The sequence below is a fragment of the Aquarana catesbeiana genome, linkage group LG04, assembly GCF_042186555.1.
Source record: "Aquarana catesbeiana isolate 2022-GZ linkage group LG04, ASM4218655v1, whole genome shotgun sequence".
Taxonomy (NCBI): Eukaryota; Metazoa; Chordata; class Amphibia; order Anura; family Ranidae; genus Aquarana; species Aquarana catesbeiana.
Genome location: NC_133327.1, coordinates 672,310,598 through 672,382,686, shown reverse-complemented (window position 1 = coordinate 672,382,686; position 72,089 = coordinate 672,310,598). Strand labels below are relative to the sequence as shown.

Sequence of the window (72,089 nt, the reverse complement as noted above, 5' to 3'; positions counted from 1 at the left end):
GTTCCTGTTATTTACATTTAGTGCAGTGCGTCCTGCTCACAGTGTTCAGCTAGATCCGTTCCTGCTATTTACATTTAGTGCAGTGCGTCCTGCTCACAGTGTTCAGCTAGATCCGTTCCTGCTATTTACATTTAGTGCAGTGCGTCCTGCTCACAGTGTTCAGCTAGATCCGTTCCTGCTATTTACATTTAGTGCAGTGCGTCCTGCTCACAGTGTTCAGCTAGATCCGTTCCTGTTATCTTCTAGACTATTTACATTTAGTGCAGTGCGTCCTGCTCACAGTGTTCAGCTAGATCCGTTCCTGCTATTTACATTTAGTGCAGTGCGTCCTGCTCACAGTGTTCAGCTAGAGCCGTTCCTGCTATTTACATTTAGTGCAGTGCGCCCTGCTCACAGTGTTCAGCTAGATCCGTTCCTGTTATCTTCTAGACTATTTACATTTAGTGCAGTGCGTCCTGCTCACAGTGTTCAGCTAGATCCGTTCCTGCTTTTTACATTTAGTGCAGTGCGTCCTGCTCACAGTGTTCAGCTAGATCCGTTCCTGTTATCTTCTAGACTATTTACATTTAGTGCAGTGCGTCCTGCTCACAGTGTTCAGCTAGATCCGTTCCTGCTTTTTACATTTAGTGCAGTGCGTCCTGCTCACAGTGTTCAGCTAGATCCGTTCCTGTTATCTTCTAGACTATTTACATTTAGTGCAGTGCGTCCTGCTCACAGTGTTCAGCTAGATCCGTTCCTGTTATCTTCTAGACTATTTACATTTAGTGCAGTGCGTCCTGCTCACAGTGTTCAGCTAGATCCGTTCCTGTTATCTTCTAGACTATTTACATTTAGTGCAGTGCGTCCTGCTCACAGTGTTCAGCTAGATCCGTTCCTGTTAAATTCCTACTGACAGGCAGGCTTGTCTGGTTACAGTATATAAAGCTACCTGAAGAAAATTACAGGTGTTCTATTTGATCCTATTAGTACCACGGTCAGGCAGCTAGACTATTTACATTTAGTACAGTGCGTCCTGCTCACAGTGTACAGCTAGATCCGTTCCTGTTATCTTCCTACTGACAGGCAAGCTTGTCTGGTTACAGTATATAAAGCTACCTGAAGAAAATTACAGGTGTTCTATTTGATCCTATTAGTACCACGGTCAGGCAGCTAGACTATTTACATTTAGTACAGTGCGTCCTGCTCACAGTGTACAGCTAGATCCGTTCCTGTTATCTTCCTACTGACAGGCAGGCTTGTCTGGTTACAGTATATAAAGCTACCTGAAGAAAATTACAGGTGTTCTATTTGATCCTATTAGTACCACGGTCTGGCAGCTAGACTATTTACATTTAGTACAGTGCGTCCTGCTCACAGTGTTCAGCTAGATCCGTTCCTGTTATCTTCCTACTGACAGGCAGGCTTGTCTGGTTACAGTATATAAAGCTACCTGAAGAAAATTACAGGTGTTCTATCCCAGCTTAGTGCAGCTACAGGCCATTAGTATGTCTGGAAGGCCAAGAAGGAGAGGCAGACAGTCACAAGCCAATAAGAGAGGGCAAGCAGGCTCTGTGTCTAGTGCTGGTCGTGGAGACGGTGCATCCTCATCAGCACGTGGCCATGGGACACGCTTGGCCTTTTTTTCGGCAGCTGGCCGTGTTGAGCCGCAACATGCGGAAGACTTGGTCGAGTGGATGACCAAGCCGTCCTCATCCTCCTCATCCTCTCTCACCCATGCCCAGGGTGCTTTGTCTGGCAAAGCAGCGGCCTCTTCCCTCAGCTCAATGTCATCAGTGACTCCTTCCCTAGCTCCACCATGTCCTCATGAGGATTCCCTCGAACTGTTTGACCACAGTGTTGGGTACATGCTCCAGGAGGATGCCCAGCGTTTGGAAGGCTCTGATGACGATACTGAGCTCGATGAAGGCAGTAACATGAGCACAGACAGAGGGGGTGCCCAAGAAGGACAGCAATCTGGCAGTCATGCTCCCCCTGCTGCAGCATACTGCCAGGTTTGCTCCAGTGATGAGGAGGGAGGGGATGATGAGGTCACTGACTCAACGTGGGTGCCTGATAGGAGAGAGGAGGAGGAGGAGGAGGAGGAGGAGGAGGAGGAGGCGGCGGCACATCACCAACGAGGCAGGATGCCCTCCAGGGGCCAGCCTAAGGGCAGCACATTGACTGCATCACACCCCAAAGCTCCACATGTGCAGGGCGCTGCAGTCTCTGCGCGTTATTCAAAAAGTTCTTTGGTGTGGGCCTTTTTTGAGACGAGTGCATCAGATCGCACCGCTGCTATTTGCAACATATGTCTCAAGCGTATCTCGCGTGGCCAAAACATCTCCCGCTTGGGTACCACATGCTTGACCAGACATATGTTGACCTGCCATGCAGTTCGTTGGCAAGCGTATCTAAAAGACCCACACCAAAGAACAAAGAGGATCTCTCCTTGCTCCTCATCAGCTGAGATTTCCAACCCCACTAGACCTTCAGTCCTCTCTGAGACCTGCAGTGAGAGGAATGAAGGTGTAGAATTAGGTGTGTCACAGCCAAGTACTTGTGGGCAATCTGCTTTTGGTACACCGACGTCAGATTGTACCAGGCAAATTTCCCTGCCCCAGCTGCTGCACCGCCGAAAGAAGTTTGCTCCCAGCCATCCACATGCCCAGCGGTTGAATGCTAGCTTGGCAAAATTGCTAGCACTTCAACTGCTGCCTTTTCAGTTGGTAGACTCTGCCCCCTTCCGTGAGTTTGTGGAATGTGCGGTTCCTCAGTGGCAGGTACCCAAACGCCACTTTTTCTCACGGAAGGCGATTCCGGCTCTCTACCGGCATGTGGAAGGCAATGTCCATGCCTCGCTGGACAGGGCGGTCAGCGGTAAGGTGCATATTACCGCTGACTCATGGTCCAGCAGGCATGGACAGGGACGTTACCTAAGTTTCACGGCACATTGGGTAACTCTGCTGGCAGCTGGGAAGGATGCAGGACAAGGTGCAGTAGTGTTGGAGGTTGTTCCGCCACCACGCCTCCAAAATGCTGATTGTGACACACCTCTCTCCTCCACCCCCTCCTCTTCTTCTTCCTCCATGGCCTCTTCCTCGGAACCAGCGGTGCTCCGTAGGCGTTCAAGGGGCTACGCAAGTACGCAGGCCAAAAGATGCCATGCGGTGCTTGAGCTGGTGTGCTTGGGGGACAGGAGCCACACTGGGGCAGAGGTTCTGTCAGCTCTGCAGGGGCAGGTTCAGAGGTGGTTGACGCCACGCCAACTTAAGGCAGGAATGGTGGTTTGTGACAATGGCACCAACCTCCTCTCTGCCCTCCGACAGGGACAAATGACCCATGTGCCCTGTTTGGCTCACGTCCTTAACTTGGTGGTGCAGCGGTTCTTGGGCAGGTACCCGGGCTTACAGGATGTCCTGAGGCAGGCCAGGAAAGTCTGTGTGCATTTCCGCCGGTCATATAATGCCAGTGCTCGGCTGACGGACCTCCAAAAGGAGTTTAACCTGCCCAAGAACCGCCTAATCTGTGACATGCCCACCAGGTGGAACTCAACGTTGGCCATGCTGCAGCGGCTGCACACGCAGCAGAGGGCCATCAATGAGTACCTGTGCGACTATGGCACCAGGACAGGGTCAGAGAGCTTGGTTTTTTTTCCCCACGCCAGTGGGCCATGATCAGGGATGCATGCACTGTCCTGTCACCATTCGAGGAGGCCACGATGATGGTGAGCAGTGACAGTGCATGCATCAGTGACACTGTCCCCCTTGTCCACCTGTTGGAGCACACGCTGCGTGGAATAATGGACAGGGCACTTGAGGCAGAACAGAGGCAGGAAGAGGAGGACTTCCTTAGCTCTCAAGGCCCCCTTTATCCAGACAGTGTTCCTGCGTGCCCGCCGATCACACAGGAAGAGGACGAGGAGGAAGAGGAGGAGGAGGAAGATTGTGTCAGTATGGAGGTGGAGCCTGGCACTCAGCATCAGCAGCAGTCTTTAAGGGATCAGTCCCAAGAAACACATGAACTTGTACGTGGCTGGGAGGAGGTGGCTGCGGACCATGTCGTTCTTAGTGACCCAGAGGACTCCGGACCGAATGCCTCAGCAAACCTACGCTGCATGGCCTCCCTGATCCTGCAAAGCCTGTGTAAGGATCCTCGTATTCGTGGTATCAAGGAGAAGGACCAATACTGGCTGGCAACCCTCCTTGATCCACGTTACAAGGGTAAGGTTGCGGACCTTATCTTGCCATCGCAGAGGGAGCAGAGGATGAAACATCTTCGGGAGGCCTTGCAGAAAGGTCTGTGCAACGCGTTCCCAGAGACTGGGAGGTTACAAACTCCTGTTTCTGGACAACGTGTTGCTGAGGCTTCGGTCAGTCAAAGAAGGAGCGGTGGAGAAGGTGGCCGTCTGACCGATGCGTTCAGACAATTTTTTGGTCCGCAGCCCCAAGGTATGATCGGTTCAAGGAACCATCGCCAGCGTCTGTTTTACATGGTGCAGGAATACCTAGGGGCAAGATCAGACTTGGACACCTTTCCCACCGAAAATCCTCTGGGTTACTGGGTCTTGAGGATGGATCACTGGCCAGAGCTTGCACAGTATGCAATTGAGCTACTGGCCTGTCCTGCATCCAGCGTTCTTTCGGAACGCACATTCAGTGCTGCTGGAGGCGTGGTAACCGATCACAGGGTGCGTCTGTCCACCGACTCGGTCGATCGGCTGACCTTCATAAAAATGAATGAGTCTTGGATCACCACCAGCTACCAAGCACCTGATGCTGATGTAACCGAATAATTTTTTTTGAAATCTCAGATCCCTTCAAAGACTGCCTATGCTGATGCTGAGTGACTATCCCTGAGTAATTATCCTCTTCCTCCTCAATCATCACGCTGATAGCTTGTAAGAACATTTTTGGTTCTGGGCGCCACCACCAGTGCCTAAGGCACAATTTTTCAGCCCCTGTTTAACAGGGGCGTGTAATTACAATTTTTGATGTAATACTTTGCAGCAGGGCTCGTTCCTGCATTCCAACTAGAGTGTCTGTGAGGGGTTGCAGTGTTGTGGCACCAGCACCAGTGCCTAAGGCCCAATTTTTCTGCCCCTGTCTAACAGGGGCGTGTAATTACAATTTTTGATGCAATACTTTGCAGCAGGGCTCGTTCCTGCGTTCCAACTAGAGTGTCTGTGAGGGGTTGCAGTGTTGTGGCACCAGCACCAGTGCCTAAGGCCCAATTTTTCTGCCCCTGTCTAACAGGGGCGTGTAATTACAATTTTTGATGCAATACTTTGCAGCAGGGCTCGTTCCTGCGTTCCAACTAGAGTGTCTGTGAGGGGTTGCAGTGTTGTGGCACCAGCACCAGTGCCTAAGGCCTAATTTTTCAGCTCCTGTTCAACAGGGGCATGTAATTACAATTCTTGATCTAATATTTCACAGCAGGGCCCTGTGAGGGCTTACAGTGTTGTGGCCACAGCAACACCTAAGGCCCAAATTTCTGCTGAGTATATAGGGCAGGACCCTACTTTCAAACATCTAACTTACAAACGACTCCTACTTGCAAACGGAAGGAGACAACAGGAAGTGAGATGAAATCTACCCCTAGGAAGGGAAATTCTCTCCTGTAAGAGTTAATATGGGAAAACAATTTCTCCTTTCCACTGATGCTTTCCAATCCTTGTTCCACAAAAAAACCCAAATTTTCAAAAAACATTTTTCATTGGGACAAAAAAGTGAGGTGAAATCTTCTGAAGAGGAGGAAAGACAGCAAAACAAATGTCACAGGGGTGATAACCCTTCCCTGTGTTTTCCAAAAAGCTTAGAAAAGATTTTTTGGCTGGAGCTAAACACGTTAAAAATGTTCAAAATTACAAACAGATTCTACTTAACAACAAACCTACAGTCCCTGTCTTGTTTGCACCGCCTGTATACTGCTGTTCAGAGTATATAGGGCCTGGTGGCCCCACACCTTTCCTTATTTTAATTTGGGTGCGGGGTTCCCCTTAATATCCATACAAGACCCAAAGGGCCTGGTAATGGACTGGGGGGTACCCATGCCGTTTGTCTCACTGATTTTCATCCATATTGCCATGACCCGACATGACATTAAACCCGCAAGCAGTTTTAAATGAGATTTTTTCCTTTAAAAATGACATTTGGTGCAGGGACTGTTCTAAACATGGGAAACACGCGTCACTTTACAGGCATACTATAGACACCCCCCAGGTACGATATTTAAAGGAATATTTCACTTTTTTTTTTTTTACTTTAAGCATCATTAAAATCACTGCTCCCGAAAAAACGTCCGTTTTTAAAAAATTTTTTTGCATTGATACATGTCCCCTGGGGTAGGACCCGGGTCCCCAAACCCTTTTTAGGACAATACCATGCAAATTAGCCTTTAAAATGAGCACTTTTGATTTCGAACGTTCGAGTCCCATAGACGTCAATGGGGTTCTAACGTTCGTGCGAACTTTCGGTCCGTTCGCGGGTTCTGGTGCGAACCGAACCGGGGGGTGTTCGGCTCATCCCTACCAGCCATCAGTGCCAGCCATCAGCCAGTGCCACCTATCAGTGCTGTTTAGTACTACATAATCAGTGCCAAATATCAGTGCTCATGAGTGCTGCATATTAGTGCCACTGTCACATGGCATTAAAAAAAAAGTATCGGTAATCCGTATCGGCGAGTACTTGAAAAATAGTATTGGTACTTGTACTCGGTCTTAAAAAAGTGGTATCGGGGCCATCTGTGTACCTTTGCCGAGATCTCCCTTCACTTCCTGTCCAATAGCCAAACAGGAAGTGAGAGGAAATCCCTGCAAATTAGGATAATTCCTTGGGGACCCCCCAGGTCACAAGAACTAATTGGAAGATTTCCCCTCTATTACTTTTCTGGGGACAACCCAAAATGTGGGATTTTCTTTACTTTCACTTTCAATGATAATAGTAAACGGGACAAGTAGAGAGGCTGAATCTCCCTAATGGGCCCAGACAGCAATAAAAAAAACTGACAGGTGTTCTCATCCTTCTCCGCTCTATCCAAAACGAAAATATTTTTTTTGCTTTGGCCAGGGTTGCCAATCAGTGCTCATTAGAGGTGCCAATCAGTGCTCATCAGTAATGCCTGCCAGTGCCTCCTCATCAGTGCCACTTATCAGAACCATCTACCAGTGCCCATCAGTGCCACCTATCAGTGCCTATTAAAGCCACATATCTGTGCCCATCAGTGCCACCCATCAGTGCCACCTATCCAGGCCAATCAGTGCCACCTATCTGTGCCCATCAGTGCCACCTATCCATGCCCATCAGTGCCGCCTATCAGTGCCCATCAGTGCCACCCTTGAGTGCCTATCAGTGGCGCATATCAATGCCCATCAGGGCCACCTATCAGTGTCCATCAGTGATGCATATTGGTGCCTCAGCATAAATGCCCATTAGTGCCACCTATGAGTGACCATCAGTGCTGCCTATCAATGCCCATCAGTGCTGCATGTCAGCGCCACCCATCAGTGCCCATCAGTGATGCATAATAGTGCCTCATTATCAGTGCCTGTCAGTGCAGCCTCATCAGTGCCCATCAGTGAAGGAGAAAACTTACGTATTTACAAAATGTTATACATTTTTTATAAATTTTATATATTTTATATAGGAAACAAAGAAACAAAGAAAACAAAGAAAAAAAGAACAACAAAGAAAATTTTTGGTCTTTTTTTATTTGTTTAGCAAAAAAATATAAACCCCAGTGGTGATCAAAAACCACCAAAAGAAAGCTCTACCTGTATTTGTGGGAACAAAATGATAAAAATGTTGTTTGGGTACAGTGTAGCATGACTGCGCAATTGTCATTTAAAGGAGGGGGGTTAATGCCCAGTATTGAAGTGGTTAATAAACTAGTACATTTAGGGGTTGATTTACTAAAGGCAAAGAGACTGTGAACTCTGTAAAGTGCAGTTGCCCTCTGCAAGTCAATTTTCCTTGCATGTGATTGGGTATTCTTTGCAAAGTGAAGCTTTACCTCATTTACTAAGCTCTGGAGCAACCACACTTTGCAAAGTGCACAGTCTTTTTGCTTTTAGTAAATCTAACCATCATCACAGGGGCAAGTACCTTACTCCAAGGGATTGCCCATGCCCAAAAGGGCCGTGAGGAACCCAAAAAATATATTTAGAAACGTGGATGAAAACAATAGAAATCTCACCAAAATTAAAACAAATCAGCAGGTTCATCCTCTTCCATACGAACATAGTATAAATCATCATAGCCCATCAAAAATGGGAGGGAGGAGACCTACACTATATTGCAAAACTATTGAGACGCTTGTCCTTACACGCACATGAACTTTAATGGCATCCCAGTCTTAGTCCGTAGGGTTCAATATTGAGTTGGCCCACCCTTTGCAGATATAACAGCTTCAACTCTTCTGGGAAGGCTGTCCACAAGGTTTAGGAGTGTGTCTATGGGAATGTTTGACCATTTTTCCAGAAGCGCATTTGTGAGGTCAAGCACTGATGTGGACGAGAAGGCCTGGCTCGCAGTCTCAGCTCTAATTCATTCCCTATGTGTTCTATCGGGTTGAAGTCAGGACTTTGTGCAGGCCAGTCAAGTTCCTCCACCCCAAACTCGCTCATCCAAGTCTTTATGGACCTTGCTTTGTGCACTGGTGCGCAGTCATGTTGGAACAGGAAGGGGCCATCCCCAAACTGTTCACACAAAGTTGGGAGCATGAAATTGTCCAAAATGTCATTGTATGCTGATGCCTTAAGAGTTCCCTTCACTGGAACTAAGGGGCCAAGCCCAACCCCTGGAAAACAACCCCCACACCATAATCCCCCCTCCACCAAATGATTTGGACCAGTGCACAAAGCAAGGTCCATAAAGACATGGATGAGCGAGTTTGGTATGGAGGAACTTGACTGGCCTGCTCAGAGTCCTGACCTCAACCCGATAGAACACCTTTGGGATTAAATAGAGTGGAGAATTGCGAGCCAGGCCTTCTCGTCCAACATTAGTTCCTGACCTCACAAATGCGCTTCTGAAAGAATGGTCAAACATTGCCATAGACACACTCCTAAACCTTGTGGACGGCCTTCCCAGAAGAGTTAAAGCTGTTATAGCTGCAAAGGTTGGACCAACTCAATATTGAACCCTATGGACTGAGACTGGGTCCCAATACTTTTGGCAATATAGTATATTGACTAGGCAGAAGAAGGGATCCTGAGTCTCCCTAAAGAATTTGCGAGGACAGCCTTGAGTGAACTTGAAGGGTTGCATCAGTAGAGCAATTTCAGAAGGCGTGAAAGTGCATTCTATGAATCCTCCATCTAGCTAATAAGCGCTTAACTGGACCAAAATTTTGAATAATAGTGTCCAATTTTTCCAAATATAAGAGCCACATCAATTCTGTTTTAATATAATTTGTAGGGGTAGCCGTGAGCAGGCATAGGTGAATCCATTGCGGTAATTGAGTGGTCGGGGAGGAAGAGGTCAGGGACAACTGTTCACCGTAGCTAAACAAGCACAACCAGGGGTCTTTGGAGATTTGGATGGAGGTAATACCATAGATGTATAGAGAGTACAGGTCGGCAACTCGACAGCTTCTCTATAGAAAATATTTATTTGAGCATTACAGCAATAACATCATCCAAAAATGCTGACATGTTTTGGGCATAGGCCTTCATCAAAAGCTACTTTTGATGAAGGCCTAAGGCCGAAACGCGTCAGAATGTTTGAATGATGTTATTGCTGTAATGCTCAAATAAATATTTTCTATGGAGAAGCTGTCAAGTTGCCAGCCTGTACTTTCTATGGATCTTTTGTGAGCTTAATTAGCCAGAGCACCGACTTACTCTACACACCAACTATACTATATAGCGGTAGAGCTTGGGTGAGTTTTTCTCTTAGTACCGTAGATGTAGATGAGCACCTGGTCCCAGTATGATGAATTATACTTACATCTCCAGAATCGATGATACAGGGAAGGGCGGTGGCAGTAGCACCACGAGCAATTGGCAGTGTTGGGGAATGCCAGATCATTACGAAAGATATGCTCTATGGATATGTTTATACTGCGTTTCTGAAATAGATTTAATGCACTGAAAGAATACTTGTGATCAAGTAAAAAATCCACCATAAAAAGGGACCCCTTTAAACAATCTAAAAAAATTCAATTGATTGTCCAATGGCCTTTTGAAAATATTAGATACATCTTTCAATTTCTTTTCAATTTTAAAAGACAATTGAGTCAAAAGTGAGATTAACAGATCTGATTACGTGTATGGTCAGATTAAAGTGCATGTAAACCCACAAAGGAACTTCTGTAATTTGCTTTCTTTGGGCCTAGTAAATTAACCATTAAAGTGTTTTATTATATCTGATTAATAGGTGCAATTCATTTTTTTTGCTAGAACATTGCTTAGAACCCCCAAACATTATATCTTTTTTTAAGAGAGAATAAATTGGAGAATTTATAAACCCTAGAGAATAAATTGGTGGATTTCGAAATTTTTTATGTCACACGGTATTTGCGCATCGGTTTTTCTAACGTAGTTTTTGGTAAAAATAAATGCAAAAAAACACAATACATAACCAGTTTTTTGCAAAATACAAAAGATGATGTCATGCCGAGTAAAATAGATACCAAACACACCACGCTTAAAAATTGCGAACTATAAACTATGTCAATTTTACTATCCATAGGCAACACTTTAAAAGCCTTTACAGGTTACCACTTTATATCTACATAGAAAGTCTGGCACTAGAATTACTTCCCATGATCTAAAGTTCACGGCGATACCTCACATGTGTGGGACGATAGCTGTTTGCGTGCATTTGGGACCGACGCACGTGATCGCCTTTGCGTGTTAGCGGGGGGGGGGCATTTTTCTTTCTTTTATTTTTAATTATTCATTTATTTTATTTTGTTTATTTATAGACTGTTGCTTTAATTATTATTATTTTATTATTATTTTTTTTGATCACTTTTATTGCTGTCACAAGGAATGTTAACAATCCTTGTGACAGCAATAGGCAAGTGACAGGTACTCTTTATGGAGGAATCTGTGGTCAATAAGACCCCAAAGCCCTCTTTTGCACTTGAAAGCATTCAAAACACCAAGATTGGCTTTTTTGAATACTTTAGAATTTAAAAAAATGCCGCAGTTGACAGACAGGTAAACTGGAAGTGATGTCATCGCTTCCGGGTTCCCATAGCGGAGACCCGATCAAAGCCGATTCCAGCTTTGTATGAGTCTTCGGCCAGCTGGTGGACATGCTGGGTGGAAGCTCGGGTCTCCTGCTGGGACGGGAGAATCCGAGAGAGATTGGCGGTGGGAGGGGGGAGGGGGGGTGTCCCCTTACACTGCTTGTAATAGCAATCAAGTTGCTAGGTAGCCACTCCGATTGCTATTACAAGAGAGCTGACTGCTGGCTCTAAATACGGTACCGGGCTGAAGCCTGAAGCTGCATATCATCCCAATACAACCACTTAAAATCAAATGAAGTACTAGGTATGTGATTTAGTGGCAAGTGGTTAAAACAAGAAAGCCACAATATCTATGGACTAATAACCTGGAATATATACATTTTTTTGTTCTTGGATTGGTCTGCATGGATGTCATCCCAGAAGGAAGCCTCTTCTAAAGATGATGCACAAGAAAGTCCGCAAACAGTTTGCTGAAGACAAGCAGACTAAGGACACGGATTACTGGAACCGTGTCCTGTGGTCTGATGAGACCAAGATAAACTTATTTGGTTCAGATGGTGTCAAGCGTGTGTGGTGGCAACCAGGTGAGGAGTACAAAGACAAGTGTGTCTTGTCTACAGTCAAGCATGGTGGTGGGAGTGTCATGGTCTGGGGCTGCATGAGTGCTGTTGGCACTGGGGAGCTACAGTTCATTGAGGAAACCATGAATGCCAACATGTACTGTGACATACTGAAGGAGAGCATGATCCTTTCCCTTTGGAGAATGGGCAGTATTCCAACATGATAACAACCCCAAACACACCTCCAAGACTACCACTGCCTTGCTAAAGAACCTGAGGGTAAAGGTGATGGACTGGCCAAGCATGTCTCCAGACCTATACCCTATTGAGCATCTGTGGGGCATCCTTAAACAGAAGGTGGAGGAGCGCAAGGTCTCTAACATCCACCAGCTCCATGATGTCGTCATGGAGGAGTGGAAGAGGACTCCAGTGGCAACCTGTGAAGCTCTGGTGAACTCCATGTCCAAGAGGGTTGAGGTAGTGCTGGAAAATAATTGACCACACAAAATATTGACACTTTGGGCCCGATTTGGACTTTTTTCACTTGGGGGTGTACTCACTTTTGTTGCCAGCGGTTAAGACATTAATGGCTGTATGTTGAGTTATTTTGAGGGGACAGCAAGTTTACACTGTTATACAAGCTGTACACTCACTACTTTACATTGTAGCAAAGTGTCATTTCTTCAGTGTTGTCACATGAAAATATATAATAAAATATTTACAAAAATATTGAGGGGTGTGCTTACTTTTGTGAGATACTGTAAATGTTGTTGAAAAAGAGAAATATAGAAAGTGGACAGAACAACAGAATTTGAGTTATGGCCCCTTTAAGGAGGACAGTTTGAAGACATTGTTGAGTACTTAGGGGTTCTCACCCATGCATGGATCTGGGGTAGTTTGGCTGGAGAGGAATGGTTTTTAGTACTCGATGGATTGCTAAATCCTATTAGGGACCCAGGAATCCAGAGGTTCAAAGATGCATGAGTGGGAAGAAGCTCCAAACCTTGATTACAGGAACTTTGGTCCAATAGGGGCCTAACCCCCAGTCCAGAAAAGGAAGATGAAACAGTCAACTGAGCTTAGGATGGAGCTGAGCTGTGAAAATCTCCTCCTTGGGATCCTTGAAGCCAATGGGAAACCCCCAAAACCACTGAATGGGACTGGTATGTTGGCAGTGCACCTTTAACTAGTTTGGAAATTTTGAACCAGAGCATGGACTATTTTGTGTTCTTTGTTTGCTGAAGATAAGCTATATTTTTGAAAATAAAATTACATTTTGAACTATTGAGCTTTCTAAGCATTTTTTTTTTAACAAATTAAGTAAGAATAGGTGTGAAAAAAGTGCTTAAAGCTTCAACTTCAACCTGAAAGTAAGCACATTTGTATGTGTTATTTCACGTTTACCTGGATAAAAAAAAAATATCTCAAAACTTGACTTTTTGAGTCCTGAAAAACATTATACATTCCCTTACATTTTTGGAGATAAGATCATGCTTGAAATAACTGAGTATTTGCCTTTCTTGTCTGCCTGTTACATTTGTATCATGTCTAGTGGTCTTAAATCTGAGCCAAAGGTCAATCAGTCTTTCACTGAACATAAATATGCTCCAAGCTGAGAATGGTACATATATGTTTGGTATTTTTTAAAGGTTTATCTTTATGAGAAATATATATAGACTCAGAAACACATTATGCTGTTAAGTTAAATAGAGAGCAGCAACAAAATGGGAAAAGTGATGGGTGTACACCATGAAAATTCCAGATGGGTTCTCTTTAGTGTATCACTGTAAAAAAAAAGAAAAAATGACACTCTACAAATTAGAGAAAGATAATTAACACACAGTGCAGGCGGCCAGGAACGTCGGTAGAGTAAGAAAAAATGTTATATTGCAAACACTTCCTAATGATGCCATTGAGGGTTTATTTAAGGCAAACATGCCGCAAACCTAGGCAGTTCGAGCTCAGCATGTGGTGCAAAATATACATAAAGGAAGGTTAATTTTAGGTAAAACTTCTTGTCATACTGTTTAGCAGATCCAGAGATATATCTTGAATTTTTGAGTAAAGTGTAAAATTGGACTAACCCACTTCCAGCTCTTAAACCCACTGGTGGACATAATCACCAAATTGCAAATCACTTTTTGCTTTACTGCCCAAGAATAATCTTTGCAATACCCTGAACTTTATGACTGTTCATAAATAATATATAACTTCCAGCTCAAACGGTCTCAAGAGAAAATGGGAGAATTATTCTGTCTGTCTCACTGCCAGTCAAGCAGGGAGTGAAGAAGATCTCCTATGCTATAGAGCAGCTATTGTCAACCAGGGTTGCTCCAGAGGTTGTTAGGGGTTCCTTGAGCTGTGGCTGATTGATCTCCCATTCATTGCATTCGATGGTGCCTGCATAGTTTCGAAGCCAGTGCCACTTGGCAGAGCCAGCATCATGACACCAATGATCTTTTTCTCTGTCTCTAAGGTTGGTATTCTGACCACCACTGTAAGGGGCAATATAAGGAGCATTCTTCCCACTGACCACCAATGTAAAGAGCATTGTTCCCCTGATCACCAATGTAAAGAGCATTGTTCCCTGACCACCAATGTAAGGGAGCTTTTTCCTGCTGATCAGCAATGTCAGGAGCATTCTTCCCACTGACCACCAATGTAAGGAGCATTCTTCCCACTGATCACCAATGTAAGGAACATTCTTCCCACTGATCACCAATGTAAGGAACATTCTTCTCACTGATCACCAATGTAAGGAACATTCTTCTCACTGATCACCAATGTAAGGAACATTCTTCTCACTGATCACCAATGTAAGGAACATTCTTCTCACTGATCTCCAATGTAAGGAACATTCTTCCCACTGACCACCAATGTAAGGAGCATTCTTCCCACTGATCACCAATGTAAGGAACATTCTTCCCACTGACCACCAATGTAAGGAGCATTCTTCCCACTGATCACCAATGTAAGGAACATTCTTCTCACTGATCACCAATGTAAGGAGCATTCTTTCCACTGACCACCAATGTAAGGAGCATTCTCCCCACTGACCACCAATGTAAGGAACATTCTTCCCACTGACAACCAATATAAGGAGCATTCTTCCCACTGACAACCAATATAAGGAGCATTCTTCCTACTGACCTTAATATAAGGAGCATTCTTCCAAGTGACCCCAATGAATTGGTTTTAGCAGTGTTCCAGAGTCCTGAGAAAACGTGAAAACAGCATTCTTTAAACTGACTACCAATGTAAGGAGCATTTATCCCACTGACCTCCAAAATAAGAAACATTCATCCCACTGACCACCAATGTAAGGAACATTCTTCCCACTGACCATCAATGTAAGGAACATTCTTCACACTGACCATCAATGTAAGGAGCATTCTTTCCACTGACCACCAATGTAAGGAACATTCTTTCCACTGACCACCAATGTAAGGAGCATTCATCCCTGTGACCACCAATGTAAGGAATATTGTTCTCACTGACCACCAATATAAGTAGCATTCTTCCCACTGACCCTTGTGAATTGGTTTTAGCTGGGGTTCCCTGGGAAGTCCTTGGAATTATTGTATGGGTTCTTATGGGGTAAAAAGGTTTAGAAAGTCACAATAAATGATAAACTTAACACCTATTATACATGAATTGATATAGACGCTAAGTAAATATAAAAAAAAATCACATTATGAATACATAAACATAAAGTCGCTAATACATGCAATGTAATTGATACAAAAACTTTAAAAACTTTAAAACAAAATCTAAAAAATCTAAATTAACAGTTCATAAACATAATAATAAAGTTCCATAAACCCATCCAAAATTATGATCTAATGAGCACCAGAGTCTGTGCCCACCTCTACCAGGTGAAATCCAAACTCACCAAATCAGAGACCTCTGTCCCTAGAAGCTCCCACTATTTTTGATAATTGTAAAACAGCCCAATACGCTTTGATGTCATTCAAACACCAACCAACATAGGAGAAAGGCAACGAACTGGATGGAGTGCTGTGTGATACTGTCACTACCCCACTCTACAGGTTTTTTCTCCTAAAGACATTGCCAAGAGCTCTAGAAAACACCTCTAGAGCTAATTGGTTGGTGATATCCAACATTTGTTTTCTCCCTTTTAACAGAACCTTTTTTAGGAAAATATGTGGTCTGCCATTGTAAAATGTGATAATACCAGTTGCTTGGCTCTCATGCGGCCTTTCTCAACCTCTCAACACAGAGGAACCCTTGAAATAACTTTCCGGTCTCAGGAAACCCCTGCTAAAAATTACTATATCTACAACTCATGATACATTAGTGTGATGGTCAGTGGGAAGAATGCTCCTTACACTTGTGGACGTTGGGAGTAATTACCCTCTTACAGATAGTTAAAAGGATCAATAGTGTCAGTGGGAACTTATCTGAGAGAGGCAGGAACTGCTAATTGTTCAAGGAACCCCTAGCAACCTCTGGAGGAACCCTAAGATTCCTTGGAACCCTAGTTAGGAAACCCTGCTCTAATGTATGTCACTGGCCTGGAGCATGTGTCCGAATCAGGAGTTCTTGATACTTGTTTCTTATTAGTTTTGTGTCAATGGCAGCTTGCTGGCCATACAACTAATATATTTCTGAAAAAAAAGTCAGTGGTAGCCTATAGCTAGTTGTAGGTAGTCATATTCAATTGGACTTGTGTCAGAAACCATGAAATCAGGCCTAGACAGACGCACAGTTAAATCATACTTGTTTAATAATAAAAGTAAAAAGACCAAAACATTCCCCTAGAGCGGGACTTTTGAGGCACTACCATCAATGATGCAATGTACGTAAAAAATATATAATTTTATTACAAAATTCAAAAGTACAACAAAAAATATATACAAAAATACAAATCAAACAAAAACAATATATACAATGGGATACATCAAAAAGCAAGAACATGTAATTTGGACACAACTGCATCACATTGAGAGGAAAACCAAAAGTGGAAATGTAATAAGTCTCACTGAACTGACGCGTTTCGGGGAATCCTTCATCAGGGTTCATTAAGTGAGAGTTACCATTTCCAAAATACATGTGCTATAGAAGTATCCAAGGCATAAAATCAGCTTCACAACAGTCTCCCAGGCCATGTGCATACAAAGAGAGCCAGATCGCGGACCATGTAGAGTGAAATTGTAATGACTGGTGCATATAATGCAATCCCAATGGGTGCTGAAAACCGCCGCGCCTAAGATTTGGTGCGGTGTTTGTGCGTGGGCTGGGGTCCAAAAATTAACCGGACCTGTATAATCAGTCCAACAGCATAGTATCAACGAGGCATCCTCCTCCGATCAGTAAAAGTAAATAGAACAAACGTAGTCAAAACATAGCCAAAGTTCAGTAACTGGAACGGCCAAGCCAGAAGTCAGGGATCAATGTAGTGGAACAGCAAGCAGGATCTGGAGCCAGAAGGGATGTTAGCAAAGCAAGTCTTAAACAGGATCACAGGAGTTTCTGTGATGTTGACCAAGGTGAAGGCAGAGAACCTCTGGACTGGACGGCTTAAGTAATCAGGATATCATCAACAGCTGAGTAACTGTGGAGAGAGATGGGAGCTGACAATTAGCCAACAGCTGAGCGGCAAGCTCAGAGAAGGAAGGGCTGAGCCCAGCTATGACAACTTGTTCTGTAATGTTGCAGGCATCTCGTTCTCATAGCTTCTCCAAACCACTTCCTCAGTTCCAAATGTGGCTTGGATAAGCTGTGAAATGACTTCAACATTACAGAACAAGCCCAACTGTATGTGACCAACTATTACTAGATATACCATGACCTGACCTTCACAGGCAACGGTGGCCTATGTACTTTTCTTATGACATGTACAGAGAGAGACAATCCAGTAAATTGCACTTGAGCGTTTTGTAATTGTCCACAAAAAGCAAACTAGAGCCTTCTGATAAGTTGTTTCTTATCATGAAGGCACAAAAGACCACCAGCCATGAAGGGGTTTAATAAAGAGAATTACTAAATAATGAAAAAAAAAGCCTATCATAAGGTCATCTTTTTTTTTTCTTTTTTTCAGTCAAGCCAAAGTGGTGAACAAACTCTTTGTTCAGCTTTTCTTCCTGCTTCAGAAGATATTTGCAGGTTCTTAAATAAGCATGTGTGCATTAGTCAAGTGTTCTTTGTCATCTCACAAACTTCTTATCAAGAGACTAATATAGATAAGGCAGAATGGTACAATGAACTGCACTTTAGCACCTGCTTTTTAAAGGCCACAATATCTCTGAACTCCCAGGGGAGCCTGTGTATTGTCAGAGCAGTAATGTCCAGGGACAGTCACTCCAAGATCCCAGAATATTGGTATGTTCCCATGAAAGCTTATTCTGGAAAAGAAGAAAATAAAACTGCGTAAAAAGCAATAGACACCCAACAGTAACCAGTGTTTTCAGTGATTTGACATTAAAGACAAACATCTGATTGTTTGATGTTGATTACTGATCTCGGTACTGACATTACTTGAATAGGAAATAGTAAAGTCTTTGTTTTTCAGAACAATATAAGACGATCATATGACTAAACAAAGGCTTTACATCAAAGATCACCTAATTGAGTGTCTGTAATGCCGCGTACACACGAGCGGACTTTACGGAAGACTTTGCCCGGCGGACGGGATTTGGTCAGACAATTCGATCGTGTGTGGGCTCCAGCGGACTTTGTTTTCTCAAAAGTTTGACGGACTTAGATTTGAAACATGTTTTAAATCTATCCGTCGAACTCGAGTCCGGTCGAAAAAGTCCGCTCGTCTGTATGCTAGTTCGACGGACAAAAACCGACGCTAGGGCAGCTATTGGCTACTGGCTATGAACTTCCTTGCTTTAGTCCAGTCGTACGTCATCACGTACGAATTCGACGGACTTTGGTGGATTGTGTGTAGGCAAGTCCGTTCATTCGGAAAGTCCGCCGGGCAAAGTCTGCCGTAAAGTCCGCTCGTGTGTACGCGGCATAACATGAAAAATTTGCTGAGCAATCTTTACTCAGTTGTTTTTTTTGTTTTTGTTTTTATACATACTGTCATCAGTCAGTGTCCCTGTTCCAAACCAGTCATATGATGGCGCTGTACTGCACTGGTGACCAGTTGCAGCTGGTGGTCAGTCGGTAGCACTTACCCCATCGCTTCACTGGCGGCTTCCCCAGCCACCCGTTCCCCTGCTCTCCACGGGTCATCATGGCGGCGGCCTCCCGTTCCCCTGCTCTCCACGGGTCATCACCGCGGCGGCTTCCGTTTCCTCCCTCCACCTCGCCGGCCAATGGGGAGTCTTCTCTCTTCGGCCAATCCGAAAACGGGTCTCACACCCGCTTCTGATTGCCTGGATTGAGGATCAGTATTTCAACAGCGAATGTTCATTCACTGTTGTAACACCTGGGTGGGATCATGGTTCAATGCTCTGTGCCAAGAGCCCACCCTATTTTGAAGCCTAATAGAGCCTGTGGCTCTAATCAGGTGCTTCAACCCCCCCGCCGCTGTAATTCTGGCGCCTGGCATCCTGAAAGGGGTCGGACGCGTGAATAGGGGAGGGCACGGCGGCCGTGGATAGATTCATGCTATGCATGAATCTATCTATTATACATATATGGAGTGTCATGGAAAGAGGGGGTGGCACCCGGATGCCCCCAATGGACAGGCCGCCACTGCTGGTGACAGTATGTTAAAAAAAAAATTGTAAATAAAAAAAATGTTTTCATTTCTTAATTTTCCAGAAAATTGTGAAAAAAAACTATAATTTCGAAAAATTCACCATGCCTCTTAATAAATACCTTGGACTGTCTGCTTTCCAAAAAGGGGTCTTTTGGGGGGTATTCGTACTGTCCAGCATTTTAGGGCCTCAAGAAATGAGAGGCAGTCAGTACATATAACGAATGCTGCTCCAAGACTCATCCACCTTACCAACCGTTCAGTGTCCTCCACCCCTCTCTTCCAATCCCTGCACTGGCTTCCACTCACCCAACAAATAAAATTCAAAGTACTAACAATAATTTACAAAGCTATCCACAGCTCCGCCCCCAGCTATATCACTAACCTAGTCCCAAAATACCAACCAAATCCTTCTCTTTGGTCCTCCTAATGCCGCGTACACACTAGCGGACTTTCTATCCTACTTGGTCCGGCACACTTTCCGACGGACTTTGTCCGCCAGGTGCGCCGGACTTTAAAACGAACGGACTTGCCCACACACGCCGGGATTTTCCGGCGGGCTAAGTCCGCCCGTCTTTCCGACGGACTTTCGCCGGAGTTCCGGCGGACTTTCAGAATGAACGGACTTGCCCACACACGGACAAGTCCGTTCATTTTGAACGTGACTCAGGTGCGACGGGACTAGAAAAGGATGTCAATCTTGCCGCTTTTATCGGCTAGATTGACACCTTGCGAGCCCCGTCGCGGGGCATACCAGGCCCTTAGGTCTGGTATGGATTATAAAGGGGAACCCCGCTACGCCGAAAAAACGGCGTGGGGTCCCCCTAAAATCCATACCAAACCCCGATCCGAGCACGCAGCCTGGCCGGTCAGGAAAGGGGGTGGGGACGAGCGAGCGCCCCCCCCCCCTCCTGAACCGTACCAGGCCGCATGCCCTCAACATGGGGGGTGGGTGCTTTGGGGGAGGGGGGCGCCCTGCGCCCCCCCCCCCCAAAGCACCTTGTCCCCATGTTGATGAGGACAAGGGCCTCTTCCCGACAACCCTGGCCGTTGGTTGTCGGGGTCTGCGGGCGGGGGCTTATCGGAATCTGGGAGCCCCCTTTAATAAGGGGGCCCCCAGATCCCGGCCCCCCACCCTATGTAAATGAGTATGGGGTACATGGTACCCCTACCCATTTACCTAGGAAAAAAGTGTAAGTAATAAAACACACTACACAGGTTTTTAAAATATTTTATTAAACAGCTCCGGGGGGGGATCTTCCTCCGGCTTCGGGGGTCTTCTTCCGGCTTCGGGGGTCCCTCCGCTTCATCTTCTCCCGGCGTCCGGTTGGTTCTTCTCCGCTCTCCGGCCTCTTCTCCAGGTGTCGCAGGTCTTCGGCCGGCCCCTCCGCTCTCTTCATGTAGCTCTATTGCGAGCGGAGGTCCGGACTTCTGGGCTTCTTGGCTTCTTGGCTTCTTGGCTTCTTGGCTTGGCTTGGCTTCTCTTCTCTTCCCCCAGATGTTGACACGACGCTCTCTCCGGCTGGACTGGTTTCTGAGGGCTGCGTTGTGACTTATATAGGCGGAGACCCCGCCCCCATATGATGTCACAGTCCCTGGGCATGCTGGGACTGTGACGTTTTAGGGGGCGTGGTCGACCACGCCCCCTAAAACGTCACAGTCCCAGCATGCCCAGGGACTGTGACATCATATGGGGGCGGGGTCTCCGCCTATATAAGTCACAACGCAGCCCTCAGAAACCAGTCCAGCCGGAGAGAGCGTCGTGTCAACATCTGGGGGAAGAGAAGAGAAGCCAAGCCAAGCCAAGAAGCCAAGAAGCCAAGAAGCCAAGAAGCCAAGAAGCCCAGAAGTCCGGACCTCCGCTCGCAATAGAGCTACATGAAGAGAGCGGAGGGGCCGGCCGAAGACCTGCGACACCTGGAGAAGAGGCCGGAGAGCGGAGAAGAACCAACCGGACGCCGGGAGAAGATGAAGCGGAGGGACCCCCGAAGCCGGAAGAAGACCCCCGAAGCCGGAGGAAGATCCCCCCCCCGGAGCTGTTTAATAAAATATTTTAAAAACCTGTGTAGTGTGTTTTATTACTTACACTTTTTTCCTAGGTAAATGGGTAGGGGTACCATGTACCCCATACTCATTTACATAGGGTGGGGGGCCGGGATCTGGGGGCCCCCTTATTAAAGGGGGCTCCCAGATTCCGATAAGCCCCCGCCCGCAGACCCCGACAACCAACGGCCAGGGTTGTCGGGAAGAGGCCCTTGTCCTCATCAACATGGGGACAAGGTGCTTTGGGGGGGGGGGGCGCAGGGCGCCCCCCTCCCCCAAAGCACCCACCCCCCATGTTGAGGGCATGCGGCCTGGTACGGTTCAGGAGGGGGGGGGGCGCTCGCTCGTCCCCACCCCCTTTCCTGACCGGCCAGGCTGCGTGCTCGGATCGGGGTTTGGTATGGATTTTAAGGGGACCCCACGCCGTTTTTTTCGGCGTAGCGGGGTTCCCCTTTATAATCCATACCAGACCTAAGGGCCTGGTATGCCCCGCGCTCGCCGCAATAGGAAGATTTGTTTTTCCTATTGCAGAGAGCGCGAGATGCAATACCATCCCCTCGTGTCGTATTTGGTCTGTCGGACCAGCCTACACACGAGCGGGCTTTCCGTCGGACCAGCACACACACGAGCGGACTTTCCGCCCGAAACTGAGTCCGACGGAAAGATTTCAAACATGTTTGAAATCTAGGTCCGGCGGGCTTTTGGGAAGAAGTCCGCCGGAAAAGTCCGCCGCCGCCCACACACGGGCGGATTGTCCGGCACACTCTGGTCCGCCGGACCAAGTATGCCGGAAAGTCCGACCGTGTGTACGCAGCATAAGACCTCCTGCTCTCTAGCTCCCTTGTCTCCTCCTCCCATGCTCGCCTCCAGAATTTCTCCAGAGCTTCTCCCATCCTTTGGAACTCCCTAACCCAATCTGTCTGACTGCCTATCTATCTATCTATCTATCTATCTATCTATCTATCTATCTATCTATCTATCTATCTATCTATCTATCTATCTATCTATTTATCTATCTACCTATCCATGAAGACAACCTCGGCAGGAGCCTTTGCCATGGTGGATGTCCAAGGGGCCCAGTTATAACTTTTAGCCTCTTTTGGTAAAACACAGAGGCAGCTCAGTTGGTAAAAGGCGTGCTGTGCCCCCCCCCCCCCCCCCCCCCCACACACTCACACACACTTTAAAAAGGAAGATAAAGGCAGTTGGTGTCTGGTGGGTTTGGCCATGTCAGTACAGACAATTCAAATAGGGGAAACGTCTCTCTGATTATTGAAATCCTTCTCACTGTCAATTTGAAGAGATGAGGGAGGGGACAAAGCTGCTACCTTGTGTAGGGACCCATTCCTTCCTAATCTCTATCTATCTATCTATCTATCTATCTATCTATCTATCTATCTATCTATCTATCTATCTATCTAGTACTTGATCGTTCACAAGAAAACCTAGGCAGGAACCTTGAACTTGGTCAATGTCCAAGGAGCACAGCTACATCTTTCATTTTTCTTCAGTAAAGGGAATAGCTCAACTGGTCAGAGCTGTGCACCCCCTCGTCACTTTACAAGGGAGGATATACTTGTAGGCAGTTGGCATCTGATGGGTTGGACCATGCCAGTGCAAACAATGCAAATGGGATGGCTTCTCTCTGATATTGATGATTGATTTATGTAAATTTGAAGGGATGCAGGAAGGTGGCAAAGCTGCTACCTTGTCTAGGGCCCCATTCTCTCCTAATCCTTATCTTTCTACCTAGCGCTGGATCATCCACAAGACAACCGAGGCATTAGCCTTGGGCCTGGTGGATGTGGTCCAAGGAGCCCAGCTACACCTTTCGTTCGCCTTCAGTAAACCAAGGGGATATCTCAATTAGTCAAAGTTGGGCACTCCCCCCTCCTCCCCCATCACATTGAAGGGAGGATATACTTGTAGGCAGTTGGTGTTTGAATGGGGGGCCATGCCAGTTCAGACAATGCAAATAGGATGACTTCTCTCTGAATATTAAAATCATTATCAATGTCAATTGAAGGGAGCGAGGCTGTTACTTTGTCTATGGCTCCATTAACTTATAATCCATCTCTGTATCTATCATTCTATCTATCTATCTATTTATTTATCGATTATTATATTATACAGGATTTATATGGTGCCAACAGTTTGCACAGCGCTTTAGAAAATGAAGGCAGACATTACAGTTACAATCCAATTACAAGAGGAAAAGAGGAATCAGAGGGCCCTGTTTGTTAGAGCTTACTATCTATCTATCTATCTATCTATCTATCTATCTATCTATCTATCTATCTATCTATCTATCTATCTATCTATCTATCTATCTATCTATCTATCTATCTATCTATCTATCGTTGAATTTATCTACGTATTAAAATTATTATTAGTAGTAGTAATAGTAGTAATAGTATGTGTGTATTATTTTACTATCAGTGGGGTAAGAAAGGGGATTCCAACAATCAGAGTTTTGATACATATTGTAGGATTAAGAAAAAAAAAAAAAAACATTTTGTACTTGAATAAAAACCTGATTTATTTAGCACAGGAAGCCAACAATAAACAGAGCAGGCTTATAAAGAAGGTTTTTTCAGTGAAGATCATGTGATGGTTCTGTAGTTTTCTGGAAATAATATGTAATTAATCTGCAGACAGTTGCACTGTCCAGTGTACATGGTGATTAGGGGAAACAAAGACCTCCCACCACATACCAAAGACACTAGAGTCTGCACATAGGTGGGAGAGAGAGAGAGACGGAGAAAAAGAAGAAATTGCTTTTTCCTTGTCTCTTTCTGCAGACCCCACATCTTCTGATCAGCCGGAGAGGACAGAGCGAAGGTTCCCCTCTACATTTACAGGTATGTCATGATATTGAATGGGGGGTTATGCTATGTGCTTCTGGGTCTGTGATGGATTATTTGTAAAATATGAGTCTAATTTGGTTTCCCACCATTAGTGTGGGAGTGGATGGGATTTTGACTCCAATTTAGCCTTTCGGATACACATAGTTAATCTAGAAATGCCATGAATATGTAAACATAATGAGCGATATATTACATTAGGAGTGTTATATGCTGTAATAAAGTAGATTGATTAGAGAACGTAACTGCGATTCTGGCTCTTAAGACAAATTTGAATTCACCTGCTGCTTTCTCCAGTCTATAGAGCAGCCTTTCTCAACCTCTTTACCTTTGAGGAACCCTCAAATTAATTCTCAGGTCTTGGGGAACCTCTTCTTAAAAGGATGATACCTACATCTCATGGTATATTGGCATGATCAATAAGTTAATCTTAAATAAATCAATAAGTAATTTGGCTTTCCTAGCATATTTGACACCCAGAGCAGATAAATTAGTTACCGACCACCTACAAAATTGTTTTAAGCAAAATTTTCGTAAAATGAATAACAAAGCCAGACAGTAAAATTGTGATGTCCATTAGTGGCCAGTGTATAACCTCTTATATTGGTGGTCAATCTAGGTGGGATATCAATCCACCATTGCTCACTGCTCACTGCTCAAAGAACTTGGAGGAACCCTGGTTGAGAAACAATGCTATAGAGCATGGTTTTTCAACCTGGATTCCATGGAACTCTAGTGTTCCTCCAGAGGTTGCTAGGGGTTTCTTCAGTAATGAGCAATTTCTGTCTCTTAGATAAGTTCCCACTTCCACCATTGATCTTTTTAGCTATCTGTAAGGGTATAACTTTTCCCAATGACCACGGACCCCATAAGTAACACCCACATGTGAAGCTGAGCCTCCATGACTGAAAGAATTAAAATACAATGAATGTAAGGGGAAGGCCGGGAGCAGTCAGGCTGGGGAAGAAATGGCTAGATGATGCTGGATGTCCTCTGGTCAGGAAATGAGGCAGGCTCTCTGACTTGCTGCAGCTTCTAATGCACATCCAAAAAAGAAGAAACAAGTTTTGGTGCTGGACTTCCACTTTTAGTAGATTTGGATTTGTTGTACTTATAGTTTAGGTATAATGGCTTTGTAAGGGTGACCTAAATATTTGGTGACGATTCCAGATTTAGAGCCCCCCATATTGATTGTGTCTGTCATCCGATTAGCATCCATTCGGCTCTAAAGCCTGGTACACACGGTCAGATTGTTGGCCAACAAAGCGTCAGACTTTTGTCCGAAGGGCGTGTGCCAGGAACTTGTCTTGCATACAAACGGTACACAATTGTCGGCCGACAAACACGAACGTACTGACGTACTACGAGGAATTTCAGCTCTTAAGCGCCACCCTTTGGGCACCTTCTGCTAATGTCGTGTTTGGTGAGCATTGATTCCGAGCATGCGTGTTTGTACTTTCAACTTTTGTGTGACGGACTTGTGTACAGACGATAGGAAAATCTGACAACAGACCGCTGTCCGCCGAAAATTTACTAGCCTGCCACCCAACATTTGTTGGCGGAAAGTTGGACAACAATTGTCTGATGGAGCGTACCAACGGTCCTATTTTAGGCCAACAGTCTGTCATCACACAATTCTCTGCCGAAAATCCGATCGTGTGTACGAGGCTTTACAGTTGGTGAGTCAGTCTCCACCAACTCGATGTCTGCAGATTGCTCCATATCTCATGGTAGTTTATTGGTTTATGATGCAGAACTTCTTACAGAAAGCAATCCTTCTCCTGCGCACCGCACTTCTCCCAACTCCATCCCCAGCCTGTTCCCAGCCTGTTTATTAGAATACATGATATCATGTTTATTTCATAGAGAATGATGAGTGTTTTCAATGTGTTTTTTTAGAGATACATGGAAAAAGATTTGCATGTATATAAAGACTTTTTCTGTATTTCCATGTATATTCTATAATTATACACTACACTGAGGTGGGGGGGGGGGGGGGGGGTCATGTTTCCTCATTACCCAGGCAGGTTCTGCTTCCTGCTTTGTAGGGGGACCTGGTGCTTGTGCTTTACTTCTTTTTCCCACAATAATATTCTAGGAGTCAGTCATCTCATTCAAAACAATGCTCTCCCCGTGTGGCCCATTTATTATCTCAATAGCTGTAAAAGGAAAGCTGTCATTCCATTTGACAAGTGTGGTGAAAATTTAAAAAAATTAAAACGATCTTCTCAAGAGTCCAAGATCCTTTAAAGTTATGCCCCGTACACATGGTCGGATTTTCTGACGGAAAATGTGTGATAGGACCTTGTTGTCGGAAATTCCGACCGTGTGTAGGCTCCATCACACATTTTCCATCGGAATTTCCGACACACATAGTTTGAGAGCAGGCTATAAAATTTTCCGACAGCAAAATCCGTTGTCAGAAATTCCGATCGTGTGTACACAAATCCGACGCACAAAGTGCCACGCATGCTCAGAATAAATTAAGAGACAAAATCTATTGGCTACTGCCGCCGTTTATAGTCCCAACGTACGTGTTTTACATCACCGCGTTCAGAACGATCGGATTTTCCGCCAACTTTGTGTGACCGTGTGCACGCAAGACAAGTTTGAGCCAACATCCATCGGAAAAAATCAATGGATTTTGTTGTCGGAATGTCCGATCAATGTCCGACCGTGTGTACGGGGCATAACTTTTAGGAAGGCAAAAAACATCTAATGCATTTCAGTGGCTGAAAATTCCCCTCCATCAGAGCTTGAACAGTGTAGCAAAAAAGTATCTATAGGACTGAAAGCAAAAGTGATTGATCTGTACCTACAATCGTATTTATTTTCATTTTTCAATCAGAGATTTAATTTCAGGATCTTTTTTTTTTTTTAGTCCAGTAGACACTTTTTTGCTATATTGTCCAAGTCCTAAAGTCGGGGGAATATTGCCCCGAAGTACTTTGGATGTCTTTTGCTGTCTTGTTATTATGTGTGAAAATAACTTTAACCACTTCAGCCCCAGAAGATTTGGCTGCAGAATGACCGGGCCATTTTTTGCGATTCGCACTGCGTCGCTTTAACTGACAATTGCGCGGTCGTGCGACGTTGCACCCAAACACAATTGTCGTCCTTTTTTTCCCCACAAATAGAGCTTTCTTTTGGTGGTATTTGATCACCTCTGTGGTTTTTATTTTTTGCGCTATAAACAAAGAAAGAGCAACAATTTATCCAGATCCCGTGAGCTGATGTATAGCTACGACGGTTCGCGGGATCGTGCTGACCTGCCGCAGTATAATGACGGCGGCTGGTCGGCAAGCAGTTAAAGTAGTTCTAAAGGCTTTTTACCTTTTACCCTAATTCATTCTCTGCATTAAAGTAGAATTATAGGTAAAAATGTTGTTTATCATTTTGGATAGAGCGGTAAGGGTTATAACCCCTGTCAGATTTTTTTTTTTTTCGCCATCTGTGTCCTATTGTGGAGATTTCCCTTCACTTCCTGTCCCATAGCCAAACAGGAAGTGAGAGGAAATCCCTCCAAATTAAAGGAATTCTTTGGGAACCTCTGGGTCAGCAGAACTAGTGTCCCCATAGGAAGATTTCTGCTCTATTACTTTTCTGGGGACAACCCAAAATTTGGGGTGTTCTTTTGCTTTTACTTTCAATGATAATGGTAAACAGGACAAATAGAGAGGGTGAATCTCCCTAACAGGGGCACAGACAGCAATAAAAACGGACAGGGGTTCTAATCCCTCTCCACTCTATGTAAAAACGGGAAAAAAAGTTTTGCTTTTAGTTATACTTTAAGGTAAAAAACGTTCTCTGTGCAGTCTCTGCCCCTCTTATACTTACCTGAGCCCGATCTCAATCCAGCGACGTGCATGACAGCAGTGGCTCTCTCCTTCCTTACTGGCTCAGAGACAGCAGTGGAAGCCATTGGCTCTTCCTGCTGTGAATCACACCAAGTGAGGAGGGAGTGGGAGGGGCAGGGCTGAGCCACGCTGTGTGTCTATTCACACAAAGTGCAGCTTGCGATTAAGCCTGCATGAGCGCCCCCATAGAAAGCAGCTTGCTATGGTGGGTGCTCAGCAGGGGGAGGAGCCAGGAGCACCAGTGGGGGGGGGACCCCAGAATAGGAGGATCCATTGCACAGAGCAGGTGAGCATAACATGTATGTTATTTAATAACAAAACAAAAAAAAAATGGGTTTACAATCACTTTAGGGTTAGTTCACCTTTACAAAAAAAAAAATCTGCCCATGCAGGTAAGGGGTGTTTGTACGTAAAAACAAACTGTGAAGTTCTGAGTAAAGTTGAATAATTCCCTTGCTATAGGTGTAGGCTATTTACAAATCTCCTGAAACCTGACTGAAAAACTCAAAGGATGTTGCTAAGTGAGGCCTAGTCGTTATTGTTCACCTCCACCATCAGAGGGAGTGATGGATAGATACCAGAGTGTGGTTGTAAATGGGTTCACTCAGAACATAGAGCAGTCACTAGTGGTGTACCACAAGGCTATGTACTAGGTCCTGTTCTATGTAATCTCTATGTAAGGGATATAACTAAAGGATTATTGGGCAAGGTACTTCATTTTACTGACGATACAAAAGTGTGTAATAGGGTTGACATCCCTGGAGGTGTCTGTAACATGAAACATGATTTGGCATTGCTGGAAGATTGGTCAGATAGTGTCTGTGAACAGCACTTTTCAAGACTTGCCAAGAATTCTCAATTGGATTTAGGTCTGGACTGTGACTGGGCCATTCTAACACATGAATATGCTTTGATCTAAACCATTCCATTGTAGCTCCGGCTGTATGTTTAGGGTCGTTGTCCTACTGGAAGGTGAACCTCCGCCCCAGTCTCAAGTCTTTTGCAGACTCTAACAGGTTTTCTTCTAAGATTGCCCTGTATTTGGCTCCATCCATCTTCCCATCAACTCTGACCAGCTTCCCTGTTTCTGTTGAAGAAAAGCATCTCCACCACATGATGCAGCCACCACCATGGTTCACAGTGGGGATGGTGTGTTCAGGGTGATGTGCAGTGTTAGTTTTCCACCACACATAGCATTTTGCTTTTAGGCCAAAAATTTACATTTTGGTCTCATCTGACCAGAGCACCTTCTCGCAAACTGCAAACATGACTTCATATGGTTTTCTTTCAACAATGGCTTTCTTCTTGCCACTCTTGCATAAAGACCAGATTTGTGGAGAGCACGACTAATAGTTGTCCTGTGGACAGATTCTCCCACCTGAGCTGTGGATCTCTGCAGCTCCTCCAGAGTTACCATGGACCTCTTGGCTCTTCTCTGATGAATGGTCTCCTTGCCCGACCTGTCATTTTAGGTGGACGGCCATGTCTTGGTAGGTTTGCGGTTGTGCCATACTCTTTCCATTTTCGGATGATGGATTGAACAGAGCTCCGTGAGATGTTCAAAGCTTGGGGTATTTTTTTTATAATCTAACCCTGCTTTAAACTTCTCCACAACTTTATTCCTGACCTGTCTGGTGTGTTCCTTGGCCTTCTTGATGATGTTTGTTCACTAAGGTTCTCTAACACACCTTTGAGGGCTTCACAGAACAACTGTATTTATACTGAGATTAAATTACAAACAGGTGGACTCTATTTACTAATTAGGTGACTTCTGAAGGCAATTGGTTCCACTAGATTTTAGTTAGGGGTATCAGAGTAATGGGGGCTGAATATAAATACACACCACACTTTTTAATTTTTTTTTACAAATAAATATATGAAACCATTTTTCATTTTCCATCCATTTCACAATTATGTGCACTTTATGTTGGTCTATCACATAAAATCCCAATAAAATACATTTACGTTTTTGGTTGTAACATGACAACAAGAAGAAGGAGGTCCTGGTTCCTCTATATAGATCTCTAGATCACTAGAGGGATCACCAGCAGGAGGAAGGAGGTCCTGGTTCCTCTATATAGATCTTTATATCACTAGAGGGGTCACCAGCAGGAGGAAGGAGGTCCTGATTCCTCTATATAGATCTTTATATCACTAGAGGGATCACCAGCAGGAGGAAGGAGGTCCTGGTTCCTCTATATAGATCTTTATATCACTAGAGGGATCACCAGCAGGAGGAAGGAGGTCCTGGTTCCTCTATATAGATCTTTATATCACTAGAGGGGTCACCAGCAGGGGGAAGGAGGTCCTGATTTCCCTATATAGATATTTAGTGAGACCTCATTTAGAATACTGTGTCCAGTTCTGATGACCTCACTTACAAAAAGATAATAATCCAGAGATTCTATGTTTCTATGGAGTATTCCAGTCAGACTTCAGAAGGTATGTAAATGGCCTACACCTATAGCAAGGGCATTATTCAATTTTAGTCAGAGCTTCACGGTTTGGTTTTATCTATCGGCTCGCGAATGCGCAGTGCGTGCCCGGCTGTGAAGCCACAGCCGGGAACCCACAGTGACAAATTCGGCACCGCAGAGAGGAGGGGGAGAGAAGCGGGGCTTCGTTCGCCCGCATCGCTGGACAGGTGAGTGTCTGATTATAAAAAGTCAGCAACTATACTTTTTGTAACTGCTGACTTTTATATGGGTAGAACTCCGCTTTAAGAGCAAAAAAATCATTTTGAAACAGACCAGCGATGCGGGTGACTGAAGCCCCGCTCTTCTCCCCCTCCTCTCTGCGGCGCCGGCATTGTCACTGTGGGCACGCACTGCGCATGCGCGAGCCACACTGCGCACTGTGACTGGCCGGGCAATCATCTGGGACCCGTGACGTGTCCCAGATGATTGCCAAGAGGGAAGGGGGGAGAGGTGATCTAACTTCCGGAAGGAAGTGGGAGCTGGATAACTCTAAAAAGAGGGTATCCACTGCTACCCAAAAAAAAACCATGCCAAATGTGGCATGTCAGGGGGTCACCTTCACTTAAAGCGGAAGTTCTATTTTTGGGTGGAACTCCGCTTTAAGTGTAAACGTGAGGTCTGAGGTCTTTTTGACCCCAGATCTCTCAATAAAGAGGCCCTCTCATGCTTATTTCTATTACAAGGGATGTTTACATTCTATGTAATAGGAATAAAAGTGCTAAAAAAACAAAGTAAACTTAAAGGGGCAATTTAAAAATAAAAAATAAAAGGTAAAAAGGTGCGCCCCTTCCCTCTGAGCTTGCGCGCAGAAGCGAGCGTATACATAAGTCACGCCCACATATCTAAGCGGTGTTTAAACCACACATGTGTGGTATCGCCGTGATCGTTAGAGCGAAAGCAATAATTCTAGCACTAGACCTCCTCTGTAACTCTAAACAGGTAACCTGTAAAAAAAATTGAATGCGTCACCTATGGAGATTTTTAGGTACTGTAGTTTGTCGCCATTCCACGAGCGTGCACAATTTTAAAGCGTGACATGTTAGGTATCTATTTACTCAGCGTAACAACATCTTTCACATTATTTTATAAAAAATGGGCAGACTCTACTGTTTTGGAGTTTTTTTATTTTAAAAAAGTGCATTTTTTCCAAAAATATTGCGTTTGTTAGACCGCTGGGCAAATACGGTGTGACAAAAAATATTGCAAAAATCGCGTTTTATTCTCTAGGGTCTCTGCTAAAAAAAATATATAATGTTTGGGGGTTCTAAGTAATTTTCTATAAAAAAAATTCTAATTTAAACTTGTAAGCAAAAAGTTCCAGAAAAGGCCTGGTCTTAAAGTGGGTAAAAAAAAATATCATTTTTTTGGTAATATTTGTTTATTAGAAAAGTGAAAGAGGACAATATAAATCGAATGGGATGTTTGACACTGTTTTTGATAAACGAATGCATCAATATATGGTTGGATGGAGTACCGATTCTCAATGAATTCTCAAGGTGCTCATCAGAATTTTCTCTTTGTGTGCTTCATCCTTGAAAATAGGTGTGATTGTGAAGAGTGGGAGATTTTTCTTCGGTAAGATAAAACTTATAAAAAGTCCAGTAATGAGACACCATCACATTTTTCTTCAGCCGCTTGTGTTATCTAAGAGCCCTTTCACACCGGGCCGCCCATAGCGTCGGCGGTAAAACGCCGCTATTTTTAGCGGCGTTTTCCCGTCAGATTAGCGGCGCACTTCGGCCGCTAGCAGGGCACTTTTACCCCCCGCTAGCGGCTGAGAAAGGGTTAAAACCGCCCACAATGCGCCGCAATTGCGGCGTTTTGCCGGCGATATCCCAGCGCTGCCCCATTGATTTCAATGGGGAGCACCGGTGGAGGAGCGGTAAACACACCGCTCCAAAGAAGCTGCTGGCAGGACTTTTTTTCCCGTCCTGCCAGCGCAGCGCTCCGGTGTGAAAGCCCTCGGACTTTCACACTGGAGGCAATGCTGCAGCTGTTTGAGGGCGGATTGCAGGCGCTATTTTTAACGCTATAGCGCCTGCAAAACGCCCTCTGTGTGAAAGGGGTCTTAGTGTAATTGCATTTTTCCAAAAAAATTCCCCAAAAAAATCAAAATTTTTAAGTAAGTTTACAATTTTGTGTTGGGCCGCATTCATGGCCGTCTTCGGCCACAGGTTGGACATCCCTGCTCTAAAGTATAATATTATATGATATTATAATAGCCTCTAGATTAAATGAGCATCTATAGTATGATTAAAGGTAAATCTTGTTTCTTAGATTAGAATAAAGTAGTGAGGGGGTAGTTTATTGCTGTCTGTGTCCCTATTGAGGTGGTTCATTCCCTCTAATGCCCCGTACACACGATCAGACTTTCCGACAACAAAACCGTGGAATTTTGTTCGAAGGATGTTGGCTCCAACTTGTCTTGCATACACATGGTCACACAAATCTTGGCCAACAATTGTACGAACGTAGTGACGTACAAGACATACGTGGTATCTCCATTACGAACGCTAGTTTTACAAGACCGAGCGCTTCCGGCTCGTACTTGATTCCGAGCATGCGTGGACTTTTGCCCAACGGACTTGTGTACACACGATCGGAAAGTCCGACGACAAACATTTGTTGGCGGAAAATTTGAGAACCAGCTAGCCAACATTTGCTGGCGGAAAGTCCGACAACAAATGTCCAATGGGGCATACACACGGTCGGACTTTCCGCCAACAAGCTCACATCCAACATTTGTTGTTGGAAAATCCGATCGTGTGTATGGGGCATAATTGTCCTGATCACCAATGTCACAGAGTATGAAAGTGAGGGGTACATGTGTCTATGGACGGGTTTCGTGCTGAGAGCCATTATAGGGAGCTCCTGTTCTCTAGTAATGATCGGGGAGACGATCATGTGACTGCTGTGCCAGCCAATCACAGTGGTCAAGTGATTGGGCAGGCCTTTCCATCCTCCCGGGCATAAAGACCCAGTTAAAGGGGCACTGGTACTGGGCGGGAAGGACTGCCCAATTATGTGCCAACTGTGGCAGCCAATCACAGTAGTCAGGTGATTGGGAAGTCCTTCCCACCCCCGGGCATAAAAACCCAGTTAAAGGGGCACTGGTACTGAGCGGGGAGGGATTATTGTTATGTAGTGTTATCTAAAAATGTTTTTATATTTTTCAGGGTAGTAATAAGCTGGTTGCACTGAACACCATAATGATCTGCTTTTTGCTACTCTTGAGTAAAATGGGAATGTTAGCAGCTCAGCTCAACACTACGGACCAGACCGTGACCGTTTCCAAGAACTTTACAGAACCGGAGAACATCACTGAGAGCGTGTGTACAGGAAGATGCAACATCACATGTTTCCTACCCAACCAATCCCTTCAGGAGTTTCCTGCATGCCTACCCAACACTGTGCAGGTGCTGGACCTGGCCTTCAATCACTTGTCTGTAGTTAGGGACCAGGACGTGGCTGACCTCTCCGAACTGCGAAACTTGTCTTTAGCGCACAACCAAATCAAAGAAATCCTCTGGGGGAGCCATGTGCTGGCTCAGCTCGAGTCTCTGGATCTGAGCTATAATCAATTATCAGTTGTCCCAAGGTGCAAGATGTTGAAGAAGCTCCAATGGTTGTCCTTAGCAGGAAATCCAATATCTCACATCCCTTCGTTGGCTTTCACGTGTTTCCCAAACCTGGCCTTCCTCAGTTTGTCTTCTACGCTAATTGGAAGCAATTCGTCAGCAGAAATCGATGAATCAGCATTTGCTCTGAATGTAACAGAGTCACAGATGGATTCATTAACATCTCTGCATTTGCTTGATCTAAGTGCTACCTACCTTCATAGAAGTAAGTACAAAAATGAGGAACTTCACCCTAGTATTGTATTTCTGTCCCTGGTAATTGTTCCTGTATGTCTGTCCAGTGTGGTCCTCTCTCCAGCTCAGAATTCCACTTCTCTCTACTCCCATGCCACCATCTTGAAACAATACCCAGCGCATGTCCAGACACGCTGAAGATCTCTGCCAGGGCTATGGGACCAGGCAGAGACCCTCTGCATGTATTGGGCGTGTGCAAAATCCCACAAACCCCCACGCATGCATAGACATGCCACACTTCTATATCAGGTCCCATAGACTGGCAGAGGCCATGCTTTCTACTACAAGAAACAAACACAAAAGGGTGCACCAAACTAGTGCATTATCCCACAATATTAATTTATTAAGAAATTGTCTTAACCACTTAAGCCCCGGAAGGATTTAGCCCCTTCCTGACCAGAGCACTTTTTTGCGATTCGGCACTGCGTCGCTTTACCTGACAATTGCGCGGTCGTGCGACGTTACACCAAAACAAAATTGACGTCCTTTTTTTCCCACAAATAGAGATTTCTTTTGGTGGTATTTGATCACCTCTGCGGTTTTTATTTTTTGCGCTATAAACTAAAAAAGAGCGGCAATTTTGAAAAAAAAAAAGCAATATTTTTTACTTTTTGCTATAATAAATATCCCCAAAAAATATATAAAAAAACAAATTTCTTCCTCAGTTTAGGCCGATATGTATTCTTCTACATATTTTTAGTAAAAAAAAAATCGCAATAAGCGTATATTGATTGGTTTGCGCAAAAGTTATAGCGTCTACAAAATAGGGGATAGATTTATGGCATTTTTATTAATATTTTTTTTTTTATTAGTAATGGCGGCGATCTGCTATTTTTATCGTGACTGCGACATTATGGCGGACACATCGGACACTTTTGACATTATTTTGGGACCATTGTCATTTATACAGCGATCAGTGCTATAAAAATGCACTGATTACTGTGTAAATGACACTAGCAGGGAAGGGGTTAACACTAGAGGGGGATCAAGGGGTTAAGTGTGTCCTAGGGAGTGATTCTAACTGTGGGGGGGATGGGCTACCACTCACATGACAGCGATCACTGCTCCCGATGACAGGGAACAGTGATCTATGTCATGTCACTAGGCAGAATGGGGAAATGCCTTGTTTATATAGGCACTTCCCGGTTCTGCGGTTCTGTGACATAAACGCAGGCCCCAGGCCCCCATGGGACCCGCGGGCACACGGTCACGCTATACGCGGCGTGCGCGCCCACCAGCCCTGCAATTTAAAGGGGACATACAGGTACGCCCATTTGCCCACCGCTGCCATTGTGCCGACGTATATCGGCGTGCGGCGGTCGGCAAGTGGTTAACATGTACTCACATATGTGTGAATAAAGAACGCTCATTGAGTTACTCGTCCGTAGCTCAACAGTCCTAAACACAGTGCACTCCAGAGTTCAGGGGGGACCCTACCGGGGTTCAAGCTGGCTGACGCGTTTCGAAGGTAGCACCTTCTTCTTCAGAGCCAAACCCCTGACTCTAGAGAAGAAGGTGCTACTGTCAGGGAGCTTGGTCCCCGGTAGGGTCCCCCCAAACTCTAGAGTGCACTGTGTCTAGGACTGTTGAGCTACGGATGAGTAGCTCGATGAGCTTTCTTTATTCACATGTTTGTGAGTACATTTGGGATAATGCACTAGGCTGTTGCGCCCTTTTGTGTTCGTTTCTTCTGGTGGCTTTAGGACACCCCCAGTCCTAGAGGGAAGCAAAGCTTGAAGTGTATCCTTGTGATGTAAATTCATCTCCAATACTTGTAACGGGCTGTGAATGCGCGGGAGGTATTTTCTATGATAGTCTACCTTGCTTTCTAGGCATGTGTGGGAGGAGGTTGTGGAATATTGAGCATACGCAGACATGCCGCAGGTCTTTGCCAGGTCCTGTAGACCAGCATCATGTCAAGATATGAGCAGATATCTCACTGAATATGTCCTTCTCGCCTGGGGGAGGATGCAGGAAGTGAAAAATGGGAAAATTATTGGTAGTCTTTTCCAAATTGTGTAAGAGGTAGGCGATGGGCAGAGGAGATCGAGTCATATTCATGAATGAAGGGCCACTTTTAATAAGAAAATCCCCAGAATAATTTTTAAAATGGGCTGGTAACAGGCAAAATCCAAATTTATTAGAGCACATGAATTTACAAGCAGCATCAATTACAATGGATGTTCATGTGGGGTATTACTATGGATGTTGTCATTCATTACAAACATGGTAAGGTGGTGTAACTCCACTTCTGTAGAGAAAAAGCAATCTCCTCTGGGTGATCGATTTACATTGTAGGCACAGGCGTGCGCAGGGGGTGTACCAGGTGTGCTTGGGCACACCCTAATGACTCTGTGCGGTGGAAGTTTCAGGGTGGAGAGCAGGGGCGGCCCGTCCAATAAGGACGCATGGGCGCCACCCCCCCTGTCCATCGCCGCCTCCCCTATTCATGCGTCTGGCCCCTTTCAGGACACCGGCTCATGGATTCCAATGCGCGGGGGGTGTTTTTTTGAAGCACCAATTAGAGCCAGAGGCACTAATAGGCTTCAATATAGGGTGGGCTCGGGTCGCAGAGAGTGCGCTCCGAGCCCACCCAGGTGTGTTTCAACAGTAAATCACTATTTGCTGTTGTAACACTGATCCTCCTCCCAGCCAATCAGGAAGCGGGGTTTGACCTCGGTCAACCAATTGGCTAAAAGGACAGGTGATACTATTGGATGCAAAGGTGGAGGAGGGGAGGAGCTGGAAGCCGCCATGGAGGTGAGGACACTCGGAGCCAAGCCATTGCACCACGCTGCCTACCACCCACCATGATGGGGTAAGTGTTGGACCGACTGGCAAATGGCGGGGGGGGGGGGGGGTGCCGTTCAGCTGTTTGTCGCCACACCTCCCCACCCCCCAAAAAAAAACACCAGCCGCCACTGGTGGAGAGTGGGTGAAGGGGCTAATCAATATGTCATTTACCAGCCCCTTCCTTTTCACTCACTGTGTTCAATCATAACTGAAGCATAGTAAATTGTGTTTACTATGATTCCATTTGTGAATGAACAGGAAGCCACTCAGCACATAGCACTCCCCTTTCATTCACTGTCCTGCGCTGAGGCTGCAGAGTAAAGCATGTGTTTGAGCTTTGGGGTGCAAACACCTATGATTGTAGTTTTTTTTTTTTTTTTTTTTTTTTTTTTACAAATGTCGCATATTTCCACCCTTTTCTCTTCTGAAGGAGTAACTTTTTGTTCCATCATGTCCTTTCCAGACTGATTTTTGAATGGGAGGGTCTGGTTCATTATAATCACCAGATGCACTCTCAGTTTTCTGAAGTTACAGGGTCTGCATCCCTTTAGAAGTAATTAACCCTTAGGAAGTGTCTCACAAAAAATGGAATTCATATTGCAGAGGATGCCTAAAATCAGTGAGCCGGTTACACAAAAAGGAAATGACAACTCCAGATTGCCATACCACATTGAATTTCTTGACATCTTTAGAATATTACAGTGCCTTCAGATTGAAATGAAATGGTCATTTTTAATGAAATGAAAAAATGGCTTGTGTGGCAATTTTATGCGATATAATTCCCCTTTAAAAGACAAAAAAAAGCTATCATTGTGGTCAGTGGTGTGCGCACTTTGGAAATGCGCTCTGCACCTCTCTGCAGGGTGACCCGGCTCCTCGTGCTGAAACTGCTCATTTTTGGTCCCCTATAAGTGAAAAAAATGTAGACTACTACCCCCCACTTCCATGTACCCGAAAACACAAACACATAGGGATTTCGGAATTCGGAATTCAGAAATCTGAATATTCGGATTTTCGAATTTCTGAATTTTCGAATTTTCACATTTCCAAATTTCCAAATTTCCAAATTTTCAGAATTTCAAAATTTTGAATTTATAATTTCTGAATTTCGAAGTTCCAAATTTTCAAAGTTCTGAAATTCGAATTTTTCAATTCTGAATTTCCAAATTTCCGAATTTCGAATTTCTGAATTTTTGAATTCTGAATTTCCGAATTTTCTGATTTTCAGAATTCGAAAATTCGGAAATTCAGAAATTAAAAAATCCGAAAATTTGAAAATCTGAAAAAAAGAAAGAAAATCAGTAAGATTCGAAATAATAGCTAACAATAATAACTATTAAATAATAGGTATTGAAATTTCCTTTCAAATTTGGCTGTTTGTGAATGTAACAAATACAAATTTATCTGAAGTTACGAATTATCCAAAATAACGAATGCCACATTCGAATTTCCGAATTTCTGAACTTCCGAATTTCGAATTTCTGAAATTTTCCAATTTCCAAATATTGAATTTCCGAAGTTCCAATTTCCGAAGTTCCAATTTCCAAATTTCCGAAATTTCGAATTTCTGAAATTTCAAATTTCTGAAATTTCGAATTTTCCAATTTCCGAAATTTCGAAATTCAGAATTCGAAATTCGAAATTCGGAAATTCAGGATTTCGTTAATTGAAAAATTCGGAAATTCGGAAATTAACGAATTTGTGTGTACTGTACTTGTCTCAATCCAGACCAAGTGTCATTTCTGCCTGCTGCCTCTTTCCTCTGCTGTCTGCATGAGTCACTTCTGACAAGTTTTCCTGACACCAAGAGAAAAAAGGTGACAGGGAAGGAGCTCCAGCACAAAGCCTGTGGTTGACAGCCTCAGCTCTGTTCCTGTGTGCTGTGTGAATGGGGGGTGTGTCCCTTCAGCTCTCAGACCTCTCCTCACTGAGCTCTGCAGAGTGTAACTTCAGCTTTCCACCCCCCTGCTGTCTGAAAGCTTAGACAAGCTGTATACATTATGGACTTTGAATGGATGTAGAGGAGAGAGGGCCGTAGTAGATAAACAGGTACAACTTCTGTAGGAGGCTTTATTTCATCTCTGTGTATCACCTGAGGACAGCTACTTTGTAAGGGTTTACAACCACTTTAAACTGATGACCTTTACGGGCTTTTTGAAAAATTTTAGATACCGCAAATCCTCCTACATTCATGTTAAAATATAATGTTAGAAGACACCCCATACCATCAGCCAGGTGATCAGGTGAAATCGTTTGTTGCTGGCTGTGGTTGTTTATCACAAGTCACAAGAAGCATTATCAGAGGTCACTTCTTGCAGCAGTCAGAGGAGGAGCTGAAATACACATCAGAATTACACATGTGCGATTCGTTTCGGTTCATATTTAAAATTCGGACGAATTTTTGTTTTTCGGAAATTCAGATGTATCCGAATTTCCGAATTAGAATAATACCGAATTTAAACGAATCTGAAATAACAAAAAAATAAATTTGGATCGTTATTGAATACTTTTCAAATTCAAATAGTTTTCAAATTTCCAAAGAGAATAAAATAGAATAGAAAATAAAGAAATAGAAAATTTTTCGCATTTCCGAATTTTCCGAGATTCTGAATTTAGAATCTCCGAATTTTCAAATTTCGAATTTCTGAATTTTCGAATTCTGAATTTCCGAATTTTCACGTTTCCAAATTTCGAATTTCCGAATTTTTGAATTCTGAATTCCCGAGATTTCTGATTTTCAAAATCCGAAAATTCGGAAATTCAGAAATTCAAAAATCCAAAAATTTGAAAATCTGAAAAAAAGAAAGTCAGAGGAGGAGCTCAAATACACATCAGAATTACACATGTGCGGTTCGTTTCGGTTCATATTTAAAATTCGGACGAATTTTTGTTTTTCGGAAATTCAGATGTATCCGAATTTCCGAATTAGAATAATATCGAATTTAAACGAATCTGAAATAACAAAAAAATAAATTTGGATCGTTATTGAATACTTTTCAAATTCAAATAGTTTTAAAATTTCCAAAGAGAATAAAATAGAATAGAAAATAAAGAAATAGAAAAAATGTCACATTTCCGAATTTTCCGAATTTCTGAATTTTCAAATTTCCGAATTTAGAATTTTTGAATTCCCAATTTCTGAATTTTAAAATTCAGAATTTCCCGAATTTTCACATTTCCGAATTTCGCATTTCCGAAATTTTGAATTCTGAATTTCCGAATTATCTGATTTTCGCAATTTCGGAAATTCAGAAATTTAAAAATCCAAAAATTCGAAAATCTGAAAAAAAGAAAGTCAGAGGAGGAGCTGAAATACACATCATAATTACACATGTGCGGTTAGTTTTGGTTCATATTTAACCACTTGACGACTGCCTCACGCCGATGTACGTTGGCAAGGTGGCACGGACAGGCAAAATCACGTACATATACGTGATTTGCCTTCCGCGATCGGACCCCCCCCCCCGGTGCCCGAGGCGGTCGTCTTTTGTCCCACGGCGATCGGAGGTGAGGGGGAGGCCATCCGTTCGTGGCCCCCCCCTCGCGATCGCCGCCGGCCAATGGGAACATTCCTTTGCTGCTGTATGCTAAACAGCAGCAAAGGAAATGATGTCATCTCTCCTCGGCTCAGTAATTTCCGTTCCGGCCCGAGGAGAGAAGACAGGTATGTGAGTGCACAACACTACACACACAGTAGAACATGCCAGGCACACAAAACACCCCGATCCCCCCCCCCGATCGCCCCCGATCCCCCCCAATCACCCCCCCCCCCCCTGTCACAAACTGACACCAGCAGTTTTTTTTTTTTTTTTTTTTCTGATTACTGCATTGGTGTCAGTTTGTGACAGTTACAGTGTTGGGACAGTTAGTATTACCCCCCTGTAGGTCTAGGATACCCCCCTAACCCCCCCTAATAAAGTTTTAACCCCTTGATCACCCCCTGTCACCAGTGTCGCTAAGCGATCATTTTTCTGATCGCTGTATTAGTGTCGCTGGTGACGCTAGTTAGGGACCTAAATATTTAGGTTCGCCGTCAGCGTTTTATAGCGTCAGGGACCCCCATATACTATCTAATAAATGTTTTAACCCCTTGATGGCCCCCTAGTTAACCCTTTCACCACTGATCACCGTATAACTGTTACGGGTGACGCTGGTTAGTTTGTTTATTTTTTATAGTGTCAGGGCACCCGCCGTTTATTACCGAATAAAGGTTTAGCCCCCGGCGGTGATATGCGTCGCCCCAGGCAGCGTCAGATTAGCGCCAGTACCGCTAACACCCACGCACGCACCGTACACCTCCCTTAGTGGTATAGTATCTGATCGGATCAATATCTGATCCGATCAGATCTATACTAGCGTCCCCAGCAGTTTAGATTTCCCAAAAACGCAGTGTTAGCGGGATCAGCCCAGATACCTGCTAGCACCTGCATTTTGCCCCTCCGCCCAGCCCACCCAAGTGTAGTATCGATCGATCACTGTCACTTACAAAACACTAAACGCATAACTGCAGCGTTCGCAGAGTCAGGCCTGATCCCTGCGATCGCTAACAGTTTTTTTGGTAGCATTTTGGTGAACTGGCAAGCACCAGCCCCAGGCAGCGTCAGGTTAGCGCCAGTAGCGCTAACACCCACGCACGCACCGTACAGCTCCCTTAGTGGTATAGTATCTGAACGGATCAATATCTGGTCCGATCAGATCTATACTAGCGTCCCCAGCAGTTTAGGGTTCCCAAAAACGCAGTGTTAGCGGGATCAGCCCAGATACCTGCTAGCACCTGCGTTTTGCCCCTCCGCCCGGCCCAGCCCAGCCCACCCAAGTGCAGTATCGATCGATCACTGACACTTACAAAACACTTAACGCATAACTGCAGCGTTCGCAGAGTCAGGCCTGATCCCTGCGATCGCTAACAGATTTTTTGGTAGCGTTTTGGTGAACTGGCAAGCGCCAGCGGCCTAGTACACCCCGGTCATAGTCAAACCAGCACTGCAGTAACACTTGGTGACGTGGCGAGTCCCATAAGTGCAGTTCAAGCTGGTGAGGTGGCAAGCACAAGTAGTGTCCCGCTGCCACCAAGAAGACAAACACAGGCCCGTTGTGCCCATAGTGCCCTTCCTGCTGCATTCGTCAGTCCTAATTGGGAACCCACCACTTCTGCAGCGCCCGTACTTCCCCCATTCACATCCCCAACCAAATGCAGTCGGCTGCATGAGAGGCATTTTCTTTATGTCCTCCCGAGTACCCCTACCCAACGAACCCCCCAAAAAAGATGTGTCTGCAGCAAGCGCGGATATAGGCATGACACCCGCTATTATTGTCCCTCCTGTCCTGACAATCCTGGTCTTTGCATTGGTGAATGTTTTGAACGCTACCATTCACTAGTTGAGTATTAGCGTAGGGTACAGCATTGCACAGACTAGGCACACTTTCACAGGGTCTCCCAAGATGCCATCGCATTTTGAGAGACTCGAACCTGGAACCGGTTACAGTTATAAAAGTTAGTTACAAAAAAAGTGTAAAAAAAAAAATATATATATAAAATAAAAAAAAATAGTTGTCGTTTCATTGTTCTCTCTCTCTCTATTCTCTCTCTCTTGTTCTGCTCTTTTTTACTGTATTCTATTCTGCAATGTTTTATTGTTATTATGTTGTATCATGTTTGCTTTTCAGGTATGCAATTTTTTATACTTTACCGTTTACTGTGCTTTATTGTTAACCATTTTTTTGTCTTCGGGTACGCCATTCACGACTTTGAATGGTTATACCAGAATGATGCCTGCAGATTTAGGTATCATCTTGGTATCATTCTTTTCAGCCAGTGGTCGGCTTTCATGTAAAAGCAATCCTAGCGGCTAATTAGCCTCTAGACTGCTTTTACAAGCAGTGGGAGGGAAAGACCCCCCCCACCGTCTTCCGTGTTTTTCTCTGGCTCTCCTGTCTCAACAGGGAACCTGAGAATGCAGCCGGTGATTCAGCCAGCTGACCATAGAGCTGATCAGAGACCAGAGTGGCTCCAAACATCTCTATGGCCTAAGAAACCGGAAGCTACGAGCATTTTATGACTTAGATTTCGCCGGATGTAAATAGCGCCATTGGGAAATTGGGGAAGCATTTTATCACACCGATCTTGGTGTCGTCAGATGCTTTGAGGGCAGAGGAGAGATCTAGGGTCTAATAGACCCCAATTTTTTCAAAAAAGAGTACCTGTCACTACCTATTGCTATCATAGGGGATATTTACATTCCCCGAGATAACAATAAAAATGATTAAAAAAAAAATGAAAGGAACAGTTTAAAAATAAGATAAAAAAGCAAAAAAAATAATAAAGAAAAAAAAAAAAGCACCCCTGTCGCCCCCTGCTCTCGCGCTAAGGCGAACGCAAGCGGCGGTCTGTCGTCAAACGTAAACAGCAATTGCACCATGCATGTGAGGTATCGCCGCGAAGGTCAGATCGAGGGCAGTAATTTTTGCAGTAGACCTCCTCTGTAAATCTAAAGTGGTAACCTGTAAAGGCTTTTAAAGGCTTTTAAAAATGTATTTATTTTGTTGCCACTGCACGTTTGTGCGCAATTTTAAAGCATGTCATGTTTGGTATCCATGTACTTGGCCTAAGATCATCTTTTTTATTACATCAAACATTTGGGCAATATAGTGTGTTTTAGTGCATTAAAATTTTAAAAAGTGTGTTTTTTCCCCAAAAAAATGCGTTTGAAAAATTGCTGCGCAAATACTGTGTGAAAAAAAAAAATGAAACACCCACCATTTTAATCTGTAGGGCATTTGCTTTAAAAAAATATTTAATGTTTGGGGGTTCAAAGTAATTTTTTTGCAAAAAAAAATAACTTTTTCATGTAAACAATGAGTGTCAGAAAGGGCTTTGTCTTCAAGTGGTTAGAAGAGTGGGTGATGTGTGACATAAGCTTCTAAATGTTGTGCATAAAATGCCAGGACAGTTCAAACCCCCCCCAAATTACCCCATTTTGGAAAGTAGACACCCCAAGCTATTTGCTGAGAGGCATGTTGAGTCCATGGAATATTTTATATTGCGACACAAGTTGCGGGAAAGAGACAAATTTTTTTTTTTTTTTTTTTTGCACAAAGTTGTCACTAAATGATATATTGCTCAAACATGCCATGGGAATATGTGAAATTACACCCCAAAATACATTCTGCTGCTTCTCCTGAGTACGGGGATACCACATGTGTGAGACTTTTTGGGAGCCTAGCCGCGTACGGGACCCCGAAAACCAAGCACCGCCTTCAGGCTTTCTAAGGGCGTGAATTTTTGATTTCACTCTTCACTGCCTATCACAGTTTCGGAGGCCATGGAAAGCCCAGGTGGCACAAACCCCCCCCCCCCCAAATGACCCCATTTTGGAAAGTAGACACCCCAAGCTATTTGCTGAGAGGTATAATGAGTATTTTGCAGACCTCACTTTTTGTCACAAAGTTTTGAAAATTGAAAAAAGAAAAAAAAAATCTTCATTTCTTCATTTTCAAAAACAAATGAGAGCTGCAAAATACTCACCATGCCTCTCAGCAAATAGCTTGGGGTGTCTACTTTCCAAAATGGGGTCATTTGGGGGGGTTTTGTGCCACCTGGGCATTCCATGGCCTCCGAAACTGTGATAGGCAGTGAAGAGTGAAATCAAAAATTTTCACCCTTAGAAATCCTGAAGGCGGTGATTGGTTTTCGGGGTCCCGTACGCGGCTAGGCTCCCAAAAAGTCCCACACATGTGGTATCCCCATACTCAGGAGAAGCAGCTAAATGTATTTTGGGGTGCAATTCCACATATGCCCATGGCCTATGTGAGCAATATATCATTTAGTGACAACTTTGTGCAAAAAAAAAAAAAAAAGTGTCACTTTCCCGCAACTTATGTCAAAATATAAAATATTCCATGGACTCAATATGCCTCTCAGCAAATAGCTTGGGGTGTCTACTTTCCAAAATGGGGTCATTTGGGGGGGGGGGGGTTGTGCCACCTGGGCATTCCATGGCCTCCGAAACTGTGATAGGCAGTGAAGAGTGAAATCAAAAATTTACACCCTTAGAAATCCTGAAGGCGGTGCTTGGTTTTCGGGGCCCCGTACGCGGCTAAGCTCCCAAAAAGTCCCACAGATGTGGTATCCCCATACTCAGGAGAAGCAGCTGAATGTATTTTGGGGTGCAATTCCACATAGGCCCATGGCCTGTGTGAGCAATATATCATTTAGTGACAACTTTTTGTAAATATTTTTTTTTTTTTTTGTCATTATTCAATCACTTGGGACAAAAAAAGAAATATTCAATGGGTTCAACATGACTCTCAGCAATTTCCTTGGGGTGTCTACTTTCCAAAATGGGGTCATTTGGGGGGGGTTTGTACTGCCCTGCCATTTTAGCACCTCAAGAAATGACATAGGCAGTCATAAACTAAAAGCTGTGTAAATTACAGAAAATGTACCCTAGTTTGTAGACGCTATAACTTTTGCGCAAACCAATAAATATACGCTTATTGACATTTTTTTTACCAAAGACATGTGGCCGAATACATTTTGGCCTAAATGTATGACTAAAATTTAGTTTAGTGGATTTTTTTTATAACAAAAAGTAGAAAATATCATTTTTTTTCAAAATTTTCGGTCTTTTTCCGTTTATAGCGCAAAAAATAAAAACTGCAGAGGTGATCAAATACCATCAAAAGAAAGCTCTATTTGTGGGAAGAAAAGGACGCAAATTTCGTTTGGGTACAGCATTGCATGACCGCGCAATTAGCAGTTAAAGCGACGCAGTGCCGAATTGGAAAAAGACCTCTGGTCCTTAGGCAGCATAATAGTCCGGGGCTCAAGTGGTTAAAATTCGGATGAATTTTTGTTTTTTGGAAATTCAGATGTATCCAAATTTCTGAATTAGAATAATACCGAATTTAAACGAATCTGAAGTAACAAAAAATAAAATTTGGATCATTATCGAATACTTTTCTAATTTAAATAGTTTTCAAATTCGAATTTGAAAACTTTTCGAATTCAAATAGTTTTCCAATTTCCAAAGAGAATAAAATAGAATAGAAAATAAAGGAATAGAAAAATTTTCACATTTCCGAATTTCCCGAATTTCTGAATTTAGAATTTCCGAATTTTCAAATTTTCAAATTTTCGAATTTCCGAATTTCGAATTTCGAATTTCTGAATTTTCGAATCCTGAATTTCTAAATTTTCACATTTCCAAATTTTGAATTTCCGAATTTTTGAATTCTGAATTTCCGAATTTTCTGATTTTCGAAATCCGAAAATTCGGAAATTCAGAAATTCAAAAATTTGAAAATCTGAAAAAAAGAAAGTCAGAGGAGGAGCTGAAATACACATCAGAATTATACATGTGCGGTTCGTTTCGGTTCATATTTAAAATTCGGACGAATTTTTGTTTTTCGGAAATTCAGATGTATCCGAATTTCCGAATTCGAATAATATCGAATTTAAACCAATCTGAAATAAAAAATAAATTTGGATCGTTATTGAATACTTTTCAAATTCAAATAGTTTTCAAATTTGAATTAGAAAACTTTTCTAATTCAAATAGTTTTCCAATTTCCAAAGACAATAAAATAGAATAGAAAATAAAGGAATAGAAACATTTTCACATTTCCGAATTTTCCGAATTTCTGAATTTCTGAATTTAGAATTTCCGAATTTTCAAATTTCTGAATTTGAAATTTTCAAATTTTAAAATTTCCGAATTTAGAATTTTTGAATTCCCAATTTCTGAATTTTCGAATTCCGAATTTCCGAATTTTCACATTTCTGAATTTTGAATTTCCGAATTTTTGAATTCTGAATTTCCAAATTTTCTGATTTTCGAAATCTGGAAATTCAGAAATGTAAAAATCCGAAAATTCGAAAATCTGAAAAAAAGAAAGTCAGAGGAGGAGCTGAAATACACATCAGAATTACACATGTGCGGTTAGTTTTGGTTCATATTTAAAATTCGGACTAATTTTTGTTTTTCGGAAATTCAGATTTATCCAAATTTCCGAATTAGAATAATACCGAATTTAAACGAATCTGAAATAACAAAAAATAAATTTGGATCGTTATCGGATACTTTTCAAATCCAAATAGTTTTCAAATTCGAATTAGAAAACTTTTCTAATTCAAATAGTTTTCCAATTTCCAAAGAGAATAAAATAGAATAAAAAAGAAACTAATAGAAAAATTTTCACATTTCCGAATTTCCGAATTTTCTGAATTTCTGACTTTCTGAATTTAGAATTTCCGAATTTTCAAATTTCCGAATTCCAGATTTCTGAATTTTCGAATTCCAAATTTCTGAATTTTCACATTTCCGAATTTCGAATTTCCAAATTTTTGAATTCTGAAATTCCGAATTTTCTGATTTTCGGAATTCAAAAATTCGTAAATTCAAAAATCCGAAAATTCGAAAATCTGAAAAAAAGAAAGTCAGAGGAGGAGCTGAAATACACATCAGAATTACACATGTGCGGTTCGTTTCAGTTCATATTTAAAATTCGGACGAATTTTCGTTTTTTGGAAATTCGGATGTATCTGAATTTCTGAATTAGAATATTACTGAATTTAAACGAATCTGAAATAACAAAAAAATAAATTTGGATCGTTATTGAATACTTTTCGAATTCAAATAGTTTTCCAATTTCCAAAGAGAATAAAATAGAATAGAAAATAAAGGAATAGAAAAAAAAATCTATTCTATCCCTTTATTTTTTTATTCTATTTTACTCTCTTTGGAAATTGGAAAACTTTTCAAATTTGAAAATTTTTCTAATTCCAAAACTATTCGAATTCAAAAACTATTCGAAAACTTTTTCGAATTGATCCGAATTCGAAAAATTTGAATCGATTTGAAAACGAATAAACAAAATAAATTTCCAAAAACGAATTGAACTAAATAAAATAAACAAATTTATGTAAGTAACGAATCAAAACGAAATGAAACAAAACCAATTTTTTTCGTTCTGCACGTGTCTAATCAGAATATTTCAAAGGTCTCAGGAAGGAACCCTAAAAGAAAAACAAAAAAACGAATGCAGCTATCACATCTAAGAACTGGCAAGCTGCAATATAATACACCACTGTGCCGTACATCAAAATGAATGACGAAAAGTAGAAAATGATATGGGAGAGTAGACGGTGTGATGACGTCAGCAATATAATGGTAAAGTGATAACAAGCAATGAAATGTCTGATTTTCTGTATTTCAGTCGATGAAGCCTGGGGTAAAGACTTACCAAATCTGAAGGAGCTTCACCTCCAGAAGATGGTCACTATGAAAAGACTGGAGGACAAGTTGCTCAGATGGTTTCCCCGATTAGAAGTTCTGAACTGTTCCGGCTCCTCGGGACTCTCTCATGTCGGGACAGAAATATTTGAAAATGCTTCCAAATTGAAGAATCTCTCGTTTCATGAGTAAGGGTTTATATAGAACAATCGTCATTTATAGTGTACATTTGTAGACATGGTGGTGCCGGGTTCTGTGGTATGTACAGGGGCAATTTTAAGGTTGAAATATTAGTCTGGAGCAGTGGTCTCCACAATATGGCGCGGGGGGGGCGGGAGGCAACCTTTTGCTCGGCTTTATCAAGCCACTGGGGCAATATTCCTCCCACTGATATGAGGAACCATTTCCTCCACTGACACCAATGATGGGGCATAGTTCCTCCTATTGACAACAACAGTGGGACACTATTTCTCTCACTAATACCAATCATGGGGCACTATTCCTCCCAATATTACTAATGATGGGGTACTATTCATCCCACTAATACCATAGATGGGGCACTATTCCTCCCAATAACACCAACAATGGGGCACTATTTCTCCCACTATTACCAACGATGGGGTACTATTCATCCCATTAATACCAATGATGGGGCACTATTCCTCCCAATATTACTAATGATGGGGCACTATTCCTCCCACTAATACCGACGATGGGGTACTATTCATCCCACTAATACCAATGATGGGGCACTATTTCTCCCACTAATACCAACGATGGGGCACTATTCCTCCCAATAATACCAATATTGGGGCACTATTCTACCCAATATTACTAACAATGGGGCACTATTCCTCCCAATAATACCAACAATGGGGCACTATTTCTCCCACTAATACCAACGATGGGGAACTATTCCTTCCATTATTACTAACAATGGGGAACTATTCCTCCCAATAATATCAATGTTGGGGCACTATTCTTCCCAATATTACTAACAATGGGGCACTATTTCTCCCACTATTACCAACGATGGGGCACTATTCCTCCCAATAATACCAACAATGGGGCACTATTTCTCCCACTATTACCAACGATGGGGAACTATTCCTCCCAATAATACCAACAGTGGGGCACTATTCCTCCCACTAATACCGACAATGGGGGATTTTCCTCCCACTAATACCAATGATGGGGCACTATTCCTCCCACTAATACCAATGATGGGGCACTATTCCTCCCAATAATACCAACAATGGGGAACTATTCCTCCCAATAATACCAACAATGGGGCACTATTCTTTCTAATATTACTAACAATGGGGCACTATTTCTCCCACTATTACCAACGATGGGGTACTATTCATCCCACTAATACCAATGATGGGGCACTATTCTTCCCACTGATACCAACAATGGGGAATTTTCCTCCCAGTAATACCAATGATGGGGCACTATTCTTCAGAATTACAGCATACAGAATTAGCCTGTTTTGTGACATAATTTGTTCAAGCAACCTGAACTTCCTCTAATCTGAAAAGTACATTTTAATGCCATTCAATAACAATGTTCTAGTTTTTGGTGGACCTTGGAGAGTCTCAGGGACTCCATTGGTGAGATCTCAATGTCGGGTTCCTGGATCTGCACAGATACTGATTCTTATGAGGAGTCTCATTCTTCTCGTTGGAATTATTATTTTATTTATTTTCTTATTTATTTGTTTTGTATCATGTGAAATGCAACAAGAGCAGTACGAATACCCCAAAAAATAGGCAGGAACACCTGAACCTGCCATGGCAGGGAGATCTTACAAAGGTGTTTCCTAGAGATAAAAGATGGCTCAGCCAACCAGGTTCTCTACTTATAACTTAAAATGTCACTTTTGGGTGGACTGGCCTTTTAATACAATTCTGTTTTTATTTTGTCATCATGCAGCTGTAACCTGACTTCCCTCCGTCCTTGGAATATGACTTCTACCGTTTTAGCTATTGACCTCAGTGAAAATCCATTAGAGTGTAGCTGTGAACTGGACTGGCTGCTATCAGACCCTGACCGCATAACACTGCTCAGGTAACAAACGGTGGGAAGATATTCATGACATCATTTAATACATTGTTATCAAATGTTAGCAAGAAGTAAGAGGTTATCGGGATGGCTCGGTTTTGGTTCTCCAATCTGGAGTTGTGATGCAATAAAGGAAGTCAACAAGATCACTGATGAAGCCAATATAGGTTATCTAAAGGGAAACATTTCCTTTATTAGTTTTATGAGTACTGAAAAAGAAACATTTTAACCACTTCAAGGGCCAGGTCTATTTTTGACATGTGTTGTTTACAAGTTAAAATCTGTATTTTCTTTCTTTATTTTTCTGCGAGAAAATTACTTAGAACCCCCAAACATTATATATTTTCTTTCAGCAGAGACCCTAGAGAATAAAATGGAGATTATTGCAATACTTTATGTCACACGGTACTTGCAGAGTGGTCTTACAAACACAATTTTTTTGGAAAAAAATACACTTTTTTTAACCACTTCAGCCCCGGAAGATTTTGGCTGCTGAATGATCGGCGCCGTTTTTTGCGTTTCGGGCACTGTGTCCCTTTAACTGACAAATGCGTGGTCGTGCGACGTTGTACCCAAACAAAATTGACGTCCTTTTTTCCCCATAAATAGAGCTTTCTTTTGGTGGTATTTGCTCGCCTTTGCGGTTTTTATTTTTTTGCGCTATAAACAAAGAAAGAACGACAATTTAAAAAAAAAACACAGTATTTTGTACTTTTTGCTATAATAAATATACCAAATTTTTTCTCAGTTTAGGCCAATATGTATTCTTCTATATATTTTTGGTAAAAAAAAAAAAATTACAATAAGCGTATATTGATTGGTTTGCACAAAAGTTATAGCGTCTACAATATAGGGGATGGATTTATAGTATTTTTATTTATTTATTTTTTTGTTACTAGTAATGGCGGCGATCTACAATTTTTTTTATCAGGACTGCGACATTATGGCGGACACATCGGACACTTTTGACACATTTTTGGGACCACTGGCATTTATACAGCGATCAGTGCTATAAAAATGCACTGATTACAGTAAAAATGTCACTGGCAGGGAAGGGGTTAACACTAGGGGGGAAATCAAGGAGTTAACTGTGTTAACTGTGGTGTGTTTCTAACTGATGTGGGAGGGGACTGACCAGAGGAAATGACAGATTGTGGTTCCTAGCTAATAGGAACACACGATCTGTCACTCCTCTCAGAACAGAACAGGGAAGTGTGTGACCCTCGGCCATGAGCACTGGCACCCCCATTGTGCAGCGGGCGCGTGCGCGCCTGCTATCCCGACGTACAGCTACGACAGTTCGCAGGATCGCGCCGACCCGCCGCAATAAAATGACGGCGGCTGGTCAGCAAGTGGTTAATTAAAAAATAAGAAAACAACAGTAAGGCCATTTTTTTTAAATAATGTGAAAGATGATGTTATGCAGAGTAAATTGATACCTAACATGTCATGCTTTAAAATTGCAAATGGAATGGCGATAAACTATGGTACTTAAAAATCTCCATAGGCGGCGCTTTAATTTTTTTTACAGGTTACCTGTTTAGAGTTACAGAGGAGGTCTAGTGCTAGAATTATTGCACTTGCTCCAACGATCACGGGGTTACCTCACATGTGTGGTTTGAACACCGTTTACATATGTGGACGCGACTTACGTATGCATTTGCTTCTGAGTGCGAGCTAGGAGGGATGGGGGTACTTTAAATTCCTTTTATTTTTTTTCTTATTTATTTTAGTTTTGAGTTTTTATTTTCATACTGCCCCTTTAAAAAAAAAAAATTGTAAGCATCCCTTGTAAAAAAAAATAAGCATGACAGGTCCTCTTTATTGCGAGATCTGGGGTCAAAAAGATCTTACATCTCATATTTAAACTTAAAAGAAAAAAAAAAACCGTCTTTTTACTTTTTATAATAAAAAAAAAAAAAATGGCCCTTTAAGGCCATTGGGCAGAATGGACGGAGGTCGCTTCGGTCCTCCAGGGGCATAGAGTCGAGCGGGGGCCATCCTGCCCGAACTTGACTTCCTGTCCATCGCTCCCCAGGATCGGATCATTGATGAGAATGGACACCATTGAATGGTTTCCCTTGTCATGTGACTCTATGCGAACCAGTAAGAAAAAAGTGGAGATTCTGCTTTAGACAGGAGATACAATGTAACCAGGGGCGTAACTACCACCATAGCGACCCATGCGGGCGCTGTGGGGCCCGCAGCCGAGTGGGGCCCAGTGAGGATAAGAGCACTGCCGGCACAGTCTCCCAGCCAGGGGAAGAGAGAGGAAAGGAAGAGGCGAGCTGTCCGTATCAGCAGAGAACTGAATTGCCCGATGTAAGAGCTTTCATTAGAACTTCCAGTGTTCCCGGGGCTCACGTCACATAGCTCCACCTTTTTGGCCCGGTGCCTTTGATAGACAGAACGCCGATCCAATGCGGGACATGTGACGTCATCAAAGGCGTCGGGCCAAGAGGTGGGGCTATGTGACGATGAGCCCCGGGAAGACAGGAAATTCAAATGAAAGCTATTACAGCGGGCAATCCCGCTCTCTGCTGATCCGGGTGGCTTGCCTCTTCCTCTGCATAAGTGGGGCTGTATGGGGCACAGGCAGACCAGGCTGTATGGAGCACAGGTCACGCTGTATGGGGCACAGGTCACGCTGTATGGGGCACAGGTCACGCTGCATTGGGCACAGGTCACGCTGCATTGGGCACAGGTCATGCTGTATGTGGCACAGGTCATGCTGCATTGACATTAGGGCAGCTGTTGGGGGGGGGGGCTGTTTGCAACATTTTGCTATGGGGCCCTGCTATTTCTAGTTACGCCCCTGAATGTAATATTGATTATAACCATTGTTATGATGGGAGATAGAGAGATACAGGCTCCACACACACACTAGGAGCTTGAAAGAAAATGACAGAAAAATGCTGGATAAAAAACACTCATATTTAGCGTTTTTGTGTTGGCGTTTAGCAGTTTTTTTTGCCAGCATTTAGCAGTGAATAGCAGGTTGTTAAAATGCCAGAATTTTTAAAATGTTGGCATGGGGTTCCCCTTTAAAATCTGTACCAGACCCAAAGGACCTGGTATGGATTGGGGAGGGACCCCCACACTGTTTTTTTTTTTTTTTTAATGCCAGCATCCTTTTGATGCTGACAGCTGAGGAGTCATTGGTTGTTAAGGACACGGTGGCCGTCCGCTCCTTAACAACCCGCTATTCACTGGTTGTTAAGGATGCCAGCAGCTGCCCGCTCCTTAGCAACCATGTTGTTTAGTAGTGTGGAAGAAAAAAAACGCTAGCCACCAGCGCTTAGCAGGACTGAAGAGCCTGTAGGAGCGTTCAGCATTTTTTTTTCTGCCAATAAATCGCTGTCAAAAACACAAACCAAAATGTTTTTTTTTTTCTGCTCCTAAACGCTGAGCTTAAAAAAACACCTCTAGAATACAAAGTATGCATAGACACATAGGATAACATTAGTTTCTTCTAGGGGCATAAAAGACAAAACAAAAAAACCCCCCACTAAACAACTCTGGAGCAATGTTATTTTAAGCTTAACATTGTTCATATCGGAGATAGAGAGATACAGAGTAACATTGTTTATAAACATTGTTTAAATGGCAGATAGAGATATACAAAGAACCATTGTTTATAAACATTGTTCAGATGGGAAATAGAGAAATGCAAAGTAACATTTAAAGTGGTTGTAAACCCCATTCATTAAATTTGACCTAAGCACATATAACTGTAGTGTTTACTTATCTCTCTCCAAAGCTCTAAGTGCTGTGTCTTTCTGCTGATCCGTTCCTCTGTTATCGGCAGAGTCATTTCTGACAAGTTCTCCGACTACATGAGATAACAGTAGGGGTGTTGAAAATAATCGTAGCATCGATGCATCGCGATTCAGCTGTCCACAATTCTGCATCGGTGCTACGACCGGCATAATCGATTGGCGGGTGACATCATCCCGGCTTGCCCTGCCTCTGCTGGGAGAGCGCTCCCAGAGTACTCTTCTTACAAGTGTTAAACTAACTGTGTGTTATTGAATCCCGTCTTATAGTACATTAAGTGCCCCACTGTACATGCTTTTTAAAAAATATGCTATATAGTAGGCATGTGCAATTCGTTTCGTTCCAAATTAGTTTTTTAAGGAATTTCGACAAATTAGTTAATTCGGGAATATCCGAATTAACGAAAACCCGTTTAACAAATTTTTTCCGAATATTCGTAAATTCGATAAAATTGGACATTCGTACATTAGTAAATTCGTAAATTTGTAAATTCGAAAATTTGGAAATCTGAAATAATAGTTAACTAATAATAACTTAACTATTAGTAATTACTAGTAACTTTTAAATTATAGGTATTGTAATTTCCTTTCAAATTTGGCTGTTAGTGAACGTAACACATACAAATTTATCCGAAGTTATGAATGATCCGAAAAAACGTAATGGAACGTAACAAATTAATAATAATAAATAACAATAATAATAATAACAACGTTTTATTATTATTATTTATTATTAATTTGTTCCGTTCCATTTGTTTAGATGCAGCATTAATTTTGGATAATTCGTAACTTCGGATAAATTCGTATTTGTTACGTTCACTGACAGTCAAATTTGAAAGGAAATTACAATACCTATAATTTAATAGTTAGTTACTATTTCAGATTTTTGAATTTTCGGGTTCTTGGATTTTCAAACTTCGAATTTACAAATTTCCGAATTTTCTAATTTACAAATGTAAGATTTTACGAATTTACGAGTGTACAAATGTAAAAATGTACGAATGTACGAATGAACGAATGTTCGAATTTACGAATGTACGAATAAACGCATTTACGAATGTACGAATGAACGAATTTATGAATCGCGATCATAACGAATGACCCGAAAGACGAAAAAAAATAATAAACTAAAAAAAACCAAAACGAAAATGAACGAATTTTTTGGCTGTGCACATGTCTACTATATAGTACCTCATTTCAGAGTGTCCCTCACCGCTCATGTGACTGCCTGGCCCACTGCTCTTCTCCCGATCTGACAGCTACAGCGGGGCTGAGAATCCCCCGCTGACGTCAGCTGGGATAAGAGAGGAGAGCAGCGAGCCGGGCAGACTGAGTCACATGTAAGTCGAGGGACAATCTGAAATGCAGTACTATATAGCTACATATTTTTTTAAAAAGCATGTACAGTGGGGCACTTAAAGCAGAGTCCCGCCGAAAAAAAAAAAAAATTAAAAGTCAGCAGCTACAAATACCGCAGCTGCTGACCTTTAATAATCAGACACTTACCTGTCCCACAGTCTAGCGATGTGGGGGGAACGAAGCCCCGCTCGTCTCCCCCTCCTCTCTGTGGCACCAACATTGTCACGGTGGGCGCCCGGCTGTGGTTTGACAGCCGGGCACACACTGCACATGCGCGAGCCGTGCTACGCGCTGTAACTGGCCGGGCAATCATCTGGGACCTGTGACATGTCTCAGATGATTGCTGAGAGGGAGGGGTGAGAGATGATCTTCCTTCGGGCGCCGCAGTGCCCCGGAAGGAAGTGGGAGCCGGAACCCCCTGAAAAAGAGGGTTTCCGCTCCCCCCCCCAAGAAATGACATGCCAAATGTGGCATGTCAGGGGGTCACCTTCCCTTAAAGCGGAAGTTCCATTTTTTGGTGGAACTCCGCTTTAATGTACTATATGATGGGATTCAATAAGACACAGTTCGTTTAACACCTGTAAGCAGAGTAAATGTGAGTTTTCACTCTGTTTACAACTCGTGCTGAGAGTTCAGGGATACTCCATCCCCAGACTCTCCCATCCTTCTGTTCCTATTCATGGATTCCTCCATCTCCATCCCAGGACTCTCCCATCCTTCTGTTCCCATTCATGGATTCCTCCATCTCCAGACTCTCCCATCCTTCTGTTCCCATTCATGTATTCTTCCATCTCCATCCCCAGACTCTCCCATCCTTCTGTTCCCATTCATGGATTCCTCCATCTCCAGACTCTCCCATCCTTCTGTTCCCATTCATGTATTCTTCCATCTCCAGACTCTCCCATCCTTCTGTTCCCATTCATGTATTCTTCCATCTCCATCTCCAGACTCTCCCATCCTTCTGTTCCCATTCATGGATTCCTCCATCTCCATCCCCAGACTCTCCCATCCTTCTGTTCCTATTAATGGATTCCTCCATCTCCATCCCCAGACTCTCCCATCCTTCTGTTCCCATTAATGGATTCCTCCATCTCCATCCCCAGACTCTCCCATCCTTCTGTTCCCATTAATGGATTCCTCCATCTCCATCCCCAGACTCTCCCATCCTTCTGTTCCCATTCATGGATTCCTCCATCTCCATCCCCAGACTCTCCCATCCTTCTGTTCCCATTCAGGAATTCCTCCATCTCTATCCCCAGACTCTCCCATGCCTTTAAAGTCCAAAGGATCCTGTGAGGACCTAAATGGTAGTAAACAGCCGATAGGCAATGCCCGCGTCACCAGGAAGAGACAGAAGCACTGCAAGAAGGATCCTCCTCTCCGTGGAGCTTGCACAGGGATCATGCGCTTTGCTCCTCAGAGGCAGAACAAAGCCGGGGGGAGGGAAAGGAACGTAAACATGTGCAGCCATCACCTATTTTTTTCTATTTGAATGAACAAAGCAGAGTTTCCCTTTAATACGTGAAGGTGAAATGTTTCTATAAAGGCAGAAGAAGCATGGAATATATGTAGAACTTTGTAGAACTATGTGATATAACTGGTGAGGAAAGTTTACTGGCCATTTGTGCATTAATTCAATATTTTAGTGATTTTGGAAAGCGTCCTGAGAGTATTGTAAAAAAAAAACGGTTTATACGCAGTTCCCTTTAAAATAAAAAGCTATCGAACTTATCAAAGTTAAGTAACATCTCTTGACTAATATGAAGTAAAATAAAATGATGTGTCACCTGCATGCAGTCGTTAAAATTAAATTTCATATGTTGTGCTCACAGGCGTGTGCACGGGGTGTGCCTGGGCACAGCCTATTTACCATGGGTGGCGCAGATTGCTGCCTGCTGCCCGGGCCCCCCTCCTCCATAGTGCTGCCGGCTTCACTCCTCTCCTTTCCCGCCGGAAGCTTCTGCCGGCACACAGGGGGATGTTTCAGGATGGAGGAAGAAAGGATAGAAAAGGAAGGATATTGACCCCTTCTAATCGGTACAGATAACGCACTGTGTTCATTCAAAACTGAAGCATAACAGCCTGTGTTTACTATGCTTCAGCTTGTGGATGAACAGGAAACAGCTGAGCACAGAGCACTTCCCATTCACTGTCCAGTGCAGCTGAGGCTACAGAGCAAGGGACTGGTAATTTCTGTCTGCAGTCCCTTTCTGTCTCAAAAGTGAAACATCAGGGGTCTGTTTAGACCCCTGGTATTTCACCAAAGCCCCTCAACGGGACTCCTAAAAAAAGAGTAAAAAAAAAATAATAATAAAAAATGATACTGTAAAAAATAATTAAAAAAAATAAAATTGTTAAAAAATAATAAAAATAAATTAATAAAAATACAAAACTACTGACACCATTCACTGCTCTACTAAAACCATTCATGTTTTAATGAGCAGGGCCCTCTGATCCCTCCTGTATTGATTTGTATTGTAAGTGTACTGTCTGCCCTCATGTTGTAAAGCGCTGCACAAACTGTTGGCGCTATATAAATCCTGTATTATAATAATAATAATAATACTACATTTTAAAATGTTTGTCTACACTTATTTATAAGAGTGTGTGTTTATATATATATATAATATATATATATATATATATATATATATATATATATATATATACTGTATATATACACATACGCATTTGTGTTTAAGCTTTGGTGTGCACATCCTAATGCAATAGGCTGCGCACGCTTATGGTTGTGCTGTTGAAATAGGTCCAATGTGATTGTCTATTGGTTTATTCTAGGAAAAGTGAAACTCACTGCCGCTCTATGAAAGGAGATACATCATATATTTTCTTAGAGCAGTATCTTAATTTCTGCCAATTAAACCAGAAGAATGCTTCACAAAATAATTTAAAAAAATAAAATTGTTAAAAAATAATAAAAATAAATTAATAAAAATACAAAACTACTGACACCATTCACTGCTCTACTAAAACCATTCATGTTTTAATGAGCAGGGCCCTCTGATCCCTCCTGTATTGATTTGTATTGTAAGTGTACTGTCTGCCCTCATGTTGTAAAGCGCTGCACAAACTGTTGGCGCTATATAAATCCTGTATAATAATAATAATAATAATACTACATTTTAAAATGTTTGTCTACACTTATTTATAAGAGTGTGTGTTTATATATATATATATCTAAATATAATATATATATATATATATATATATATATATATATATATATATATATATATACACTGTATATATACACATACGCATTTGTGTTTAAGCTTTGGTGTGCACATCCTAATGCAATAGGCTGCGCACGCTTATGGTTGTGCTGTTGAAATAGGTCCAATGTGATTGTCTATTGGTTTATTCTAGGAAAAGTGAAACTCACTGCCGCTCTATGAAAGGAGATACATCATATATTTTCTTAGAGCAGTATCTTAATTTCTGCCAATTAAACCAGAAGAATGCTTCACAAAATAAGATGGAAGATTTCAGCATGTCAACACCAACCAACAACATCACCGACATTGTAACAATAGCACAAAAAGATTCTGTGACAGCCACACCAAGACCAGAGGAGATGGGGCAAAAACCCCACCTTCCAGCCCTCCCGGAAAGCGTTACTGTTTATAAAACAACAGCAGCCGATTCAACTATTTTATCCACTAAAGCACAAACAGATTCAGATATTCAGGGAACCATCACTCTCGATGCTGGAAGTGGCCACACTAAGGGCAGTATAACCTCCGTGAATGGTCTTGGTGGACCTTCAAAAGACAGTAAGTACACAACAGAGTCAACATTGACCACCAAAGAGCTCACCAGTCCATCGGGCAGCACAAAAGCTGGTCAACCCATTCCAGAAGACAGTTCTAATGAGGAACCAGCTAGCGGTCCCCGGGATTACACACAAGATTATGATAGTGAGGAGAGTCCACCAGAGAGATCAACGATCCCCAGCACAATATCAGCCTGTGACTATGATGGCTGTAGACACCTTCAAACACCCTGCGCCGAAATTCAGGCACTGACCCCATGCTTGTGCCCCGGTCTTTCAGGGGAGGATATAATTCCAGATTCACCACATTTGAAGAATGTATCTGAGATAACAGACACATCAGCACTGATCCACTGGTGTTCACCAAACTCTATTGTGGAAAGATACCAGCTTGTGTATCAGTCTGGTGACCAGAACAAGACTGTTGATAACATTTATGTCGCCATGAGACAATACACTTTGTATAACTTATCACCATACACTACCTATAAAGTATGCGTGGTCGCCTTTAATAAAAAAGGGCAAAGTGAGGCAGAGAACGTGGCATCCAGGACTCCCTGTGCAGAATTTAAAACCAAGCCAAGTTACATTATGATGCTTGCTATATTAGGTGGTTTAGGGGGGTTCTTCCTAGTAATTATTACTGTATTGGCTGCCTGCTTGTATAAGACATGTAGAAATAACATGGTAAATCAATACGACACCCATCTGGTGTCCTACAAGAACCCGGCATTTGAGTACCATTTGACCATTCCATCTTATCATTAAAGAAGAGGGTTCATGGTCTCTCTTCAGGACTTGCTCCATCTAAACACCTATTTGTAATAATTTATAAGAAATTCAAAGTTCTTTTTAAAAGTCTGGATCACAAGGTGCCTACTAAGTTTCTTGCCCAGCAAACCTTCTTCTGTGCCCCAGCTGGCACTACTATAAAGGCCCCAAATTATCAACTAGGCTCTGCATGGCAAAATGAAAACCGTCTTCGTTTAGGGTAGTGAAAGAAAAGATTAGTTTAAAGCAGGGGTGCCCAACCTTTTTGAAGAGCGAGGGCCACTTAAGCAACTTGGTAACCGGTTACGGGCCACAATGAGAGAAACGGGCAGATGACAGGTCTGTGTCCACTCTGCATAGGCAGAGCAGACATGGACACAGCCCGCTCTATTCTATGGGCCCTCTGATCCGCCCAGACGGAAGGGGACGGATCCCCTTCTGTTGTTTTTTTTTTAGTGGATCGGATTGGAGGTAGCCGGGTGTAAATGACCACAAGTCAGATTACATCTGCCGCTCCATAGAGGTGAATGGAGGGTCTGATTAGGTCTGCCTAAAAAACGGACCAATCATGTGAAAGGGGCCTAAGACTGTTTTCACACTGATGAGCTGCAGGTTATCCGCACTGCGGGTGCAGCTCAGTGCACCTGCGGCTTTCCTGCGGGTAAGCTGCACTTTACCATAGACTTCTGTTATATCCTGTAGGTGTGATGGATGCACTTTATGCAAGTGCACCAAACCTGCAGGTAATAACAGAAGTCTATGGCTCAGTTCAGGTAACCCGCAGGTACACCTGTGGATCAGTTTGAAAGCAGCCCAGAGTAACCAGTGCAGAGAACAGATATGCCCATTTAAATTTAAATTAAAAACTGACCTCAATCTTCACTTCAGGAATTCTGCAGGTATCGTCAGCTGTTGCTGTCCAAGGCGGAGTGCATTTGGTATCACTCCGCCTGTGACAGGAGGCGGCACTATACTGTAAGCATTGGCTCTGCTCTCTACTGCAGCCGCATGCCTCCTCTACCGCAGGATCCATTTAGGGCGCGGCCCAACCATTAGGGGCGCCGCCCCCCTATCCATTCGTCCAACCCCCTAATCTACATTCGGGGCACCGGATTCATTGATTCCAATGGGAGGGGGTGTTTTTCTTAAGCATGTGATTAGAGCCAGAGGCTCTAATAGGCTTGAAAAAAGGGTGGGATCGGGGCGCAGTGCTTGCCCACCCAGTTGTGTGACAATAGAAAATAAATATTCGCTATTTTCACACTGAATCTTGTTGAGACCCGTTTCCGATTGGCCAAAACGACAAGTGGTCCTTTTGGACCACGATGAGGAGAGAGGAGGAGGGAGGAGACGCGGAGGCCACCGTACGAGATGTAAGGGACGAAGCCGCTGCCTGGAGGGAAGCGCTGCTTGGGGGTAAGTGCGGGGCTCATTGACCAGGGGGGTTTGCCACCCACCCCCCGAAAATATACCACCAGCCGCCACTGTTTCATTCTCAAAAAGGGTCTGCCATTTCTGACAGTCTAAGAATGCTCAGTGCCTAGCCATCCCTGACCTTAGGAGGCACACTCTCCTAAACCTTGTGGACGGCCTTCCCAGATGAATTGAAGCTGTTATAACTGCAAAGCGTAGGCCAACTTAATAATGAACCCTATGGACTAAATCATACACACGATCTGATTTTCGACAGATGAAGCGTCAGACTTTTGTCCCGAAGGGCGTGTGCCAGGAACTTGTCTTGCATACAAACGGTATACAATTGTCGGCCAACAAACACGAACGTAGTGACGTACTACTTGGAATTTTAGCTCTTGAGCGCCATCCTTTGGGCACCTTCTGCTAATGTCGTGTTTGGTGAGCATTGATTCCGAGCATGCGTGTTTGTACTTTGGACTTTTGTGTGACGGACTTGTGTACAGACGACAGGAAAATCTGAAAACAGACCGTTGTCCGCCCAAAAATTTACTAGCCTGCCATCCAACATTTGTTGGCGGAAAGTTGGACAACAATTGTCTGATGGAGCGTACTAACAGTCGGATTTTAGGCAAACAGTCTGTCATCACACAACTCCCTGCCAAAAATCCGATCGTGTGTACGAGGCTTAAGACTGGGAGGCCATTAAAGTTCATGTGCGTGTAAAGGCAAGCGTCCCAATACTTTTGACAATATAGTGTATGTACACACTTACACAGGGAAGAGTGATAGGTAATAAATACATCTATGTTTTACATTGTTCTTACAGTATCAGCCAAACTAGTAGGCTTTAAAAGACAGCAGACTAGAAAATATCCTGTGTGATAACAAGCACCTCTGACTGAGTTATACACCAGGAGAATTTTGTCGGAAAGTGTTTGGACAGAAATTCTGAACAATTGTTCATCAGAGTATTCTTGCCATCATTGAGTCAACCAGGTTGGTTTGAAAGCCCCTAAAGGCCCATACACAGGATCGGACTTTTTGACAACAAACATGCAAATTACCTGTTTTTTAGGCAACATCCGACCGTGTGTACGCTCCATCGGACAAACTTTTTCGGTCTTCATCGGACAAATGTTGGCTGTGCAAACAGACAAACTTGGCGGCAACAAAAGTCCTGGGTCGGCTAGTCCCATCGTGTGTACACAAGTCCATCAGACTTTAGTCCAAAGTACAAACACGCATGCTCAGAACCAATGCAAAAGATCAGAAGTTGACCAAAGGGTGGCGGTAAAGAGCTGAAAAAACCACGTGATTTGGTGAAAGTTGGCTGAAAAAGTCCTGCCGTGTGTATGCATACCAAGTTCACGGCCAACGCCCTTTGGACAGAAATCCACGTAAAAGTTTGTTTGAAGTCCGATCATGTGTATGAGGCTTTAGAAATATTATCCATCCTGTTCCTTCATATTTTCTTGTCACTACGGTTCAAAACGATCAACGATTTGAGCTTACTAACCATGAGAAAATTAAAAAAAAAATTTTGAAAAATATTTTTGAAACAAATATTACTGGCTTATGGCCAGCTTTACTTACTATTGCCCTTTAGCACAGCAGGAATGGCTCAGCTACTGCAAGCAATACTGGAAAGGAAGAGTGCATTGCTTGCTTTTATTTGTGGTCAGAAGTAATAAAAGCTCAAGTTCCAGGTATGATCTTTATTCCATATTTACATTGGATCATCTTGGACCAATGTATGTATGCGTATCTCATACCTGAGGGTCCAAAGGGGACAATGACTGAAGGGGCAACTATAGTCATTGCTGTGGTCTAATGCATTTCGGCTATAAAAACGTCCTCATAGTATGCAGCCAATAAAGAGTAATGCCGCGTACACACGGTTGGAGTTTCCGATGGGAAATGTTGGATGTGAGCTTGTTGTCGGAAAGTCCGACGGTGTGTATGCTCCATCGAACATTTGCTGTCGGACTTTCCGACAACAAATGTTTAAAAGCAGGTTCTCAAATTTGTTGTCGGAAAGTCCGATCGAGTGTACACAAGTCCGTCGCACAAAAGTTCGCGCATGTTCGGAATCAAGCAGAAGGAGCCGCACTGGCTATTGAACTTCCTTTTTCTCGGCTCGTCGTACGTCTTGTACGTCACCGCATTCCCACGTTCGGAATTGTTGGCCAACATTTGTGTGACCGTGTGTATGCAAGACAAGTTTGAGCCAATATCCTTCGAACAAAAATCCACAGTTTTGTTGGCGGAAAGTCCGATTGTGTGTACGGGGCATTAGAGTAAGGAGTAAGAAGAAGAGTATACTGGGTGGTCAGCTCTTTTTCTGCTTGCACTATTCACAAAAGGCCCTGTATTGTTTCAATGAATGCAAGGCATTTTCTGACTGGATAAGGTGAGGCGTTGACGTCCATCACCAATCGATAGGGCCATGTAACCACAGCAGTCAGGCACTGATACATCAGTGGGGTTATTAACTTTTTTGGTGTCATTCTCAGGGTTGCTGTTAGAAATCACGGGGGGGCCCCTCCTTCCCGGGCAAAAGTGACTGAGGACACAGGATTTACCAGCCCCTTTCTTTGCAGCCTCAGCAGCACAAATTAATGAATAGGAAGCACTCTATAGCTTTCTGCTCATTCACAAACCGAAGCACAGTAAACACAGTTTACTATGCTTCAGTGATGAATGGACACAGGAGTGATTGGTACCGATCGCTCACTGTGTTCATTCAGGAAAGGAAGGGGCCAATAAATTACATATTTACTGGCCCCTTCCCCCACTCTCTATTCTGGAACATCTCACTTTGTGCCTGCAGTAGCTGCCAGCTGGAGAGGAGGGAAGCCGGAGGTGCTGCGGGGGAAAGGGCGAAACGGGGGGCCTGGACAGCAGATGGAAGGGGCACATGTGCTAGGACCAATCCCCCTGCAGTGCAGCCAGAGGGGAGAAAGAGTAAGAGAAGCTGGCAGCCATGCAGGGGGAGGGAAAAGAGGAACGATGGTGGCAATAGGACAGTACAGCCGGTCCTCCTACTCAGCAGGTGTCCGGGCCCCCCTTTTGAATGGATGTTGCCCGGGCCCAGTACAGGAGGGCTGGCTGTACTGCCTTATCCGTGGCCCTGGTCATTCTATCAGTCAGTATTAGTATTGAAATAGTTTTATGGGGATGTTGATTGGTTGATTCTTCCACTGACTCCTACACATCACAGAAACTACGAAAACATGCAAATCCCCACCCATAAATGTGCACAGCCTATTGCATTAGGGTGTGAACCCTGAAGCTCAAACACACGTGTGCATGTGTGTCTACACATTTATGGCCCGACACATTGATCTCCCTGCCAGCACAGTGAAGGAGAAATGCGTAAGAGCCGGTGAGAGGGAGATCTTTCCTATTTTCCTCCCGGAACACAGAATGATAAAGGGGTGATTAGGGTGTGCCCAGGCACACTCGGCACACACTGTGCTCACGCCTGTGTCCCCGACACTGTAATTGACAGCTTTTTTATTTCTAGAAAACAACAAATAAGTTTCACCCTCTCTAATTTATTGACAAGCCGGAGATGCCTCATGCAGGCTAGTGGTTCTCATTCTCAGTCCTCACCCCCAACAGGCCATGTTTGCAGGTTTTCCTTTATCTTGCACAGATGCTTTAAATCACAGTCCATGGTTTGGTATTTTGGACAGCTATTTTATCTAAGAGAAATTCCCAACACATGGCCTGTTGGGGGGATACTTGAGGACTGGGGTTGAGAACCACTGATGTAGGCCATTGTAGTTGAACAGAACTTGGGAAATCCATTAGTAGATCTTGCTTCCTAAATGCCAATAGATAGTTCAGACTGTAGACCTCTACATCAGCATTTTGAGAGGCCCAACATGCTGACTTAAGTTTGGTAGCCATAAAATAGAACGACAAAAAAAGATTTGAAGTAAAACAGGAAAATACAATGGATCTTCAGTACGTACAGCAGGTGGATGCAACACACAAAAATTAGACTCTTTGCAGCATGTAGCAATGATGAACTTTCACGAATTATATACTTATGAAGGTCCCCTAATGGCCAGTTCAGACTTTCAGAATACAAGTGATACAACATCAATTATCATAGGACAAAGGATTATGCATGGAAAAGACTGACCTCATAGACCTGCCGGTGGACCACATCATCATCCTAAGACAAAGGATTGTGCATTTAAAAGACTGACCTCATTGACCTGCTGGTGGACCACAGACCGGCATGAAATATTGAGCCAGTCAAGGCTGGACTGGGACTTACAAGGAAACGATTGTCTTTTTATAATTTGTTTTATACATCAGCTTAATGTAAATAATTGTATTAATGTGAGTGAATGTTTTATAAACCTTGTTTCTATGTATGGCTTGTAGATTATGTATGTACGATACTAATACCACTACAATGGTACGCTACATGTTATTTGGATGAAAATATTCCCTATTGAAGAATGTGCTCCTTGATACTAATGAAGAACAGCTGGCTCTTAAAATAAGAGTTGGGTTCATTTACAAATGGATATACAGTACATAGATCAGTGGCGTCGCTAGGGGGTGGCTTTTTGGGCTATAGCCCCGAGTCTCTGTAGGGGTCTGCAAAGGGGAGGGAAGGCTCCCTGGGGACCCTGATGTAAGTGGGGGGCTCTCTGGGGACCCTGATGCAAGGGGAGGCTCTCTGGGGACCCTGATTTTAAGGGGGAGGCTCTCTGGGGACCCTGATTTAAGGGGGAGGCTCTCTGGGGACCCTAATGTAAGGGGGGCTCTCTGGGAACCCTGATGTAAGTGGGGGGCTCTCTGCAGACCCTGATGCAAGGGGAGGCTCTCTGGGGACTCTGATGTAAGGAGGAGGCTCTCTGGGGAACCTGATGTAAGGGGGGCTCTCTGGGGACCCTGATGCAAGGGGAGGCTCTCTGGGGACCCTGAATTTAAGGGGGAGGCTCTCTGGGGACCCTGATTTAAGGGGGAGGCTCTCTGGGGACCCTGATTTAAGGGGGAGGCTCTCTGGGGACCCTAATGTAAGGGGGGCTCTCTGGGAACCCTGATGTAAGTGGGGGTCTCTCTGCAGACCCTGATGCAAGGGGGAGGCTCTCTGGGGACTCTGATGTAAGGAGGAGGCTCTCTGGGGACCCTGATGTAAGGGGGGGGCTCTCTGGGGACCCTGATTTTAAGGGGGAGGCTCTCTGGGGACCCTGATTTAAGGGGGAGGCTCTCTGGGGACCCTAATGTAAGGGGGGCTCTCTGGGAACCCTGATGTAAGTGGGGGGCTCTCTGTAGACCCTGATGCAAGGGGGTGGCTCTCTGGGGACTCTGATGTAAGTAGGGGGCTCTCTGAGGACTCTGATGTAAGGAGGAGGCTCTCTGGGGACTCTGATGTAAGGGGGGGCCCTCTGGGGACCCTGATGTAAGGGGGGGCTCTCTGGGGACCCTGATGTAAGTGGGGGGCTCTCTGGGGATATACACACACGTATATTACTGTATATACATGTGTATGTCCACCCAAGCGTATGACTTTCTTTACTACGCTGCTATGGGCTCTAGCCCCAGATCTTTTGTGGACCTAGCAACGCCCCTGACATAGATTCTGTAAAACAGAGTATGTATCCCATGAGCCGCACATCAGATCAAACCCGCTATAGTAAAGTAAGTGGCAGTCTCAGCCCCGGCTCCTGCCTGGCCAAGACCTGAACGAGTTTCGTTCCACCCCTCAGAAGCCTAACCACTTCAGCTCTGGAAGATTTACCCCCTTCATGACCAGGCCATTTTTAGCAATAAGGCACTGCATTATTATAACTGACAATTGCGCAGTCGTACAACGCTGTACCCAAATAAAATGTCCTCCCCCCCCCCCCCACAAATAGAGCTTTCTTTGGTAAGCTCCAATAAAACAATCGAAAAAAAAATCTAATTTCTTCATAAATTTAGGTCAATATATATTCTGCTACATATTTTTGGAAAAAAAAAATCCCAATAGGCGTATATTGATTGCTTTGCACAAAAGTTATAGCGTCCACAATCTATGGGATATTTTTATTAATTTTTATTTATTTATTCTTTTTTTATAGCAGGACTGTGATATTGTGGCCCACACTAACTGACACTTTTTGGGGACCAGTGACACTAATACAGTGATCAGAGCTAAAAAATATGTACTGTCACTGTACTAATGACACTGGCTGGGAAGAGGTTAACATCAGGGGTGATCAAAGGGTTAACTGTGTACCTAGTCTGTGTTTTACTACAGTGTGGGAGGAGCGTTTACTAGGGGAAGACATGGATCCTAGTCCCTGCTTTGCAGAGACACAGGATCCATGCCTTCCCTCCTGCCAGAACGGCAATCTGCCTTGTCTACATAGGCAGACCGCCGCTCTGTTTCTCTGTAGGATGATCGGCGAGGACATCGAGTCCGTTGTACCCACTGATCAGCCACTGCTGTGTTTAAATACAGCGGAAGGGAACCTCTGGTGGCACGAATTCGCGTCCGCTGCCTGGAAGAGCCGGATCACTTATATTTACGTGATCCGGCGCACAGCTACTGCCCTGTAGCAGTAAAACTGCTATAGGGCGGTCAGCAAGTGGTTAATCATCCCCATGATCCCCCATCGTCCCCATCATTCCCCATCATCCGCGTGATTAACAAGAGGCGGAGCGAAACATGTTGGGGGCGTGGCATGGCAGGAGCCCGGGCTGATACTGCCACATATTTTCTATAGCGGGTTTACTGATGTGCAAGTGAAGAAATGTCATCAGCACACAAGGGATTCATCAAAAAGGATCCATAGCTTTAATTTAGTGGTCACATGGTAAACATAAGGCAATGTTTTGGAGCCGGCAGGGGCCCTCATCAGGCAAGTGACCAATTGACTCCAATGTGCGGCTCATAGGATACAGCCTCTGTTTTACATTGACGTTTGGAGCTGGGATGAGCTTCTTCCCCGGCCGGCACTCACAGCAGTGGGCACAGGACTAGAACCCCTTACAGTCTGTGTGGGACACACAATTCCATATTTGTTTTTTCATAGATTCTGATTACCAAATAGGAATAGACATAAATTGACCATAACTAAGCTCCGAGGGGCGGAGCAAAACGCGTTGGGACAGTGGCCTGGTCGGAATCCAGGCCGAGGTTGCTACTAACACATTGATCAGAGGGATCGTTCAGATGTGTGGCTAAGGTAGACCTTTTTCATACCCAGTAATTACGTGATTCGGGACCAGCGCCCTTCCAGAATGGCACTCATAGTGGTGGACATTAAGAATCTACACCCTTTTTAAGAGCCTGAGTGGCTCACACATGGGTCTTTTGGGTCGCAGCAAAATTATAGTTCCGAATAAAGAAATGAGAGATAAGGTGGGGTGCTAGAGAGGTGGGAGAGTGGAAATTCGGCTGATTAAGCAGGACCTGGCTGAATTTCAATCTATGGGCAGGCTTCTTGTAGTGAAGGTTGATCCATTGATCAACTTTAGTACAACCAGACTGTTTTTTTTCGCCCATTCACTGTTGGCGGCTTTAGCATCTGGCAGTCATCATTGGATTCTGCCTGTGGGCCACACCAGAGCCTTTGTAACACTCCTATCAGGTGGGTCCCAGTGAATCTCTTCCATGATTGCGCAATTGCTGAGGACTTGTCCATGAAGGCATGCAAATCTCATCATTGGCCTTCAGCCCAGGTATGAAATGAGATTTTGTGCAGATGGCTACACCGGATTAAAGTAAGATCTCGATGATGTCTCCCCCACCTAATGTGCTGCAATACTGAACAGGTTTCGGCAGTAAATACCACCAAGTGTCCGTCTGGTCAATGTGCAACAATCTCAGGCATGCATCCATCGGTTAAGCAGCCCACAGATAAAGCAATTTTCTTTCCTACCACCATGGGGAATCCCTCCCTCATAGTCCTATAAACATGGACTAAAGGATCCAATTAACATCTACTGTAAAATGTTAAAACCTCAGAACAAAAGCACAAAAGCACTGTGTATATATATATACACACACACATATATACACACACACATATACACACACATACACACTGTATGTATCTTACTTTGCATTAAGGGTCCTTTCACAAGAGGGTGCTTTGGGACAGGTCCTCCTCCCTCATACCTTGTGACTGGCCCTCCTTTATATCTGAGGACAGGTCCTTCACCTTCATACCTGGGGACAGGTCATTCCTCCTTCATATCTTGGGACAGGCCCTCCTCCCTCATACCTGGTAACTAATTATACAAAGATAAAGTGCCCCCCCAGGAACAAGGGACTTTTGAGGCACTTTATTAAAGAGATCAAAATATAAGTAGAAAAAAATAACAATATTTATTGAGGTAGTATACATCACCAAATAGGACATAAGATTGAAAATAAAAACAATACAGTTGATATAGTTGAAAACTGTTGGTCTAGTAGTTTGTATTTCACCCAAACATTTAGGATTTCAGTGTTAATCCCTTCATCAGGGGAATTTATTTCCCGGGAAATTAATACAAATGACAATCTATAATAAAGCACAATAAAAGTTTGAGTATAACGGACCATGGACAGACAATGAGTATCGTTGGAGATGGAAAAAGGATCACTCACCAATCAACCGGATACTGCACTTTCACACTGGCAATATTATAGTACATAATTATATATATATTTTATATCCTCCCTCATACCTGGGAACAGGCCCTCCTCCTTCATGCCTGGAGACAGGCCCTCATACCTGGGGACAGGTCCTCCACCTTCATACCTGTGGGACAGGTCCTCCTCCCTCATACCTGGAGACAGGTCCTCCACCTTCATACCTGTGGGATAGGCCCCCTCCTTCTTACCTGGCGTCAGGCCCTCATATCTGGGGACAGGTCCTCCACCTTCATACCTGGGAACAGGCCCTCCTCCTTCATACCTGTGGGACAGGCCCTCATACCTGGGGACAGGTCCTCCTCCCTCATACCTGGAGACAGGTCCTCCACTTTCATACCTGGAGACAGGTCCTCCTCACTCATACCTGTGGGATAGGCCCTCCTCCTTCATACCTGGTGTCAGGCCCTCATATCTGGGGACAGGTCCTCCACCTTCATACCTGGGGTGAGGTCATTCCTCCTTCATACCTGGGAATAGGTCCATCTTCCCTTATACATGGGGAGAGGCCCTCCTCCCTAATACCTGGGGACAGGTCATTCCTCCTTCATACCTATGGGACAGGCCCTCATACCTGGGGACAGGTGCTCCTCCCTCATACCTGGAGACAGGTCCCCCACCTTCATACCTGGAGACAGGTCCCCCACCTTCATACCTGGAGACAGGTCCTCCTCCCTCATACCTGGAGACAGGCCCTCCTTCTTCATACCTGTGGGATAGGCCCTCATACCTGGGCACAGGTCCTCCACCTTCATACCTGGGGTGAGGTAATTCCTCCTTCATACTTGGGGGCAGGTCCTTCTCCTTTATACCTGGGAATAGGTCCATCTTCCCTTATAGATGGAGAGAGGCCCTCCTCCCTAATACCTGGGGACAGGTCCTGCACATTCATACCTGGGGACAGGTCATTTCTCCTTCATACCTGGAGAAAGCCTTTACCACGCAAATGCCAAAGTATCCCACTTACAATATGCCAAACAGCACAGAGACAAGCCTCAAACCTTCTGGCACAAAGTCATTTGGAACGATGAGACCAAAATGGAGCTTTTTGGCCACAACCATAAATGCTATATTTAGAGAGGCGTCAACAAGGGCTATGATGAAAGGTACGGAGGTGGATCGCTGATGTTTTGGGGAGCTACAAAAGGCACAGGAAATTTAATCAAAATTGATGGCAAGATGAATGCAGTATGTTATCAAAAAATACTGGAGGAACATTTGCATTTATCAGCCAGGAAGCTGCACATGGGACGTACTTGAGACTCCAACATGACAATGATCCAAAACACAAGGCCAAGTCGACCTGTCATTGGCTACAGCAGAATAAAGTGAAGGTTCTGGAGTGTTGTTCCTCACCAAACTGTTCTTGGATGGTTGGGAGAAGTTGCTCTCAGAGGATGTTTCTGAACCATTCTTTATTCATGGCTGTGTTCTTATGCAAAATTATGAGTGAGCCCACTCCCTTGGCTGAGAAGCAACCCCACACATGAATGGTCTCAGAATGCTTTACTGTTGGCATGACACAGGACTGATGGTAGCGTTCACCTTTTCTTCCAGATAGCCCCAAACAGTTGGAAAGGGGATTCATCAGAGAAAATGACTTTACCCCAGTCCTCAGCAGTCTAATCCCTGTACCTTTTGCAGAATATCAGTCTGTCCTTGATGTTTTTCCTGGAGAGAAGTGGCTTCTTTGCTGCCCTTCTTGACACCAGG

General features: G+C 43.7%; 1 protein-coding gene across 1 annotated transcript; it reads left to right on the top strand.

The window, feature by feature from the left end:
* The first annotated feature begins 23,751 nt into the window (after positions 1 to 23,751).
* LRRN4 (leucine rich repeat neuronal 4) lies at positions 23,752 to 66,106 on the top strand. The gene is made up of 5 exons (XM_073628619.1): positions 23,752 to 24,311; positions 33,825 to 34,491; positions 48,531 to 48,735; positions 50,483 to 50,617; positions 59,131 to 66,106. Exons 2-5 carry the CDS (start codon positions 33,858 to 33,860, stop codon positions 60,302 to 60,304), a joined length of 2,148 nt encoding a protein of 715 aa, XP_073484720.1. The 5' UTR covers positions 23,752 to 24,311; positions 33,825 to 33,857; the 3' UTR covers positions 60,305 to 66,106.
* The last annotated feature ends 5,983 nt before the right edge of the window (positions 66,107 to 72,089 follow it).

Excerpts from the sequence above, each read along its gene's own strand:
- LRRN4 (XM_073628619.1), top strand. The coding sequence starts at position 33,858 with ATGATCTGCTTTTTGCTACTCTTGAGTAAAATGGGAATGTTAGCAGCT. Across the intron at positions 34,492-48,530 it reads TGCTACCTACCTTCATAGAA|TCGATGAAGCCTGGGGTAAA; the intron begins GTAAGTACAAAA and ends TCTGTATTTCAG. Across the intron at positions 48,736-50,482 it reads AAGAATCTCTCGTTTCATGA|CTGTAACCTGACTTCCCTCC; the intron begins GTAAGGGTTTAT and ends GTCATCATGCAG.